Raw genomic sequence first — 52,461 nt, forward strand, 5'->3', positions numbered from 1 at the left:
GAAAATGCCCAATCCAAGTTAGGGCTTATAGATAGAACCATGAATGAGAATAGATAGGGAAGTCCACTCATCCAATGCAATTGACAACTTGATCTTCTCATAAAAGCAATAGGACATTCCCTCCACATTACCCTGCCAACCTTTTTGTAGGGTACAAAATTAAAATCTCTTCTCATATTCTTTGTACTTTGAAAAGAATTTAAATTTAGATATATTTCTTATGGTATAAGAGATCTTATCTATAGTGGAGGATTTGAGACTTATTAGACAAATGCCTTTCTCTAGTTGATCTATATCCTACCCAAAATTGGTCTATGCCATTTGCTTTATTATCATACATGGCCTAAAAATTGTACTCTAAATGCTTTGTTGCTTCATAGTTACCCATTTCAATGTTCAAATAGAATCATTACTCTTTATTTTGAATCGATTGATTTTAATTGAAATTCAAAATTGTAACCTTGATGAAGAGAAGGAAGAGGAGGAGACAATGGAGGACAGTGATGGGTTTGAGAATGTGGGGTCCAAGGGAAGGGAAGGAGGAATGGGAGAGGAGGAAAGTGAGGTAAAGGTAGGTGAAGACTGTGAGGAGGAAATGAATGGGGGAGAAAAGGTGTGGCCTGGGGTCCATGGGAAGTGGAGGATTGTAGGGTGGTGAACTAGCCAGTAGCTCAGTACTGGCAGCAAACATCTTTTCCTTTCCACGGATCTGTAAACACCGAAGCAAACATCCTGACACTAAAACTAGCTCTACATTTATGGGCTTTCAGATGAATGGACTATGTTTGGGTTGGATTTAAATTTTCATAGTTGCTTTAACTTCCAGAATTTGCTAAAGAGGATTTCAATCATTAAGAATTCTAAAAGTTCAATCAATTTTAATTTTATAACAAAGTAAATAATAATAATAATAATAATAATATAAAAAAAATTGATAAATCAATATATATTTTGCATGATCATAAAACAAGGGCTTTTGCATTTCTCCAAGGAAGAAGAGTACAGCACTACAAACTACAAACTACACACGTTGTAGAAGAAATTATTTAACTAATGCTAAAAAAACAAGTGTTAGCTCAAACTTGCACTAAATGCAGTCAATATCAGTGTTGAGATTCAACTAAAGATACTGTTATTAAACTCAAAAAAAAACAAGTGAATACAAAAATTAAACATGTTTTTCCCCCAAAAAATTCTTCTGGTGATGGTTGCTTTGGTGCCATCTTGTAGATCTACATAGGAATCATGATGAATTACTCCGAGCCGATTTTAATCCTTAAATTGATGCATAGTTTCCTTTTATATCATTTAAGAGGGTAGCAAACTTGGATGATGGTGATTACATCAAATGAATTATGCTGAACTTGCAGACACCTTCTTCCGGACAACCCTTTTTCTCCGGGCCTTTGGAGCTGATGATGCTTCTACATCAACAGAATCGACATTCCCTTGTTTGATGCCAAGAAGCCCTAGCCCAGAAACAAGGGTTTTCTTCGATATAAACCATTTTGAAGATGATGTTGTAGCGACATCCTCAGAAGGTCTGTTGTAAGCCTTCAAAAGGTTATCCAACTGAACCAGAGGATCAGCGTCTGCGCCAATCCAGGCCAGCCTTGACGTCTCTCCAACTTGCACATTCAAAATCCTGCATGGGATCCAGAGCAAAATGGTATTAAGGGCACAAACACCAATATTAACTATATATTAGCAGAGCAGAGAGTTTCAACCAAAAATTTAATCGATATCAGTCTTATAAGAGGTTTAGAAATCGATAGCTCTATCAGAAGTTGGAAGATCACCACGCATGCTGTAGATCATAATGTATAAAAATAGAGACTGAAGTCATCAAAGGATTTCATGACAAATAAAACTTGGGTTGGGTTCAGACATAGATGCATGAAATCCAGAGGAAACCAGGTTCTAAACAGCAGAAGAAAAGCAACTATAGTGAAAGGCCCACAATTTTTTTTTTTTCCCCCACAAAACAAAGAATTTCCTTTTGTCCTTCAGCAGGCTGTGGGAGTCGGAGTCCCGAGACCATAAAATCAAATAGGTAAGTTCAGAAATAAGTCAAATAACTTGAGGATGTTTTTGACCCCCAAAACCCTGATCACATCAAAGATCATCCAAGAAAAGCCATTCACGAAGCAAGTCAATTTTATCATGAAGTCCTACCATAAGATTATGTTTAGAATATAAAAAATTAAGCATATTTTTTAAGCAGGAGAAAAAAGGGAAAAAAAAAAAAAAACACCTTAAAGCTGTGTTGAAAAATAGTGCCACTCCAATAACATCAAAATGGTTGACCACTGCTCTATCAAATCCACATAATAGCTGGTATCTCAAGTTTGCATATAGTCCAAGGAAAGCACCATAGCCACGTGCATAGTTACTCATAGGTGGAACTGTCACAGACAATCTGCCAAACAAGAGAAAAGAATTCCCCAAGTTATAATCAGATTGATTTAACAAACAAGAGCCCTTTCTTCAGTCTCTCTCTATGGAAAACACACCAAGTAGAGAAAATTGAAATAAGACACAGTTTCTTTAAAACATTTCTTACCTATCTTTCTTTTTACTGGCCAAAAAATTTGACAATTGACCTTGAATTGCCCCTGCACTTAATCCAACCACACATAGCTCAGCAGCCTTATAGAAGAATGAGTGGACTCTCTTTTGCAAGTAAAACTCTCTAAGTGGATAACTCTTTTCAAATATATTGTTTGGAAGCTTCTGTAATGTATTTTGCAAATCAAACCGGAATGTGTTTCCATACGAGCGGCAAGGAGCAAGTGTCCAAACAACAATGGCATTGCAAGCTGTTGCTGTGAGCACATTTACAAGTGCCAGATCCCATTCCTGTTTTATCCTATGAAAGCAGTAAAACAACTAATTATCAGTTCAGTGACACAGGACACAAAATGAGATTGTATTTCCACTGTCATAAGAGAGAACAAATACCTATCCTTGCGATTTTTCACCTCCCACCAAACAGAGCAACCAATTGTAGCAGCCTGCTCTAAAAGAAGCCTATATAAAAAGGCAGGATCTGCTAGCATCCTGTGAAACAGAATTTCATGTCATCAGAAATCTGAAAATGTATTACTCCACTTGTGTCAATGGAACACCGATTGCACAGTCAAAAGAAACTTGCATTAGCCTATTAGGTTATCAAGGATAACATCCAAAAAAGATGCACCACACACATGGACTTTGGCTTAGAAGTTCACATACACCAGACAATGTCCCACATAAGAAAAGTTAGAATGAACAAACAGAAATAGACCCTATCAAATTTGTATGACATTTTTGTCCTATCAGGTGCTCACGTTAATGGATTTATGCTATATTTTAACCTGCAATACATAATTTCTAACAGATGCTGAACTCTAATGTATTTGATTAACTTACACTCAGGATATTACAGGGCCAAATTTCAGTCACACAGCAAATTTGCCATGTTTCAGGAAAACTTCCTCCCACAACTTCCTCTCTTCTTCTTTGTCATGAAGACCAAAATTTTGCCACCCAAATCATGGCTGAGTCAACCATCAATTTAGCAGCGCATCACCAACTGAGCCACCAATCATCTGCCTCAGATCAAAAGCAGAACAAAGCCTACAATTTCCATAATATCATTAATGGTTCTCTCAAAATCAATGTAACCTATCTTCCCTTCTCTCTCTCTCTCTCTCTCTCTCTCTCTCTCTCTCTCTCTCTAAATACAAATAGACACATCTCTACATCATTCAATCTTCAGCCTCAACAAATTTATGCATCAGCTTCCTTTGTTTCAAGCTGTGGTCAATGTCATTTGCAGGAAGAACCATGAACAAAAAAAGCCCCATCAATAACAGTTAACCATGTTATCTGGTTCTGATAGAAGTTTGTGTCTATCCTCTCAAACAAGATCTAGAACTTCTCAAGATATCTTCAGTGGCCCTCCAAAAGACTACCTTCCTTTTTCTCATATGAAGCAATCTGCCCCTAGACTTCCTTTGTGGAATCTTTGTCAAGGTTATTCTATCTTCCTTTGTAACTCGTGTTAGAGAGTGAGGAAGGAGGGAGGGAAGATAAAAATAAATAAATAAATAAATAGAAAAAAAAGGGGGAGGGGGAGGGCAAGAGACCACATGGCTACAATTTGGGTATAATAACAAGCTCAGAGGCAAATCGATAGAAAATTGCTAACAAAAGGTTTCAATTACAGAAACTTTGTTGGTTTAATACCTATTTACACAAATTTAAAACTCAAGTATCCCATTAAGAAATCATACATGTCCTACTCCTAAAAGAATGCAAATTTCATTTAGGAAAATATTGCTCTAGGACACGACCATGCTTCGTGCTCATCCAATGGGATAAGCATCTAACTATATTCATATTTACAATAGCCAAAGGGATTAGGAAGTCTACTTGCTAAAATTGAATTTGAAGTTATGATTTTATAAAAAATCTCAAACATGGCATGCTTACAAGAAATAATAAAATCCCAACATAGTGAAATTACCTTCCAATAAATGCCCTAGAAAATGCTTGAGGAAGTGCTCTGGAGATCATCCTAGTAGTGGTTGGTCTGGCATTTATTGCTAGTAATTTCACCATTTGAGCTGAGCTCACCAAACCCTGGAAGCATTGTTGCACTTAGACACAGTATTTACTCAAAGGATCCTTGGTACAAGGATAATAATAGCAATATTATAAGCATGATATTTCACCATCTCATAAGCTTGTCGGAATCCAGCAGGCAAATCCATCATTGTTTTCTGCCATTCATTCAAAACAGCATCTACAAATTTTCGATCAAAAAGCTGCCAACAGACAAGGACATAAATCAATACAGCATAAGAGCACATGCTGAGAGAGTATTATATTACAAAAAAGATGTGTGATAATAAGTTTTTTTGATCATAAATGAGAATTCCAACCTCTTCAAGAAATTTCCTTCTCCTGAATAGTCCACCCTCATCTCCCTCATCACCATCATCAAAGTCATCAAAATAATTGTCATCATCACCATCATCATCACCTCCATCACCACCACCATGATTGATTTTCTTCCCAATATCTCCACCACCTCCCCCAAGTGCAACCTGCAATTTAAAAAAAATTAAGACACTTTGCCAGAAACTCTTACATCTTGAAGAAGACCAAGGGAAAAATCTAGGTTAGTTATGAGTAATTCTAGTGAACTTGTTAAATAAAAGCAGGCGCTTCAAGTACCAACTGAGGTCAGAAAAGTCAGCGCTTAGGCAATATAAAATGGTGGAAGCAAGTGCTTTGCTCATCATTAAGTAAATTGTATGCTAAAAATAAAATGCATGCACCATAGCAGGCACATGCTGTATGTGTATTGGTCTTAATGGAATATAATAGCTTAATAGCATGAAGCAAGCCACGAAAAGGCATCAAACATAACTTCCTGATTATTGACTGATTATCATGGCTCTACTGAAACAATGTAGCAGAGAGTCCAGAGAAGTTTTTTTAACTTAAGCATTGATGTTTAGTCAGCTTAACAATTTGCTGGCACATATAGTTACAAAACCCCTTTGGAGATGGTATTACACCATATGTCCTATCACTTGCCCTATGCCAAAGAGTCGGCAGAGGTTGACAATGAATGTTAATAGTAATATTAACTTAAGTTCATTTGCTTCAAAGGAACATGTTTTGACATGTAAATATATGAATACATAGATAAATATGTTTGTGACTTTATGCTAAATTGAGTGTGTGATTCTAAGCACTGAAGAACAAAGCATATTACTTCATAAAAGCAACTCAGCAATTGCCTACTTTTAAAAAGTGAGAAGTTAACACGGAAAATTTTCTGATGATGAAGTTAATCCAATGATAGATTTGTAAAAATAAAAATGGGCAATCTCATGAGCCTCCCCTAAATGATCAAAATGCTCATACTTTCTCAGTCCTGAAGAAACACATACAGTGGACAACCCCAAATTATTTTGCTTAATTGAGTTCAAAGTTTTGTCCTTTGAACTTAGAATTACACCTGAAATGTTTAATTGGACCTTTCAATTAACAAAATATTGTCTGCAAAAAAATAAACAACTAACCTCAGGGCTAACTTTCGACTCCTTCTGCGACAAATCGAGTTTCCCTTTCTCCAAAGTAACCGCACCAAACGCACCATATTTCCCCTTCATAACCGGTCCAAACTCCCCCCTCGAACTCGACGCCGAGCCTAAATCCACCGGTGCAGCATCCGGCGCCAGAAAGCACCGCTCCAAAGCTGCAACGGAATCGCCACCGTCGATTAAAGAAGGAGACAAGCACCTAATGACAAGATTCCTCCGTAGCTTACAGTTCACCCGCTGGGCAGCCGGCAGCTGCTTCCGGGGGCACAATTGAGGAAGCGGAGGAAGACTAGGCTTTAACGGCAAGGTCTTGGCGGCGCTTGTAGTATTAGTGGGTATTTGAGCTGTGTGGAACACGAAGTGAGACATGGTTTAAAGAGGAAAGCTATTTTCTGTTTGGATACCGAGAAAAATGCAATCCTTTTTTTTTTCTTCCCTCTTGTTATTTTCTCGGATTATGCTTTATTTCATGGGAAATTGCCTCTCTCTCTAGAACTTCGGGGCATGTTTTAGAGAGAGAGTGAAGGAGGAAGAGAGGAGAAGGGGATGGGTGGGGTATTGATGGATGGATAGCCGACTACCATGGGACTAACCCAATCGGAAACGAGTTTGGTGAGTTAATTGGGCGGTTTTTGTGAGTCAACTCGGTCCGCATTGGACGTTTCGGCTGGTCAGCTTTTGCCATCCCCCCCGGCGTATCATTTTTAAGATTAAATAATATTTAATAATTAATTTACTAAATTTTTTAAAAAATATTATTGAAAAAATAAATTAAATTTGAATATGTTCAAATTTATTAAAAAATTATGAAGCATTAGTAAAATTTTATTAATATTATTTGTACGTAAAATTTATTAATAAATTACATATACCAATAATTTATAATATTTTATAAGACCCAAATTTTAAAAATGAACTATTTAATATTTTTAATTACAAAATAATTAATTATTTATGCAATTTTATTTAATAAATTAGAAATATAATAGTAAAAAATATAATAATTCAATAATTATAATATATGTATTAATTCAAAAAATACAATAAGTACACTTATTTTAAATGATTAACGTTAAAATGATTTTAAAAACCACATTTTTATCTTTAAAATCTTATTTGATAAATGTTAAAAAAATTTAAATTTAAAATTCTTTAAGCGGAAAGAAAAAAAAATCATATTTTTTAGTTTATTAATTATTTTTTATTAAAATGATTAATTAATTTTTCATATTATTTATAATATCATAAATTAATGTAAATTATTTTTAAAAGGTCAATAATTAAAATAAATAAAATTTTCTGAATATATTTAATCCCCAGAAAGGAAGTATAATATTTGTAGAAATATTATAATTTTAGAATTAATTTGATAAATTTTGAAACTCTAATTTAAATTATACAAATATAGAAAGTCATTTTCATCTTAAATAATAAAATTATTTTAAACAATCAATTTCAAAACTTTTTTGTTTTGAAAAAATTTATATAAATCTAATTATTATAAATTAAAAATACAAATATATTGATCTCACGTATTAAATATATATATATATATATATTGTGTTTTAAATATATGATAAATTGGATTTAGATAAAAATTTATCATTTTTCATAATTCATTTTTAGTTTTTTTATTAATTTAGGAATGAGAAGGAAAAGAAAATTAAGAATTTGCCTTAAGAATGAATAGGAAACACATATGCAAAACACAGTAAGCAATAACTTGATGAATGAGTTCATGTTCACAAGTTGGCTATTATAAACCCAACATCAAACCAAAAGCTGTACAAACTTTGCATTATTTTTCAATCATCCTTAGCTTAGCGAAGAAGAACAAGAAATAGAAAATCGTTCAAGAAAAGAAACTAGCAAACCCAGCAATGATCAAACCACCTTTTCAAACAGACACACAAGAAAGAGAAGAAAATTAAAGAATCTCATCCTGTCAACCCTAAAGCCATTCCGTATCCATCTTTCTCCTACAAGACACATAAATAAAAGCTCTCCATTTCCTTCTTCCTCAACACACAAAAACCCTGCAAACTAAAACCCTATTCTCCATTTCTACCTCTAACCATGTCCATGGGTCCCCATACAGTTAATGGCATCCGAAGAACGAGAACTTTTCATTACTTCTGGTGCCAAACTTGCAGACGAACCTTAAGGTTCACCTCAATAAACCCACATGAAAACTTCTGTCCTTATTGCTTTGATGTGCTGAATCATGAGCTTGACATATCAAGGCCTAGGCATGTCCATGACCTGACCGAACCCTATCAGGGTTCTCGGTTGTTGGACTCGTTAGCACTAATGCTTCATCCTTCAATAAGGCGGAGATATCCTGAATTTAATAGAAGAATTCGTTGGGAATCTGAAGGTGCCAATGCACCTTGGATTACCCTTCAGTTTCTTGATCCTCCTCTCTCACAAAGACTACCCATGACTGCACCACCACATACGGTGGTTCCCGGCGATTTTGAGGTTGGAAGAAATGATAATTTTGATGATGCAGCTGCCGTGTTTGCTCAGGATATGGCTGATATTGACAGACCAGGGCCGCCTCCTGCGCCAGATTCAGCTATTGAGATACTGCCAATAGTGATGATAACACAGGAGCATTTGATAAAGGACACGCATTGTCCTGTGTGTAAGGATGAATTTGAGGTTGGTGCGGAGGTGAGGGAGCTTCCCTGCAAGCATTTATACCATTCTGATTGCATTATTCCATGGTTGAACATGCACAATTCCTGCCCAGTTTGCCGGAGCGCTGTGCATGATGGTTTTGAGGATCATCTCCAGCAAGAAAATGGTCAGTCTTTTGGCCTTGAAGACGTAGTAAATAGCATGAATTGGCTGAGGAATCAGTTCCTTTCTCTATGGCCTGTACGTGCATTTTCAGATTGGACCCAGAGATATCTTGATTTCTTGGATGACAGGGTTTCATCTTCTAGGGGAGGTCAGTTTGGAATTTCCTCATCCTATTTTCTTCTTTTCTTTGTTTTTTTAATTTGTACTTACAAAAAACTTTGTGCAATGGTTGAAATTCTATGCCTTCTTTAGATTCCCTTACTAGACTTTGAAGGAGAAAGAAATACTTAATTTCTTCTCCTGTCAATTATTTTTCCATACCAATTATAAATGCAATATGAAAAATAAAGTAGAAATCAAATAAAGGCCGTGAGGTTTCCAGTTCGGGTCCCAGTCATAGCCAAGTATATCCCAAAAAAAGCCCAAGTTGTCTGGAAGACCTGTTTTGGGTCAGGTTACTTGCCTTGACTCCAGGGTATCTTAATATTGATTGGCTAGTGAGTGTCTTTGTTATGTTATTCACTAGCAGGGTTGTATTTCTTGTAACTAGAGGTATTTTTCTTCTGTGTGAAAATTTGCTTGTGAAATCAGCTGACTGCAATCCCAAAAGAAAAAGGCCAAGTGATCTTTATAATGAATTTGAAGTGCTAATGGATCAAACTTTGGTTCCGATCTTTTCCTGCAGCTAGTTCCCGGTGGCGTTCTTTGTTTTTTTTATGACTCGGCATCTCAATCATTCTTCAAGCTGGAAGCTTTACATTTTAGCCTTATAATTGAATCATTTCTTAGCTAGGCAGGTATATCTAATTTATTCTAAAATTTTCAAGAGTGCAAAGCTGAAAAGATATTGAAGCTTAACAGGTATGCTTTCCATTTACTTCTCTTGTGTGATTGATGTCCTTAAAATGCATTAGCTTTAAGACATAATCCAACTGTTATTTGTCACTTAGCAGGTGCTAAAATGACTAAATTGAAAAGGAAAAGAAAATGACCAGTATTGGTTTCTGCAGCTTTCAGGATTCACTTCTCTGGAATGTACATATATAGATGAAACATGATAATAATTAATAAACATTGGGGTTGTGAAGAAAATGTATACTGATCCTCAACTAGTCCATGAAAATTTAGTAATTTCTTGAGAACTTGGTACTTTGGAGTCAGTCCTACACAAGACAAATTTAGTTCAATACTAGCATAGAACAAAACGAGAAGATTGTTCCTCCACAATCTATTGTCTCAAGTCTACCAAACCTGAAACCCCATTGCGACCACCTGAGCTAAGCCTAAATGGTCTCAAATGTTACGTAACAATATTTTCATTCTGCAATTATTTTTTACAGAGCTCTTCAGGGAGAAGGAAGCATTGAACTTGAACTGTTCCAGAAGACTTCTGCATGGAGAAGGAAGCATTGTACTATTAGAGTCTTGATATAATGAAGGCTACTACAGATTTCAGAAATGCATTCTGATTTGGAGAAGATGATTTGATTTATATTTAAATACAATTCTGCAGACATTGTAATAATCCAAGAATTATAAATTCTATGTTATACAATCCATACAATCCAATATTTGATTAGAGGAATACTAAATAAAAAGCCATCTGGCTCTTTCTTTTCATCTATAACTTTTCCAGTAGTATTCAAACCTTAAATTTGCAGCAGCAATTTTTCTTTTTCATTCTTTTTTAATTTACAAAAAATAAGTTGACCAGATTAAATTAAAGAGTTGCAGTTAGCATGAAAGAGCAATTACTAGAACCGAGAGCAAGACTTCATAAAATTGATTTGAAGAGGGAGAGATAGAAGAAAGGGTGAAGATGCATGTTGAGCTTCTCTCGTCCAAACTTGAGTTTTTCTGAAGAGTGCGTCGCGGGGCCGCGTTCAAGACCTTCTGATGAGGCATCGAAGAAAAAGGTCTGAAATACAGAAAGCCCACCAGAACTCTCATCTTAACTGTTGTTGATTGTAAATTAGAGTTGACAGAAAGGAGAATGATAGCTAATTTTAACAGTAATTTTTCTTCACTTTTATCAAGTCAACCATAAAATCTCAAGAAGCTAAATTCGTATGAAGATGTAATCTATTGCCCCAGAAGTTTACAATTTTTCCTTAACATTGTCTTGCAGATGTTTCCAATGAACCTATATATTTTACACTTGGAACAAACAGGAAAAGGTTCATGAAATCTACAATACGTAGTAACTTCTTGATCACTGTCTCGGGGTTGTTCCCTTTGAGAAGAAACTCATGTTTCCTTGTGACATCGGAAATCTAGAAGTGACATGAGAGGCCTGCCACCTTATTGGCTTTGACCTGCAATTCATCTTTGTTTCATTTACATTTATGTCAATTTTCTGAAGAAAAACGAAAAAGACTTTGCGAACTTCTCATAGAAGTTTCTACCATCTTCGCCAGAGCAAAACTGTGTATCAAACATCTTCTAACTATGCCTCAGAAACTGTCTATGATTATGAAATGTAAATGTGATCAACAAAAAAGTTGAAAGATCAAGAGTCCAGAAAATCCCAACCACCAGATCTCCCTGTAGAAAGGACTTGCTGATACGGCTGCAAAACCATGCAACTATGTTAATATAATGACAGAAGCAAGTTCAAAAGTATAATCATATCATAATTATCAAAATGCATATATTAAGCAAATTTAAGTTCAACATCAACACCATTTAATCATATCAAAACATAGCATTACAGTGAATTAGAACTGGCCAGGGCCAGTTCATGCCCTGAACTGAATCGACCCTAAACCTTATATAGGGGGCCAGTTTTGGTCCCCCCCTCCCAACCCGGAATCAGAACCGGCAGTCCAGTCCGGTTGAACCATATTTAAAAAATGGGCAACGTGGTGGATGCGGGAATGCACCACATGGACCAAATTGCTCAAAAACAGAAACCGAAACCTTCATTGAACTGGACCGAAATTGGTCCTGAACTGAAACTGGCTGGACCTGGAACTGCCCATGGCCAGTACGGTTAAATTCATTCCCTTTCCCAACCCTGACCTGCCTGTTCTGGCCCAGAATAGGCCCAGACCAGACCAGTGGCCAGGTCTACTGTGCATGCATTTGACAAAACAGTGCCAAAGTCCAGTAGTTTAACTGCAAAAAATTGGGTTTATGCTCCATCCACAAGCATTCCATTTGCAAAGGATTGTTTTACTGGCAAAATCTAGCTCACTTTGCATCATGGTTAACTACAGAGAAATTCAGGTGCTTACTAACATGCACACCAGTGATCTGGGCAAGTAATTGTACATATGGACACTAATAAATAGGTAATTGACATGAAAAAGTGCTTACCATGCATATGGATAACTCCTCATGTGCGTGCATGCACGCTCTTGTATATAAGAACACAAAGCCACATTCATGGCAAGGACATATTTAGAGAATCTATTGCAGTAGGCAGTGCCTCTCATCTCAATTCACGTGGTGCAATGGGGGTGGCGAGCAGGCACACTTACAAGTACTTGTACTTTTACACACATATTTACCAATATGCAGGTAAGCACACATGTTACAAAAGCAGTAATAGATAGTATCTGCCATCTCAATTCATATGCTTATGTGCACATGCGTTCACACACACAAATGAAAAGACTTGCCTTTATGCAAGTAAGCACTACTCCATTTTAAACCTCATTTTATTAGTGTACATATTTACAAAACAAGCAACAGACCTCTCCCATCTAAATTTATTTATTGCCATTGTTACTTCCAAAAGCTCCCTCCCATGGCTCCTAACAGTGTCATCACAAAAAATCCATTATTAAAAACTGACTACAAAGGATAATTTTAAGCAATTCATTTGGTCTTTCATATTCTCAATTTAAGCCAACTTAATCAGAGCTCTAAGAAACATGCAGTTTTGTCCAAATTATGACAGTGCTCAACACTCTCACTATCAAGCTATTTGTCCAAATTATGACAGTGCTCTACCCTATCATTTTATGTGTGTACATTTTATATATAAAGTAGACAAAAACCACTGCACATTTTATATGTACTCAGTTTAGAATGGGCAATGAAAGGCCAAGCAAGGGTAGACCAATATTGTAATATCTATTTATTTTCAAATGCTTCCATACATCATAATAATACAAACAAGAAGTACAAACAATAACTAACCATATACATAGTTATTATTAGGAGAACAGGAGGGCTCAGTTTCTCCCTGATCATAGTATGGGGGTTAGCAGCTGAGAATAACAAATGAACCATAAGTAATTTAAAAAGTTAAAAAGAATTCGTAGGCAACAAATTACAATATGATGGAAAACTCATGCACAATATTGCTCAAGAAAGCACTGAGTCAAAATTTAAAATTTATTTTTACAGATAATCTCTCATTTGCAAACCAACAATTACTAAGAAATAAAATTTACCCAAGGAAAGAAAACCATCACATCAAAGTGCAAATATTTTCCATGCGGTACCCACATTGAGGTAAGGAGAGAAAGGTAAAAGAAAGTCATAAAGTGGTACTTGGTACCATGAACTTACATGATGGAGATGGTGCAGATGGAGATGGAGCAAGTGATTGAGATACTGGACCTTTGGTTGGTGTGGAACCATAGGATACTTGAGGTAAAGGAGAGTGATCCGTGGGCAGTTGTGATGGGGGATCCACTGGACGTAAGTAAGGACTTCGGTTAGAATAAGATGGTGATGAGCTTGGAGATATTGGAGAACCATGGTGTCCAGAAGGGTGACGAGCTCGAGGATTAGCTGTTACCACAGAAGGTGCTGGAGAATTTACAGGAGGCGAAGAATGGTGTGGCCCACTTTTTGGGCTTGTTGCATGTGAAGGACTATCATCTGATGGAGAGGACGCTGGAAGGGGTGATGGAGAAGAAGTAGGACATGGGGAAATTGGAGGTTCAGCATAATCACTGGGCTCTGGAGATGGAGCAGGTGAAGGAGTTGGAGGGTTTGCATGAAGTGTACCTTTTAAATATGATGATAAAATAACACTCTTTACTTTACCAAAAACTGAGTTATCAAGGCCAAGATTCTTTGAGGGAGAATCTGTGATTGTTTGAGCCAACTGTTTCAATCTCTGTGGCAGAAGGCTCCCTTGGTCTGATATGACAGAAGCCTGAACAGTGACTGGGGCATTTATCGTGGAGCCAGCCACGTTTGTTATTTGCACAACTACATTCTGTCAAACAAGGTAAAAAAGAACAAGGAAATTAGACAACCAGTATTTTAGTCAACTTATTCTACAGGCATAATTCTATACCCTTTATCAGCTAGCACTCATGCAGTTTACTTAAAAGTTGATTATCAGGGTTAGTGACAAAATACTATTCCACACAAAACTGAGGATATAATTTAAATCCGTAATTCAGTATCAGTTTACATTTGCTTCCTAGTATTTTCACATCTGCTAGGGCCACCCAACATTGACTAAATAGTTTATAATAATTCACAATTTCATGAAATGTCTAAAATTCTGGTATTTTCCATTTACTCAATCAAGAGATTAAGGTTTCATTAGTGATAAATTATTCTTGAACAGGAATTGATATTTGGTAAGGTAATGTCAAATTGTTAAAACACTAAGAGAATGAAACCTAAAGTCATAACATGGTTTCAATTTTCAAATAAAAACAGAACTCCTAAAACATGTAAAATGCTAAACGTGTAATACCTCATAAGGCCTCAAATGCAATCCAAACTTCAATTGGTCCCTTAACTCAGTGAGATTATCCAGTATTTCAGCTAATGAATTATTGAGGGTAAAATTAAAGAGGATCTGGGGCATCTGCCAAAAGGAAGCATAGGGCACAGGGATTACAGTGATACCCCCAGGAAACTTCAAAATCTCAAACATAGAAGGCTGCCCAAAAATTGAGGTTGTCAAAGTCAAATTGGACTGCTGAAGGAACACCTCAACTAAAGATGACCTCAGCACACTTAAGGACACTTGATTTATTGGAATATTTATTGAGTCAGAAAGAACACCAAACACCACATCAGTCCAGTTAGATGCACCTGATTGGTGCATGGATAGGATAGCCACCTGTTAAGAAGAGAGATTTTAGATTCAATTTATAACCATATTTGAGCACACAGGTTGTATGCAGCTGCTGAAGTTTGAAGAAATACCTTTGCATTTGGCACACCTATTTCATCAGTGATATCATACTCTAATCTTCCAATGTGTGGAATAAGCTGCGAAACTGGCTGTTGCAGTCTAAAGTATGCTTGCACTGTGGCTGGAAATAAGAAATGAGTGATATATGATTCATGGCATAAAGCAAGTTACTCTTATGAGAAAATGAATAAACTCAGATATAGAGTTTAATAGGTTGCATTGCAACATGAATACTCCACAGAAAGATGTATGAAGTTTCAATACCAAATGCATTTCCTCATAAAATATATCAGAAAGTTATAACTTCGAAATTTTTTTTTAAGAGTAATTTTGTTTATTTTCAAAGCATTACTTAAAGAAAAATTTTTAATAGTATATAAGAGGAGATATATAAATTGTGCTATAAGCTAAAAAGGAGCTACAGTCTGGACCAAAATATAGTTAACTTCAAAACAATAAAATGCAAGATTCTAAAAATTACAAGGGTGAATACAACACTTTAAAACATACTGCAATCATTTCTTTCATTGTATACCTATAAACAATGGGCTGGCATTCAACACACAAAAAATGATCTTGGTAAAAAAATACCAGGAGAGATAAATCACAACCCAGAAACGGAAAGATTCAAAAAAAAAAAAAAAAAGACCTAAAATCTAATCCTTTCACATTCATGAGAACTACATGTACAATGTCAACTGCGAGTGAAAAATGTTATATGTCTTTTAAGCTTAGGTACCAAATTTAACCCTCCAAGCCTGACTTCCTCTTGAACGGCCAATTTTCTGTGTTTTCCTTTTATGTCACACCTTCACTTCTAAACCTTGTGCTTGAATTAAATTGCTTTTACTACAACATTCATTGGACGTCTTTTTGGATCGTTCACTTGTTCTGGTTAGGTGAGTCAAATTCAGCAGCTTGATGGCTTCTGAGATAGTTGTGTATCATTTTCAGAATCAAATACTGAAACCACTAATCATGCATAGTTTTTTTTTTCTCTTTTTCTTTTTACAATGTAAAGCTACCCTAAAATGACAATATATGAACATGCATGTCTGTAAGCAGACATGCATACATTTCCCACAAAGAGTGAGGGAGAGGCAAGAATTTTATTGAACAAATAGAAGGAATCGACCTACTTGAGATTTCAATTTACTTCCAACAAAAGCATGACCACTTGCAGAGGTAAGTTAATGCTGCAAGTTGCAACAACCACCTTAAACTAAATCAGCAAGTAAATAGTCAACTTGATGGATCTAAAAAGTCAAAGTCTGCTTCATGCATGGTATAATCTGCCTCTTGTATCTTAATTGTTTGTAGCTAGTCATCAACAGTGAAAATTTGAAATACTATCATCATAGTTTCAAATCGTAGTCGCGGTCGTAGGTAACGGAAACAGGTTTGTGACAGCCATAATGTAACAGTAACAGCCTGACTGTTAAGCAAATTTTTCAAAAAAATTTGCAAAGTTCATAAAATGACCATATATTAGTAGATACAAGTAAAACCAAGATATACAACTATATAATAAGCACAAATACATCAAATATAGGCAATTAAACTATCATGTTTAGACATCATTAGCATTAATCAATTTATAACTAGAATAGAGATATTTAATGATAATCTTAGCTTAGCAAACAATTAAGGAGAGATTTTGTAGAAGGAAGGAGAAATTTGAGTGAAAATTTGAAAGAATATGAGAGATATAGCAACTTTTGAAGAAAGAATAAGCAGACAAAGAAAAGAGAAGCAAAATGACACTGTTTCCATGTGATTGCAACATAGGAATAATTAAATAATGGCCATTAAATAACGGCTGTCACCGTTACATAAGGTATGTAATGGTTATGACCATTACACCTGCAAGTCCAGATTTGCAGGTAAATAACGTGTATCGTGTAACGGGCCCTTCCAAAACCTGTATTTTGAAACCATGTCTATCATATTAAAAAAGGGGGGTAGTCACAACTTGTATTGGCCTTGGAATTTACTTAATGCATACAATTAATAAAAATTGGAAACTCTAAAATCTAAATTTGTCTAATCTTTGAATACTATTTCCTCGCTATAAGATTCAATAAAAGGAAAACTTTTCAATATAATAGAAGTAGAATCAAATCTCCAAAATTATCAAATAAGGTAAAATATAACATACTCTCAAAGTCTCAGATGATTAGATCAACCTATTCCTAGAACAACCAGAAACAATCTCATCAAAAAAAAAAAAAAAAAGATAGTCCACAAACATAAAAGGCAAACAATGCATTTACCCATTTACCCCAAACATTAGAAATCCCTCATCAAAGAGTTAAAAGACGAAAAAACTGCACACCCATAACCTCAAAAGCATAAGAAAAAGCCAAACTAACTTAATAAGTGAAATTCTATGGTGCAAAAATACAGAAAACCCATTTATACTAACAGTTACAGAACCTTAATTACATAATAACAAGGAAGAATAACCAATACCCATTTGCTCAAAGCATCGAAAAAATATCCCGATCAAACAGAAAACTGCTAAACACAGCATGCCACATGCCCCAAATAACCAATACCCTAAAATTAAATAAAAACATTACACTGCTAAACATAAAAATTAAACAAAAAGGGAGAAGAAGTGTACCACTTAGCTTAATTGTAGCTTTGGCATCAAAGCCATCTAACTTTGCCTTACGGAAAGGGAGGATCCAGAAAAACCCAGATAACAAAAGAGACAAACTGAGAATCAAAACGAAAAAACATCTAAAACTTAACTCCTTATATATTATTGATAATCCCATCGAACACCTCTCACAGAAAAGACCCGAGGAACCTTCTCCCCTGCCTCCTCTTCTATTTCTACTCTCATGACTCTGCTGTTGCTGCAGATTTTGCTGCAATTCTTTCCCCATTGCAAGAGCATCTGGAACTGAGTACTCTCTCTCTCTCTCTCTCTCTCTCTCTCTCTCTCTCTCTCTCTCTCAAGTTCAAAAATTGAGAAGATTAGAGACAAGTGTTCATGGTGGGCATTTTGCCTCTCTACATTAACTACGCATAAGCCCACTTTTTCTCGTCTATTCTATTTCCCCTTTACTAATCACTATAATCTTCTTTAAGCATATTCATTCTCTCTCCCTCTCTCTCTCTCTCTCTCTCTCTCTACAGATCTCCTGCTTCTCACTTTCCATACACTAAACACCCATGCTTACGTGGACATATCAATGACCTCTAACCACAGATTTGACCCACGCATTTTTAAAATAAGCGGTTGATATCACTCATCACATGATAGATATAAGCTTGGAATTTTTTTTATTTTTAAATTTGTAGGGTCTTTTTTTAATTTTTTTTAAAGAAGCAATTTTCCAATAGTGGTTTTTTTAGGCTACCCAACGTTGAGGGGAAGCAAAGGTGAAAGGGAGAGGGAGAAAGTATAAAAAAAGGGAAAGAGATCATTGGATATGATAAATAAGATAATAAAGTTTGAAAAATCCAATTAGGGTTATGAGATAATAAAGTGGAAAATTTGTTATTAATTATTACTTATTCGGTCTATTTTTATTAGTAGTATTTAAATTTTATATAATAATTAAGAAAGTGATTAAATAATCTAATTTTTTATTAAAATATATTATTAATGGATTGTGGACACGTTCAAACTCATTCATATACTTTATTTTTATTAAAACATTATATATGTAGCGTGCTTGCATGTGTGGAGAGGTTATATCTAAATAATGACTCTTGTCACATTTATCATGATTTTAACAGTGATTCATTTCTGTCACTAATCATGTATGTATGCGTGTTCTATCTATCGATAAAAAAAATATTATTAATTTGACTAAATTATTCTTTATCTTACTTAATTATTTCATTTATAAATGTTTATTTTATTTAATAAAAATAGAGAATAAAATTAAAAAAAAATTAATGCCCATTAATCTTTTAAATGTCATAAATAATTTTAAATAAAAAAAATTTAAATATAACAAATAAAAATAAATGAGATATTATTATAATATTAATTATTAATTTTGATGCCATTTGCAATTAAATTCAAATGTGGGTATGGACTAATGTGTTATCTTGTAATGCACATTTCTTTAGCTTTTAAGTATTAATCATAACATAAGATTATATAATTATTGTTCTTCTTTGTTTTGTTTTGGGTTTTACTTACTCTGTGCAGTAACTAGGAAGCAATGACTGTTGACCAATATGAGACTAACACATGGGCATTGACGAATATGCGGCCAACACGTGTCATCGTAATTTGTTGAGGATTATTTTTTAGTCAATATGATTAATCATGTTTAAAGATTGTGATTATAGTTCTATGGCATATACATTGACGATTTGATGCTTGTTTTGAATTTTTATTGGTTTATAGTGTGATTTAAATTTACACATTGGCATTAGGTGGTGAGTAGGGGTGAATATTTGATTCGAATCAAATCGGATTAAGTCATAAAAACTGAATTATATATTTTAGAAACTGAATTGAATCGAAATGGATGAAAAATAGAATCGAACTGAACCATTTTATTTCGATTCAGTTCAAATCGATCGGTTTTATTTTTATTAATTTTTTAATTTAGATTTGATTTTTAAGTTATTTAATATAATTTTGACATTGGTTTTAACCTAATAACCATTAATCAATGAAATTAAACAATATATATATATATATATATATATATATATATATATATATATAATTACATATAATTCATAAATTACTCATAAAAATAAATCAATTCAAAAATTGATTCAGTTTGATTTGGTTCGATTTGAATATATAAAATTACTATTCGATTCGGTTTAATTAATTTTTTTCTCTTAAAAATCGAATCGAACCGAAATAATTGAAATTTTTATAATATAAAACCGAACCAATCTTAATTATTTTAAAAATTAAATTGAATGATCGAATTAAAACAGTTTGGTTCGATTTATTTAATTTGAATCGAATAATGCTTACCCCTAGTAGTGAGAACACATTACGAATTCAATTTTTTTTGACCCCTTAATTTTAAGAAAAAAAAATTGCCTAAGTAGATAGTTATAACCTCTTAGACTTGAAGTTTAAGGTGTGGTTAATTAGGGATATTGAGTTCTAGATCACACTCCATGAAACTCTCCATTAGACAATCAACTGTTAATTTATTTATGCTCTTAAGTAAAAATAATATTTAATTATTAATGCTGATATGGAAAGTTAAAATCGAAATAAAATAAAATTATTTTATTAAATTAACCATCAAACTATAATATTATTTAAATATATTGTCTAAAAATATGTCAATATATCTCAAAACACACACGTGAAAATAGTCTTAAGAAATTATTTATCCACAATTTAATATTATCAATTAGCTTTAGCTAGAAGTGACTACGGTTTGAATTAAAATTATAATTCAATTGATTAAATTTAAAAATTGAAATTAATTAACACTGATTAAATTAAAAAAATTATTATTTAGTTATTACATTTTAATAAAATTAATTATTTAATCAATATATTTAAAAAATATATTATTTAGTTCAAATGTTTTATTCTGTTAAATTATTAGTTTCTTTATTTTAATAAAATTAATTAATTAATTTTTATATTTTAAAAATATAGTATTTTAAAAAATATATTTTTAAGTGAAAATAAAAATTTTACTGAATGAAAAGTTACTCTAAATTTAATTTTTCAAAAAAAAATGTTCAAGTACTTTTATTTAATTCTTTGAGTATAGTTTTGTATTTTCTATATTGAAAAATAAATTTTCTAATTATTGTCTTGATTTCTTAGAGATGTAGAAAAATTGATTAAGATTTTTATGCATATAGCTTGTACTAATTTTCTATTAAAAGAGAAAAATAAAGAGAGAACGAGAGGGAGTAAGAGAAAAATGCGATGAGAGATAATAAATAAGGGCACGAGAGAAATAAAGATGAGAGAGTTATGGTAGTTTGGGTATAAAATAATAACAGAATAGACTAATTAAATTTTTTTTTTTCAAAACACATGAGCTAATTAATTAATTTAACTAAAATAAAAAAATTAAGTAGTAGTTTGATTGACAATAAAATCCTTCAACGAATTGAAAATTTGACAGAAGAACTAAATAATTTAATAAAAGAAAAATATAAAGACTAAATAATATATTTTTTAAAATATAAAGATCAAATAGTAAATTTAGTAAAATATTGAACTAAATAATAATTTTCCCTTAAATTTAAATTCATCAAAATCAAATTCAAATTAATTAGTTTAATTTTTATTTAAAATTAATCAATTAATTTTATTAAAATTAAATCAAATTAAAATCAAAATTAAAAATTGAGATTACAATAAGAGAATCCAAAAATCTAAAAAAATTAAAACTCATCTACTCAAACTCTATTAATAATAAAAAATAAGTTATTTTAATTATTTATGTGTATTTTAATTAAAAGTAAATTTTATTTATTTAATTTTACAATTAATTAGTAAAGTGGTATTTATTAATTTTTCTACAACAAGAAATAAGTTAAAAAACTAACAAGTAAACATAACAATTTCATCTAACTTGTATTATTTTAGTATTTTATTTTATATTTAGTAGATTAAATTATCAATTAACATGTAATATATGAAAAATTTAGCATATTCATTAGTTTACTAACTTGTGAAATTACTATTTATATCACCTGATACAATGACAAGTTTTGAAAGGACATTTTCTGCAATAAAAATTGTAAAAGTTGGGTTTAAAAATTGAATGAGAGAACAATTATTGAATTATCTTTTAATTATATATATTAAAAAAATATTTTTATATATTAATAATGAAGTCATCATAATATTTCCAAAAAATAAAAATAGTTAAAGCCAATTGTAAATTTAGATTACAAAGATAATTTATTATTTTATCAATTTTTTTCTCAATTTTTTATTATTATATTTTTTCTTGCACATAATATTTTTTTGAGTTAATTAAAAAAAATTATTTTTTGACTTCATTAACTGTGCCCCATTTACAATTAAATATATAAATGATACATTATTTTCATAAGTAAATATTGTGGGAAGCTTTAGTTACATCAGAATACAAAAATATGGAAATCTGAATAATTGCTCATTTATTTAAAAATAAAAAGATAAATTTTTGTTTGTATTTTCAAGGTGCCATGAGACCCATTTGAAACAAGCGACTTGCTTGGGTCATTCATAGAGATTTGTAGGACATTCTTCAAGGCCGTCTCTGATGGTAAAGTACTGTTTTCACAATCAGGCTGTGGAAATTTCTCTGCAATGGCTTTTTTTTTTTTTTTTTAATATCTTACTATAAAGCTCCAAGTACATCTACATCGAAGAACAGATCATTAAATAATTTATACCTTTCCGTATCCTCAAAGAAACAAAATCCATTGAAGTCAACACGTATTGATGTCTTGACAAATAGTTTACTGACTGTAGCTTCTTTGAATCTTCTGAAGCAAATAATTTTTTTTTTCTTTCATTTGGAGTCACAAGACTACATATAGCTTCCACCATGCTTGTGTTCTTGATCATGGGAAGTAAATTCTGTGAACTTCTGACCATGCTATTCACTTTGTTATCATTTCTGGTGGTGCTAGGCAATGAGCACAGTTGGGCTGTTGCAGCTCAGAAGGTTCAATGCATTGATGGTGAGCAGGAAGCTCTTCTAATGTTTAAAGAAGGATTTACTAGTCCTTCTAGCCGTTTCTCTTCATGGATAGCTGGTGAAGATTGCTGCAAATGGAGTGGAGTCGGATGCAACAATAGAACAGACCATGTCATCACCCTTGATCTCCATAGCTCTGATTCTTCTGGGGTATTGAAAGGTCAGTTGAGAAATTCCTTGCTTGGATTGCCATATCTGAGTTATCTAGACTTGAGTTTGATTGATTTCAACCGAATGCCAATTCCTGAGTTCATTGGTTCTCTTTCTAATTTGAAGTATCTCAATTTATCTAATGCCAATTTCAAAGGGATTGTCCCTGATCATCTTGGAAATTTGTCTAGTTTACAGTCTCTTGACTTAAGTGGCAACAGCTTTTCCCTTAAGGCCAATAATCTAGACTGGCTTTCTGGTCTTTCTTCCTTGGAAGTCCTTGATTTGGGGGGTGTAGACCTTAGCAATGCAGTTAATTGGCTGCATGCAATCAATTTGCTACCTTCTCTGAATGAGCTGAGTTTTTTCTCTTGTCAACTTCCAAACCTTCAACAATCTTTATCCTTTGTGAATTTCACTTCTTTGAAAGTTCTTGATCTCTCTTATAATAGCTTTCATTCTACCATACCCAAGTGCTTGATTGAAAGTAGTCATACTCTTCACTATCTTAATCTCACAAGATGCCAATTGCAAGGTTCCATTCCTGATGCATTCGTCAACTTTACATCTCTTACTGTGCTTGATTTCTCATACAATAATCTCCAAGGTTCAATCCCACATTATTTTGGGAACATGACGTCCCTTGTTGTTCTTGATCTCACATTCAATAGTCTTGAAGGTTCAATACCCCCAACTCTTGGTCTAATTCAAGAACAGCAACGCATTAAACATTCACCGTTGAGAGAACTCTATCTGTCCTACAATAAGCTGAATGGTTCTTTAGAAAAAATCCTTCCACAATTTTCAGAATTAGTTGTCTTGGAAGTGGCTTCAAATTCATTGCAAGGTTTTATCACAGAGGTTCATTTACAGAATTTTAGTAGCTTGCGAGTACTTGACTTGTCTGGAAACCAGTTAATTCTAAACATGAGCTCAAACTGGACTCCCGCTTTTCAACTTCAGACCTTAGGTTTGAATTCATGCAAACTGGGTCCACGATTTCCCCAGTGGCTTCAAAAGCAAACAAAAATTGTGAACATTGATTTATCTAATTCAAGCATTTCTGACACTGTACCTGACTGGTTTTGGGATCTTTCTCCAGCAATGCAGATTTTGGATCTTTCTTTTAATAGGCTTGGAGGGGAATTACCAGATTTATCATCAAAAGCAAGTTTGATAACATTGCATTTGAATGAAAATGTATTCAGTGGTTACTTGCCTCACTTTCCTCCCAACATGGTATCACTAGATGTGGCTGGGAATGAATTTTTTGGACCAATTTCTACCATATGTGATACGATGAATGAGCATAATGCACTTCTTATTCTTATTCTGGGGGAAAATCATCTTTCTGGACATCTTCCTGACTGCTGGACATATGGAAAAAGTCTACGCTATTTGGATTTGAGTTCAAACAACTTTTCTGGAGAGCTACCTCAGTCCTTGATGAACTGCATAAATTTGTCTGACCTTGTTCTTGCTGAAAATGCATTATCAGGGAGGATACCAGCATGGTTGGGGGAAAGCTTACAAAATTTGGTAGTTCTTCAGTTAGATTCCAATGTTTTTGAGGGCAATATACCATGGCAGCTGTGTCAATTGAAGTACATTATGGTATTAAGCCTTTCTTCCAATTTGTTATCGGGCAGAATCCCACGATGTATCAACAATTTCCAAGTATTGGCGGAGAAGGAGGCTGAACCTTCTCATGGCTATTATTTATATCGTCGATATGCAAAGGTTGAGCTAAAGAAAGTGATGTGGATAGACTCACAAAGACATGGTTTACATTATCGTAAATCATTGGATCTTTCGTTTAATTCCCTAACTGAAGAGATCCCGAGGGAAATTACAGAGTTAATTGGATTGGTGAATTTGGACTTATCATTCAATCATTTGAGTGGAACTATTCCTTGTGATATTGGTTCCCTGAAATCCTTGGAACATCTAGATTTATCATATAACAATTTGTCAGGAGAAGTTCCCTCATTCAACCTCTCTGCAAATACGGCCTTAGTATATGCAGGAAATCGTAACTTATGTGGACATCCACTTCAAAAGAATTGCTCAATAAATGAACCATTTGAATATGCAGAATGCAGGAGTGGTAATATTGAGCAAGGTGGTCAGAGTCATGGGATTGAAGAAGAAGATAGGCATGGGTTTGATGATATGCCAACATTCTATATCAGTGTAGCTATTGGATTTTTTACAGGGTTTTGGGGATTTTGGGCTATTTTAGTCTTAAAAAAATCATGGAGGCATGCCTATTTTCGGTGCGTAGGCAACATGGGTGACAAAATTTATGTATTTGCAGTAGTTTACCTTGCTAGACTGAGAAGGAAATTTCAGAGGGAAAAAGCTTCTGACTAAAGGTCAGCATTAATGTATTTGGGCTAAATTGCAACGATGCTTCCTCAGCTTAAGTGATTATTTATTCCAATGATTTAATTTTAATTTATTAAAATATAAAATTTTTCAATTTTATTTAAAAAAAAATCTCATGGCAGGTTTTTTATTTCGTTTTTTTGAACTAAAAATAAATTAATATTTAATCAAAATAAATATATAAATTATTATTTATTGTGTATTATTTTTTTATAAAATTAAAATATTGATAAAATATCATATATTAATAAAATATTATTTTAAAATTATTATGATTGTTATTATTACTATTTTTCAGGTGGTTATAAATTATATTTTAATTAATAATAAATAACATATCTATAATTTATAATTTTAGAAATAAATTTAATTAAAACAGAATAATTTTATTGATAATAATTATTAATTAATTCAATTAAAAATGTAAGAAAGTAAAAAAAAGGATAAAAAGGTATTTTTTTTTTAACTTAAAAACCTGTTACTGCAGATCAATGAGATTTTTTCTAAATAAAATTAAAGGATTTTATTTTAATAAATTGAAATTGAGTGACTAAAGAGATAATTAAGTATAATTTATCATACTTAAACCAAATATGAAACTGATTATTGCAGAGTTCAAACTGGAAGAGAAGATATGGTGGAAAGCAAAACTAGGAGGATAGAGTTCCTTCAATCAAGAGATCATTCCACTTGACTGGATCGTTTCTGTTGTCTACATATTAGTAATTGCCTTTTAGTGTTCAATTTTAGTTGTGCTATAATGGCGTTGATGGATTATATTCTGATGCTCTATCTACTCTGTAACATGCTCATACTTAATGAGATCGCTCATGTATTAAGAGAAAATGAAGCTTATGCTTGTGGTTCACAATTTGGTCCAAACCAACTAAAACCATCGACTCGAATCAAACCGATCCCATGGTAACATACTGTCTTCAAAATCAGGCTGTGGAAATTTCTCTGCAATCCCATTTTTTTTTTCTTTAAGATCTTATTATAAAGCTCCAAGTATTTCCACATCGAAGAACAGACCTTTAAATAATTTATACCTTATCATAAACAAATAGCACTACGTATCCTCAAAGAAACAAAATCCATTGAAGTCAACACGTATTGATGTCTTGACTAATAGTTTACTGACTGTAGCTTCTTTGAAACTTCTGAAGCAAATAATCGTCCACAAATAATTTTTTTTTTCCTTTCATTTGGAGTCACAAGACTACGTTTAGCTTCTACCATCCTTGTGTTCTTGATCATGGGAAGTAAATTCTGTGAACTTCTGACGATGCTATTCACTTTGTTTTCATTTCTGGTGGTGCTAGGCATTGGGCACAGTTGGGCTGTTGCAGCACTGAAGGTTCAGTGCATTGATGGTGAGCAGGAAGCTCTTCTAATGTTTAAAGAAGGATTTACTAGTCCTTCTAGCCGTTTCTTTTCATGGGTAGCTGGTGAAGATTGCTGCAAATGGAGTGGAGTCGGATGCAACAACAGAACAGGCCATGTCATCACCCTTGATCTCCATAGCTTTGATTCTTCTGAGGCAATGAAAGGTCAGTTGAGGGAATCCTTGCTTGGATTGCCATATCTGAGTTATCTAGACTTGAGTTCGATTGATTTCAATCAAATGCCAATTCCCGAGTTCATTGGTTCTCTATCTAATTTGAAGTATCTCGATTTATCTAATGCCAATTTCAAAGGGATTGTCCCTGATCATCTTGGAAATTTGTCTAGTTTACAGCATCTTGACTTAAGTGGCAACAGCTTTTCCCTTAAGGCCAATAATCTAGACTGGCTTTCTGGTCTTTCTTCCTTGGAAGTCCTTGATTTGGGGGGTGTAGACCTTAGCAATGCAGTTAATTGGCTGCATGCAATCAATTTGCTACCTTCTCTGACTGAGCTGAGTTTTTTCTCTTGTCAACTTCCAATCCTTCAACAATCTTTATCCTTTGTGAATTTCACTTCTTTGAATGTTCTTGATCTCTCTTATAATAGCTTTCATTCTACCATACCCAAGTGGTTGGTTGAAAGTAGTTATACTCTTCACCATCTTAATCTCACAAGATGCCAATTGCAAGGTTCCATTCCTGATGCATTTGTCAACTTTACATCTCTTACTGTGCTTGATTTCTCATACAATAATCTCCAAGGTTCAATCCCACATAATTTTGGGAACATGACGTCCCTTGTTGTTCTTGATCTCACATTCAATAGTCTTGAAGGCTCAATACCCCAAACTCTTGGTCTAATTCAAGAACAGCAACGCATTAAACATTCACCGTTGAGAGAACTCTATCTGTCCTACAATAAGTTGAATGGTTCTTTAGAAAGAATCCTTCCACAACTTTCAGAATTAGTTGTCTTGGAAGTGGCTTCAAATTCCTTTCAAGGTTTGATCACGGAGGTTCATTTACAGAATTTCAGTAGCTTGCGAGTACTCGACTTGTCGGCAAATGAGTTAATTCTAATTATTAGTTCAAAATGGACTCCTGCTTTTCAACTTGAGACTGTAGGCTTGCAATCATGCAAAATGGGTCCAAGGTTTCCCCAATGGCTGGGAATGCATTTTCCGGACCAATTTCTCCCATCTGTGATCTCATCAATGAACATAATGCCCTGCATTATCTAGACTTGTCTGAAAATGCTTTATCAGGACTGCTTCCAGATTGCTGGACATATGGGCAAAATATGGTGTTTCTGGATTTGGGATACAACATGTTGTCCGGCCAAATCCCTGACTCAATAGGACATCTAGTTCAACTCAAGGTGTTGACCTTGGGTATGAATAATTTTTCTGGTGAGGTACCTAATTCCTTGAGGAACTGCAAAAGTTTGTTTCACCTGAATCTTGGTTTCAATGCACTATCTGGATCCATTCCTGCATGGTTGGGGGAAAGTTTAGAGAACCTGCAGATTCTTTTGTTAGGCCAAAATATGTTTGAAGGAAATATACCATTGCAGCTTTGCCAGTTGAAGTACATAAATACCTTACGCCTTTCTTTCAATTCACTATCAGGAAGAATTCCGAGTTGCATCAACAATTTCCTGGTAATTGCAGAGAAGGAGGCAGACCGTTCTTTTCTCTATCACGATTATGCTTCATATGCAAAAGAGGAATTAAAGAAGCTGATGTGGATAGACTCAAAAAAGCATGGTACATCATTTTTAAGGGGCTTGGATCTTTCGTCGAATAATCTAATTGGAGAGATCCCGGAAGAAGTGACAGAGCTAGTTGGATTGGAATACTTGTATCTATCAAACAATCAATTGACAGGAAATATTCCTAGCGATATTGGTGCTATGAGATCATTAGAAGCTTTGGATTTATCGAGGAATCAACTTTCTTGTGCCATCCCAACTACCATGTCCAACTTATCCTTTCTTTCATATCTAAATTTGTCTCATAACAAGTTGTCAGGAAAAATTCCTTCAGGGAATCAGCTTCAAACATTTGATGCTACAGCCTTTCTTGGAAATCATAAACTCTGTGGACCTCCCCTTGCAAACAAGTGCTTGGAAGATAAATCTTATGAAGATCCAAACTGCATAGACAAGGAGTTAGAAGGCAATAACGAAAGCATTGAAGCAGAAAAAGGGCATGGATTTGAAATACCACCATTCTATCTCAGCCTGGGAATTGGCTTCTGTGCAGGGTTTTGGGGATTTTGGGGCCCTTTACTATTGAACACATCTTGGAGGCATGCCTATTTCCGTTTTCTTGGTTACATGATTGACCAGATTTATGTATGGGTAGTGGTTGCAGTGGCCAGAATACAGAGGAAGTTTCAGAGTTCACAACCACAAGACAAGTGATCAAAGAACACAAGAAGTCAGATAGTATAATCTTTGCGGCCTCAGAAAGAATTCCGGTTTTTCAAATGGGCTAAACTTTCTTTGTTTCTTTCTCAGTTCTGATAAGGAATTTGTGTCCATGACAGCAAATCCCCACCCTGTAAATGGTGGTGGAAGAACATGAATAAATTCAGGCACTGCACCTTGATTTTGCCAGATTTCAAGCATATTTTTATTTTAAAATTTTGACTTAAATAAAAACTTAGAAACCCATCTATCTATTAGATTCAGCAGAAATATCTATTTACCATTTCTTGGTCTTGGATACTGTGCGTTGGCATGAGCTGAATAAAGGTTCTTTCTTCAAGGGCTTTTCTTCCCGCATGATTCAGCACAAAACAAAAAGAAAAATGCGTCGACTCTGCAATTGCCTTGAATATATTACATTGGTTCTTGGAATATGGAGTGTAGCCTCTCAGCAAGTTTCTTGTTGCAGCCAAAACCAAAACCAATCGTCCATGGTGGAGTTATCCCTACTGCTGATGATCACATGATGGGTTTGGAAGCCTCATTGATTAAGATTCGCAGTAGTTTTCAATCATTTATAATTGAGCGTGTTGGATTATTTGAAATATTAGAACCGACAACTTTTGTTCTCTTCTTAACTGCAAACGTAGATGAATCATTGTAAATTTTATGTTATTCTTCTTCTCTTTGTGATTATGGGATTATAACATATGGCAACATGGGTGACAAAAGTTTTGTGGAAGTTTCCATGGCTAGACTGAGAAGGAAAGTTCAGAAGGAACAAGCTCCTGAGACTAAAATTTTCAATTCGGAAATGAGATTTCCAGGGTATATTTTTAAAGCACAGGCATTTATACGGGAAGTATACACTTCAGAAACAGGATGTTGGTACTGAGAAAGAGCAGTTAAAATAAAATTTATTTTCCCAAATTAATACAAGCATGCTATACATAGGGTAAACAGAACATCACAATAAGATATGTCAACTGAACAAGTTTAACAAGCAAACCAACTGAGAGTCTGAAACAGAACAAATAAACCAGAAAATTTTGAATAAAGCACGAAGTAACTAATTGAACACTAAGAAGGCAGCTGATAGGCAAAGTTACATGATCCCCATGATTGAAGCAAACTCTTATTCCACTAGCATTTCTTCCACTGAAATATGGTAATGTTTACCAACTGAACAGCCAACTGATCCACTAGTTTGAACTCTGCAAGAATTAGTAAATGTATTAACTATAATCCTTTTGATAGCTTGGGGAGGTAGGGGAGGGGACTTGTGCACAAGACCTCCTTGATAGAGAAGTCTGGTTAGCAGCATGGCTATATGACCACAAATTTACTCATTGTATATTTAAACACAGGGTGTAGAGATCTATGGCAATGTAAAGTATCCAAAATAAAGAAAAATAAGAATAACTGTTTCAACCACAATATAATGCTTACCTTACACAGAAGCCTGTTCCCTCTGAAATTTCCATTGCAGTCTAGCTATGGTAATTAGCACAAGCACGTATGTTTTGTCTCCTATGTTGCCCAGAAAACAGAAATATGCATGCCTCCATGATTTGTTGAAGGCTAAAGTAGCCCAAAATCCCCAAAACCCTGTAACAAATCCGATAGCTGCACTGATGTAGAATGAAGGCATCTCCTCAAATCCATGCCTAACTTCTTCTTGAATTCCTTGAGTATGGTTTTCTAACTTCTGATGACTGCTGCATTCTGTATCACTAAATGATTCATATGTTGAGCAATTCTTCACAAGTGGAGGCCCGCACAGGTTAGGATTGCCCATAAATGAATTTACATCATGCATAAATTCACTAGATGAGTTGGTTGAGGGAACTTTCCCTGAGAGATTGTTATTTGACAAATCCAATAATTCAAGACGGATTAGATCAGAAATGCTAGGAGGAATGATGTGAGAAAGTTGGTTCCTCGATAAATCTAGAGAATACAAAGCTTTCATAGAACCAATATCACAAGGAATTGTTCCAGTTAGATTATTGTTTGACAGATTCAATTCTGCCAATCCTATTAGTTCAGTGAGTTCTCTTGGGATCTCTCCAGTTAGCTTATTGGATGAAAAATCCATGACCATAGGATATTCATAACCATCAGGATGTGAGCCTAGCCACATCATCTTCCTCTCTTCCTCCTTCGCAAATGCAGAATGAACATAATAACAGTAGGCACAATCGGCCTCTCGCTTAGCCATTACTAGGAAATTGTTGATGCATCGAGGAATTCTTCCCGATATCAAATGAGAAGAAAGGTCTATCATCATTATATATTTCAAATTGCACAGCTGCCATGGTATATTTCCTTCAAACATATTGGAAGCCAAATAAAGAACCTGAAGATTCTCTAAGCTTTCCCCAAACCATGCTGGTATGATCCCAGATAACGCATTGTCATAGAGATTCAGGTAAAACAAACTCGTGCAGTTTCTCAAGGAAGGAGGTAGTTCTCCAGAGAAGTTATTAGATCTCAAAGCCAGAGACAGCAGATTTTGTGCATATGACCAACAATCTGGAAGTTGTCCTGACAGAGTATTTCCAGATAAATGGAGATAAGATAGTGCGTTAAGCTCATTCATCATTTCACAAATTGGAGATATAGGACCAGAAAATTTATTCCCATCCAGTACTAGTGACTCCAGTTTGGGAGGGAAATGAGGCAGGCGACCAAAAAATTCATTGTAACTTAAATCTAGTAATAGCATACTTGTTCTTGATGATAAATCTGGCAATTCCCCACTAAGACGATTGTCAGAAAGATCCAAAAACTCCATTGAAGGAGAAAGATTCCAAAACCAGCTAGGGACGGTGCCTGATACATCTGCATGAGACAAATCGAGTCTCTGAATGTTCTTCTGAGATTGCAGCCACTGGGGAAATTGTGAGCCCATTTTGCAACTGCTCAATCCTATGGTTTCAAGTTGAAAAGCAGGAGTCCAATTTGAACTGAAATTTAGAATCATTGAGTTGTCAGACAAGTCAAGGACCCGCAAGCTGCTGAAATTCTGTAACTGAGCTTCGCTGATCAAACCTTCCAACCTATTTGCAGCAACCTCCAAGACAACTAGTTGTGAAAGTTGTGGAAGAATTGTTTCTAAAGGACCACTCAACTTATTGTAAGACAGGCGGAGTTCACACAAGGGTGACTGTTTGAAGTGATGCTGTTGCAGTTGTTGAATCAGGCCTAGACCTGTTGGTATTGGACCTTGAAGATAATTGAATGAGATATCGAGAACAGAAAGAGATGTCATGTTTCCAAAGTTATATGGTATTGAACCGCTGAGATAATTGTACGAGAAATCAAGCACAACAAGGGATGTAAAGTTCACAAAGGCATTTGAAATTGAACCTTGCAACTGGCATCTTGTGAGATTAAGATACATGAGAGTATGGCTGATGTCAAACAACCAATTGGGTATCATGGAAGAAAGGTCATTGTAACTAAGATCAAAAACTTGCAAAGAAGTAAAATTCAGAGAAGAGAAAGATAGTGGAAGGTTATGAAGTTGACAAGAGAATAAATGCAGCTCAACCAGAGAAGGAAGCATGTTAATTGCATCTAGCCAATTAAATGCACTGCTAAGATCTACACCTCCCAAATCAAGGACTTGCAAGGTAGGGAGACGAGAAAGCCAGTCAAGGTTATTGACTCTAAGAGCAAAGTTGTTTCTGCTCAAGTCAAGAGACTGTAAACGAGTCAGATTTCCTATATAATCAGGAATAATCCCATTGAAATTGGCATTAGATAAGTTGAGATACTTTAAACTAGAAAGAGAACCAATGAAATCAGGAATTCGAGTTCGGTGAAAATCATTCTGACTCAGGTCTAGGTAACTTAGAAATGGCAAGTCCAGTAAAGATTCCCTCAACTGACCTTGCAAAAGCTCAGAAGAATCTGAACTGTGAAGATCAAGGGCAAGGACATGGCCTGTAACGTTGTTGCATTTGACTCCTCTCCATTTGCAGCAATCTTCTTCTGTTACCCAAGAAGATAAATGACCTGAAGGAATCTGAAAACCTTCTTTGAACTCTAGAAGAGCTTGCCGCTCGCTATCTATGCACTGGACAACATCCCGACTGTGTTCATTAGTTACCACAAATGAAAACCACATGAATGCGAATATCGTTAGAAGTTGAAAAGAATGGTTTCCCATGATCATCAAAACCAAAAGAAAGAGCGTAGTAGGCAAATGCAGTGCTTTTTGGTGACAAAAGAAGTTCCAAAAGCTCTATTTTAAAACATTTTGTTTCAGGAATTTTTTTTTTTTTTTGACAAACTTCACATTTTGACATCATCAGTCTTTCTTTATAATTTCTTTCAGGAAAATAATCATCTCGAAATCGTATGAAATGGTTTTCTTTTTTCACAATCACTCCACAGAACTCGAACTTGAGAGTTCAAGCCCTGTAAACGACTGTAGAACCACTGACCACCTAACGCTAGTTGGTTAAAATGGTAATCTTCAATGCAAGCAAATATCACGTAATGCATAGCAAATGAGTTTATAAAACGTCAAACTTTAATCTGTCAATTGAACCTGTAAAACACGAAAGACATTATTGTTGAAATGAATGCTCATAGTCATAAATTTACCATACTACAAAAGGCTGCTACTCTTGTAAAAATCTTGTAATTAAGCACCTTGCTGTTCATATCAGTAACTGTTTTTTTAGTGCTCAATTTTAGAGGATTCTATTACCATTAATCTATAATTGCATTGATGGATTATATTTTCTGATCTATCTACTCTACAACATGCCTAAAACTAAAGATCTATACAACTTCTGCACCCCAATACAATTTGCTTTTCACTTGAGAATCAGCAGTACAAATTGATGCTGGGTTTGAGGATTCCAATCTTCTATCAAAAAATATTATAACATTTCAGCAATAAAATATAGTCTGCAAGAAGCTTAGGCATTTGGAATTCACATCATGGGTGGACGCAGTATTAAATTTAGAGGAGGTCAAAATTTAAATAATTATATAATTATTATAATTTATAAAAATTTGTAAATTATGTTTTCATTAAACAATAATCAATATTTTTTCTTGTTTCATTTGTCTGTTTCTTCCCTTTTTATATCTTTATTTTTAATATTTTTTATTTCTAAAGTATTTTAAATAAATATTCACCCTTTTAGCATAATAATATCTTAACTTAATAAATTTATTATCATTATTATTTTTAATTTTATTTTTAATATTGTTATTGCTTTAAAGTCTCTGCTTTACAATTATAATACATTGCTTTTTTTTTAACATCTAAAATAATATATTTTTTTTTTCAATAAACTTTCTTTAACCTCTCAGCCATAATCTCCAATGGAGTCCATGGTTTTCAGAATTCATCACCCAAAGAGAAATGTCCAGAAGCCCATTTCAAGATTTTTTTTTTTTCACTTAACTTAGAATTCGACTTTCAGAATCCTTTGTACAAACCCTGAAAACCCTTTGAATAGAAGTTTATTAAGGAGGTGTTTAAGTTAACTTTCTTTTTTTTTTAATTTTTAATTAATTTATTAGTTAAATTAAAAATATATAATTAATTATTTAATAAAATAATTTTTAAATAATTAAAGTGTTTAATTAAATTACTAAAAAATATATAATTAAATGTTTAAAAATTAAAAATGTTCTAATATTAATATTTTTAAAAATTATTAAGATAATATAATTTTTTATTTAATTAAAAAATAATTTTAAAATAAATAAATAAATTATAAATAAAATATCTTAACTTATAATTTTTAATTTATTTAATTAATTTTTTAATTTATAAATTAAACTAAATACTAATATATTTACTACTTTTTACCTATAAATAAGTTTAACCCACTCATTAATTAAATTAAATACCCTCAAAATTATTGGGTATTCACTTGAGTTTCCGTACATGCTGACTGGTGACATCATAGAGTTGAACTGATGAAGGTGATATTATAAAAATAAATAAATAAATAAAATAAAAATAGGGATGAAGGCGATAGTGTTATGGGCTTGAGTTTGGTCATCTCTTCTCTATTTCAAGTCTACGGCTCTCTCCGTCAACCACGTTCCATCATTACGGGCTCTGACATCCTGCATGATATCTGTTTGATTTTGATTTTTCTAGTTTCAAATTGCCCTTTTCTTTCCCTTCATTGAAACAGATTTGAAAACTTGCAGAATCATTTTGATCATTCTCTTGGTCATCTCTCGGCTTTTTTTCTTTTTTTTGAATTTTATAATTAATTTTAATTAAAATTTAAATTTAAAATCTCATAATTTTAAAGATAACTTGTAATATCAATCAGATAAAAGGTAATTGATTTCACCTCTTGGCTTTTTGATTTGCAATTCATGCCCGTCCAATTGATTTTCTTTGCATTGATTTTCTTGCTGTTTTCCATTTTGATTTCTAATTCATTATGCATGACTTGCATTGTCACCATCAATCATCTCTCCACTTAATTACTTTTGCCCTCACCCACTCACCACGTAATGGCCAAGGGACTATATTTGTCGTTGCTTAGGTCGCACGGTGATGTGAAAAGCCCAAAGAATATCCTTCAATGGCATTATGGCAGTGAAAAACTATGGGCAGCTATGGTTTGATTCGATCCAGTTTTTAGAAAAAATGGAGATTAAATTGAATTTTGATTTAATTAAGAAATGGTATTAATTCTAAATAAATTTATTATAAGTTATATATATGTGTGTTAAAATTACATAATATTTTTAAAAGATATTAAAAAAAAAGTATATATAACATTAGTTATGGCTTTGGTTCTTTTGATTCATTATGATTTTTCATTTGATTCTGTATTTCATTTATTGTTAAAAAATCAAAACAATAAATTCAACCGAGTCTAATATAATGGTGAACTACTATTCTGAAGAGGGCCTCACCCAAGAGAATTAGTTTTCTGACAATCGACGGGTGGGGAAAATGCCTTGTCAATGCACTAAACAAAAAATCAAAACAATAAAATAAAATCAGTTTGATCTCTTTGGTTTGGTTGAGAAAAACAGGTACCATGCATACTGTAAACAGATTTTTTTCCTCGGACAAATCAGGAGGCTGGCAGGTAGCATTACTCTAGATGGAGAGGATAATGAATTCTTCGTAATGGACCCTGAAGTAAAGGTCTGTGAATTCCACATCTTGGAAGAAGTTGGGTCTTGTCATTGTGGAAAATAATGGGTGGGTGCATGCGTCAGTCCTAGCCAACTTTATATCTTTTCTTCCCTGTGCTCGTCCTTATTGAGAATAATCTAGTTTCCATTCCCAACATGTTAAAGAAATTTCTTTACTTACTTTTCCTTTAATTCCTTTTTCTCTTATTCTTTGTGAATTTTAACCTTCTTTCTTTCTTTCTTTCTTTCTTCAGAGACTGTTTCTGTAAAACAATGTTGTTTTCATGGCTAAACTTGGGATTGTTTTTGTTGTTTTCATGGTCTGCGTGCTCTAGCTTAGCTGCCTCTGCACTAAATGGAAACGAGACAGATACACTAGCTTTGCTTGAATTCAAGGCCAAAATAACTGATGATCCTCTTGGGATTATGCCCTCGTGGAATGGCAGCACTCACTTCTGCCAGTGGTACGGGGTTACATGCAGCCGCAGGCATCAAAGAGTTGTGATCTTGAACTTGCGATCCCTCCAACTTTCAGGTTCTATATCACCGCATATTGGCAACTTGAGCTTCCTAAGAGAGCTGAATCTCATGAATAATAGTTTCAGCGATGCAATCCCTCCTGAAGTTGGCCATCTGAGGAGATTACGAAAATTAAAACTATCCAATAATTCATTTACGGGCAAGATTCCTTCAAATATATCTGCCTGTTTCAAGCTCTCCGACATTTTCCTCGCATACAATAATCTGGAAAGAGAAATTCCTAAGGAGCTCAACACATTGTCAAAGCTCCAAGTTCTTAGTCTGCAAAAAAACTACCTGTCAGGAAGCATTCCTCCCTCCCTAGGGAACTTGTCCTCCCTTCAGGTATTCTCTGCACCTGAAAATCATCTAGGTGGAAGCATTCCTGAGGCCCTTGGCCAGCTAAAGAATCTCGTGTTCTTCTCTTTGGGTGCGAATCGTTTGTCTGGTTCCATCCCTCTCTCAATCCACAATCTTTCCTCTGTAGAAATTTTTAATGTGGCAGAAAACCGCATCCAAGGGAGGCTTCCTGCCAACTTGGGTACCTCTCTTCCAAATCTCAAACAGTTTGTAATAGCCAAAAATGATATTACTGGATCGATTCCTGCTTCATTTTCCAATGCCACAAATTTAAAATGGATCATATTGGGGGAAAACAAATTAACCGGAAGAGTACCTTCCCTGGGATGGCTGCACAGGCTTGAGGTGCTAAGCCTTGGCTACAACTATCTTGGGAGTTGGGGTGCTAATGACTTGAACTTTCTCTCATCCTTGATCAATTCAACCAACTTATGGTTAGTGGAAACGAATAATAACAAATTTGGAGGAGTTTTACCTGAATCCATCAGCAACTTCTCAACTAGTCTTTCAAGATTCATAATAAGTGACAATAGCATATCAGGAAGAATTCCCACTGGCATTGTCAATCTTGTCAACTTGGAGAAGCTCTCCATGCAAAGCAATCGGCTGTCAGGTAATATTCCCATTGATATTGGCAAACTTCAGAACTTAAAAGTTCTAATTTTACAGGGAAACAGTCTTTCTGGAGTCATCCCATCTTCCCTGGGAAATTTAACATTGTTGTTTGAATTGCGTTTGTACGATAATCATCTTGAAGGCAACCTACCTCCAAGTTTAGGCGAGTGCCAAAATTTGATGTTGTTAGATCTTGCCAAAAATAATCTGAGTGGTACAATACCCCCACAAGTGATTGGTCTCTCATCACTATCAATCTATGTGGACTTGTCTGCAAACTATTTCACTGGTGCCATTCCCAGGGAAATAGGGAATTTGAAAGATGTAGGGGAGTTGGGTATTTCAGATAACATGTTATCTGGAAGAATTCCTGATAGTCTTGGAAGTTGCATAAAACTTGAAGTCCTTGCCTTGCAGGGGAATGTCTTTTATGGAACCATTCCCTCATCAATGAGTTCATTGAGAGGCCTTCGAGAATTGGATCTTTCTCGTAACAATTTGTCAGGGGAAATTCCAGAATTTTTTCAGGGTTTTGCCTTGTTGCAGACATTAAATTTGTCTTACAACAACTTTGAAGGGGTTGTACCAGTAGGAGGAGTCTTCAAGAATGCAAGTAGAATATTAGTCATGGGAAATGCTAAGCTTTGTGGAGGCATACCTGAACTCGAGCTACCTAAGTGCAACATCAGAAATCCTAAGAAACGAATGAGTCTTCTCTTAAAGATAGTTATCTCTGCAGTAAGTGCACTTTCAGTTCTAGCATTTGTATTCACTTTTGCACTTCTTTGCTGGTTAAAAAAGAAGAAGAAAGTGCCTACTTTGGACCCTTACAAGAATTTGCTTCTGAATGTGTCTTACCAAGCTCTTCAAAGGGCTACTGATGGGTTCTCCCTAGCTAACCTTATTGGTACGGGTAGCTTTGGACGTGTGTATAAAGGAATTCTTGACGAAACAGGGATGACAATTGCTGTTAAGGTGCTCAATCTCCTCGACCGCCGAGCTTCAAAAAGTTTCATAGCTGAATGTGAGACCTTGAAGAATATAAGACATCGTAGTCTTGTTAAGGTACTCACTGCATGCTCTGGTGTTGATTACCAAGGTAATGATTTCAAGGCTTTGGTTTACGAGTACATGGTTAACGGGAGCTTGGAGGAATGGTTGCATCCAATTCCTAGAACAGAAGAAGAAAATCATGAGCCAACAAAGAGCTTAAATCTTCTTCAGAGGCTAAATATTGCCATTGATGTGGCTTCTGCTTTGGACTATCTTCATCATCAATGCAGGATACCTATCGTTCATTGCGACCTGAAGCCGAGCAATGTTCTTCTAGACAGTGAAATGAATGGACATGTAAGTGACTTTGGCTTAGCCAAAAATCTCACAGAATGCACCAACAATTATTCTACCAGTCAATCAAGCTCAATTGGGATACGAGGAACTTTCGGGTATGCTCCTCCAGGTAAAATAAACTTTTACTTCCACTTTCTGCCTCTCCCCAATATGATCTTCCATTAGCTCAATTCAATTCAATTGAAATGCAGAGTATGGCGTAGGAAGCAAGGTTTCAACAGATGGAGATGTATATAGCTATGGCATCCTGTTATTAGAATTGTTCACAGGGAAAAGGCCCACTGATGACATGTTTAAAGAAGATTTCAACCTTCACAACTTCGCCAAGGCAGCATTTCCTGACCAAGTGGCTGAAATTGCAGATCCTATTCTGCTTCAGGAAACAAATGAAATGGAAATGAGAATGAATTCCTGGAGTCAAAGAATTCAGGAATGCTTGTTTTCTATACTTAGAATTGGCGTGATTTGCTCATCAGAAATACCTCAAGAACGAATGGGAATCAATGAGGTGGTAGTTGAATTGCATTCAATTAGAAGCAAACTTGTTAGAGCTAGAATTGATAGAAATTTACTATAAATAATATCCCCAGGTTTCTACGAAGAAAGAAATAATACTCCCAAGTTATTAGAGGTATAGTCATATTGTTGTTCTGAATAAATTAATGTTGCTTTGCCAAATAACTAACTGTTAAGTAAATACAGAAATGGAGTTCTGTCTCTCCTTAGTTTATTTTCTGCTGCTGTTTCTAGTGATTTGGATTAATGAAATTTGGTTATATTCTTTGAAAAGGAAAATAGTGAGATCATTTACTTTAAATAATTTTTTTATTTTTTTTATCTTATTTTTTATCTTTATAAACCCTTATTTTTGTGATGATTATGTGCATTGAGGCTGTGGGAAACTCAATGATGAAAAATTATATGACTTTAAAATGTAATTGGAGGCATGGAGCTGAATTATTAATTCTGTGGCATGATCTTGAAAAAAAATAATAATATGTTTTTTTTTTTGAAGCAAATTTAATTAAATTTAAATAAAATTTTGTTTTGTTTAAATTAAATATGAGTAATTTTAAAATGTACCTAATTAAGTTTAATTGGGCTCCAGGGGTCTAAAAAAGCCTAGTTAGTAATTTTAAATAAGACATATTTAATTTATTTTTTGAAAATTAAAATAAGAAAACATCTTTTTCTCTATTCCTCCCTTCCTATTAGTTGAAACACCTCACCCATATCCCAGTCTCACCCAAATTCCTCAATCTCAGTTGTTTAAGTTATCTGAACCTTATCACACTGAGACTTCAAACCCTACCACACCTCTTACTCACTTCCTATTGATGTTTTCCCCTTTCCTTCTCTTCCCATTGGTTGAAACACCTCATCCATATTTTATCACGCTATGACCCTATCACACTTCTCTCCCAAAACCCTATAAATACCCAACTGAAAAAAAAAAAAAAAAAAAAGGAGGGGGAGGAGAAGACAAAAAAAAAAAGAAAAAAAAATTAAAGAGAGGAATAGCCAAAATTCTTTTAGTTTTTCTTTCTTTCTAACGACATTTTTTAAAGGTTAGTTATTTTTCTTTTCAAGATCTATGCCATGTGATGTTTAATTCTATGTTCATTGTTTTTAATTTATTTTATATGTTCATATAGATCATGTAATCATATTGAATTTGAGGGGATACACAATTCTGCACATGTTCAATTTTCTGTCTCTCGTATTTTTATTTTTTTTGTTGTAAAAAATTTGTAAAAATTATATTCATATTTTAAATGAAATTCTATTAATTTTAGGCTCAAGAATCACTAAAAAAGCTTTAATATTTTGTAATTTATGGCTATTTAAAGTTAGGATTCTTGTAAAATCCGATTTGCAGGATACTCGATTTGTGGAGCTCATATTTTCCTTGTTTCTTAATATTTTTGTGTAAATCTGGTGTCTAAAATTAAGTTTGGAATCTTGTGAATCTTTTCCAATTAGTTTCGCATTCATATCTATTATGGTTGGTGAGTTATGAATTTTACAATAAAGTAGTGCGATTCTGTTACTGGAAAAAATTACAATTTGTGTAGATCATTCGGCTAGGGTTTTGTTTGGTTTATAAATTTTATGATGTTGTATGATGTTTTGGCTATCTTTTGTAATTTTTTCATGATTTTTAGGCTTATCTAACTATTTTTCAAAAATTAAATTTCTTACTACTGTCAATATGCCAGAATTTAAAAATTGTATGTTTATGCATGTTCTTATATTTTCTTGGGTTCCAATTGATATTTAATCTATTTTCTGTGCTTTTTTAATTCAAGAAGTATTATGAAGTGTTTGGAATATGTTAGAAGATGTGGACCCTTAGGTGATTGTAACTAATTAAGAATCTTAACCCTTTAGGAGACTAGAATTAGAATCTAATGTAAATTGTTATTAATATTTTCTTATTTTCTTTATTTCTTTTATTTTCTTTAGTTTCTTTATTTTTTATTACAAACAAAATTGGTAAGTAGCCCTAAGGTAAGTACTAAAAAGGGCATTTGCGTGAAGCTTACATGAAGCTAAACGGGAGTAAGCCAGGGATATCATTGCCATACTAGAAAAGAAGACCATTTTTTAAGGGTAGTTTGCCCCAATGACAACTGCAATTACTAACAAGTAAGTAATCCTAAATTCCTAGAATAACCATTGGCATGAAATTGTAGTAATAATATGATTTTTTTTTTTGTAAATTAAAATTAACTTTGTTTTTAATTTAACTGACGTTTGCATGTAATTAATTTAAATAAATATTTCGTAAATTAAAATTAATCTTATTTATAAATTAAGCTAACATTAACATGTAAAATAAATTTAATTTAATACTTGATAATTGTAAAATAAATTTGCATGTTAGAAATCTTTATTAGGTTGTAATTATTTGGGTCTTATGTGATATTAGAATAAATTACGCATGTACATAATTAACTTAGTTCAAATATCCTTAGAGTAACTTAGTGAAAATTAATTAATTAGGTTAAATAGAAACGTAGGGTTATTTGAAATTGAATTTATTTATAAATTAAATTCTCAATAATAAATTAATTTTAGTCATCTGGTAAATATTATTTAAATAATTAGCAATCTCATAGATAGAATTACTTGTGCATGAAAATTATTTGTAAACAATAACCCTTTTGTGAATTACTCTCATGTGTAGGATTAGAATTGCATTTCTTAGGATGAAGTTTAATAAATGAATAATAAACAAGACTTTTAGAAACATTAGTAGATGACTGGCACTCGAATTAACGAGGATAGACCAGGCGTAAGGGGTGCTTAACACCTTCTCCTTACGTACCCACTATCCCGAACCTAGACATTGGGCTATGGTGATGACGGTTGTGGAAACTCTGCAAGGAGTAAGTTGTCATCCATGACCCTCGGAAGAAACACTGAATATGTCCCGGTTATTACCCCGGTGGCGACTCCTGTCTATCTATGCCTTCATGGCATAAATCCTTAGTACTGTGGTAGTGTTATGGGAAGACGGTACTTACCAGTGGTTTGATTCTATTAGGATTGTATGAAGTGCATGTCTAGGAAATGCTATATAAGGAGGTGGTACTTAAGTGAGACCATTGTGACTCCACCATATTTCCTAGGCATTACTTGGTGTATTTTATATGATTATAATTGATGATATTTCGCCTCACGACCCCTCCTTCAATTTGGTGACTCCACTGGGGACTAAATGGATAGTTACTCCAACATGTTTCTATTAATCTAATATTATTCCTCTGTTAAACTTTTTACATTGCACTATAGTATCACACAGATCACCCTTACCCTTTTAGTCCCGTTAGTACTAGCCAAGGAGACCATGGTTCTACTCGAGCTATGAGGAATTGGTGAATGCTAGCACCCCATGCCCGTACCTTCGAGTATATAAAAGAGCCACAGCTCCGATCGTTGTATTTAATGGACAAGCTCTCGCATGGGTAACCCTTTTCCTACCCAATGAAGCCCATGAGCCATAAATTTCAACCCTAGGTACCCCGTAGATTTTTGTTATGCTAGATTTATAACCTTACTGTTTAAACCATAAGTTCTAGTGGTACTTGGATGAACCTAGGCCTATGCATAAACCCAATGTGTGTATAGGCCCAAGTCTATTTCAAAACCCTGGTTAAACAAGAGGATGCTTATTTATGGTTAAACTTTAAGGATATAAATCATTTATTTGTGAGGGAAGGATCGTCCTGGACCACCCCTTGTTGGTGTGTCCAGTGTACCATAGCCTAGGATAGAATTTTTTTCTTACCCTGCATGTGAGAGTTGAAGGTATAAGGGGGCGAAGATTCAGCTCTAGAGATTTTTTTTTTTTTGGTTTTGATTCAGTCTTTGGTCCGTTTTTAGTTCAGTTTATATGGTCTGGTTTTGGTTCTATTGGTACGGTTCGGTTTTGGTTTTGTAAAAGTAAAGGCAAAAAAAAAAAAGAAAAAAAAAGAAAAAAAAATAGTCCATTCATGCATTGCATTCATGTACATAGCATACGTAGGTTAACCCTTAAATACTATTTTTTTTAGCAAACATAGCCTCAAAACACACCAAAGAGACTTCCAATCAGGTCACTTGGGTTAGAGAAGGGAAGAGACTAGTAAGGATTTTACCTACATTACTTAAGATGGAAGAAACTATGGCCATGCTTGATGAAATATTAAACACCGAGATGTTTGAGCTAGAAGAGAAAATTGTGGTCAACTTTAGAAAGAGGCCCCGAGATAGGCCAATTAAGTGGCTTTAAAGTTATTAAGGTTCAAATTGTGTCTCTCACCCCAAGGAGATTTTTTCCAATTCAACCAACCCTTATCCAAAGTTTTGGAGGGTCTCAAAGCTCAAGACCTCCTACAGCTCTTAGCACACAGACCACTACCAAATCCACTCCCACCTAGCTATGATATCAACCAATGTTACCGGTTCTACCAAGCCCACAGTCATGACACCGACTGATGCTTTCAACTTAAGCATGATATCTAAGACCTAATTAATGTCAAAAGGATAATTGACCCAGAAAATCAACCAAAAAAAACCCACACTAGCTCCATGCCTAACTAAAATTTCTACCTACACCAGGTCTCTACATGATCTCCATCACCCCAAATAACCCTAACAGAATTATTGACTTTATCCAACTTGTGACACCCCTTACCCGTCTACAGCATAGCCAAGTAAAATATGTCACACAGTGTACCGGAACACCCTATGTTATTTTAATCATTTTTATCCTTCCTTATTTATTTTTATCATAGTTATGAAGTATAATTGGTGATGTATAATTTATTTAAGTCATTTATGGAAAACATCAATTTATTTGAGCTTCCACAAATTTTATAGAAAATCCGGCAGAGTACCGGCTAAAAATGGAGAAAACAGTTCTTCGAAACTTGAGAAAAACACTTCCAAAATTCTCAATATTTCTCAAATATACTCCCAATTCTCATTTATTCATTTCATAGGATATTCATGTACAAATCATAAATAAATATTCACTTTTTCATTCATAAACATAATTTCCACATTTACATTGATAACAAAATACATTACATGAGTATCAATTTCACATGAGAAAATAAAAGTTAATTACAAAATATCAAAATAAAACCTAGTGTTCTACCAATGCACTGATGACGGTGAGGTGATACAGATACTATGCAGAGCTGTAGAAGGTCTCACCCAGTCTGTGGTCTACTGGGCTCTCGGTCGGTCTCTCCAGAACCTACGTGTGGCAAAAAGCAATGCGCTAAGTAATAATGCTTAGTGGTGTCAATAATAAAATAAAAAGAAATAATAGAAAATAAATATGCAGTGCATGTTCTGATGTCTTATGCAACCAATTTTTCGATCATTATTGGTAATCTTATTTATTTTATACTAGTTATATTCATAATTTCATTAAATTTATTCACTTTCATTTTTTGGTTGCCCAAGTAACCTATACTGGATGATTGAACTGGATAAACGGGTAAACTGGCACTGGGTATCAAGTACCTCGGGCCGTCATACCATCGGTCACATATGTATCTCCCGGTGTGTAACAGAACAACTAATGAGCTGTAATAACATTAGGCACAAGGCCAAGTCTCAACACAATGTTAGAATGGCTAAAAGCCATAAAATCACAGAATGACATAATGCCATGTGCAGTACTGCTAACTGAACCCTATTGGCATGCCAACCTATGCAAACCAATCTTGCTAGGTGTACTAGGGCATGTTACACTTTTAAACTTTACAATTCTTGAAATTTAAGTTTAGGTGTTACTATTAATTTCATTAGTCAACTAAAATATTGACTTTTGTATAGACAATAGGTACATTGGTTCTAACACTCCCAACATACCACATTTTGCATTCTAAAGTTATTGGTATTGGTTGCCAATACCATTTCTAAGCTTAGTGTTAGTTGTTCAAATTTTTCATATTTCAAGCCTTGTGTTTACTATTCCATTGGTCATTTTTACAGTAGGAATTTGACAAAATTCTCTTCATGAAAGTTGTTCCTTATTTTGTCTAGTTACATTTATTTTTTTGAATCACTCCATTTGGAGTTTTATAGCTCAAGTTACGGCCTAAACACCAAAGCTGGCCGGATTGGACAGAATCCAAAACTCTGGGCAAAATTGGTTCTGCCAAATTTGGTAACCTAAGTTTGGTTAGCAATTTGACTAGGTTATGGTCAGAATTTGGATTTGTGTTCTCATGAAAGTTGTAGATCTATGTCTCAGCTTTCTGCTAGTAAAATTTCAGGTCAATTGGACCTTTCAACACTGAGTTATGACCAAATAAATAAATACTATTCATTTGATCATTTTGCCCAGGCAGAATGCAGGTCACCCGGATTAGGGCAATTTTTAGGTCAACTTGGTTTGGTTTTCTGGGCAATGTTTCTATACCAAAGTTGTGTCATTATGTGTCTAGTTTCATGTCCAATTGGCCTTGCACCAATTGAACCTCTACAATTCCATTTATAACTGCCCAAACCTGCTGGACTCATGCTTAGTCCTACAGGTTAGTCAAGGCAGCTCACCCATATACAAATGCCAAGCCTCAACTCACTTCATTTCCTCAATATACACATTCAAATGGTTACTAATTGACCATTATAAGGTTAATGAACCATCACATGAGAAAACCCTAAAATTGTTTACGTGTCCAATTTTTTTTCATTTCATACATGCACAATTCTTGCATTTCACTTACTTAATTATGTTCAATACCCCATCCACTATCAAAGGCTGCTCATAACTATTTTTCCACTAAGAAAAATCATCAAACCCTAGCTAACCCTAGCTGCCAAAAATTGTAAGTTGCACACACACACTTGTTTGCTTTATTTCCTTATATTTCCTACACAATTCATGCTATTGAACATGAATTAAAGCAAAAAAAGTAAGAGTTTGGCACTTACCTTGTTAGGGCAGAATTTCTCCCTTCACAAACTTCTTTTTTTCTTCCTCTTTTGGCTGCCTAGAGGATATTCAAGTTGCTAGGTTAATTTTTTGTGAAGTTAGGTTAGGGTTCAAGTGAATTTTGGGTGAGTTATAAAGCTTGAATAAGCTTTAATGGTGGTTTTTGGTGGGAGGAGGGAAACGGCAGGTTAGGGAAAGAAGAAGAAACAACTGATTTCTATCTTTTTTTTTCTGCCCATTAAGACATTTTAAATAATTTAGTGCCATGTGTCAAAGTTTGATTGGGTGGGAGGATGTTTAATGACATCATGTGATGTCAAAATTGACATTTTATCTCATTTTCCTTTCCTTTCTTCTCTACTCATTTTTAATTTAATTTTTAGCAATATTTATTCATATTTCATATCATAATAATTATTTAATTAACTGATTAGTTGGCCAAAAATCATCTCTGAAGACAAAATGACCAAAATGCCCTCCGTTTGGCTTAACAGACTAAAATTATCTGTACCGATTGAAAAAAAATTTTAAGCATTTTCTTGGCATTATAATGCTATAGGAACCTCAATGACCATTCTTTAGAGTCTCAAAAATTATTTTATGAATTTTCTCTCAGGTCTAGGGCTCCTAGTTGCAAGAACCGCAACTTCCCACTAGGTTATCCATCACTAGGGCACCGGCTCATTTAACTTGGTTGTATTTTATTTCTAAAATTTTTTTTCCTAAATTTTTCTTATTAATATTTGAGTTAATTATGGTTCCTCACTTTAGTTTAAATATTTTTCTGGACGTTCTAGTTGTCCAGACGGACACTGGTCGCTGGAACAGTAGAATGTATGGAGTTGCTACAAGGAGGGTATTACACAACCCATCCAAAAGCCCAATGAACCTATCCAACCCATCCAAAACCCAATGAACCTCAGTCTATAATGGTTGTTGACATTTGTGATAATTCTAGCTATGATGAGGGTCCTTTGGATGTTTGGACTGATTTTGATGAGGAGATAGTTGCATTACAACTAGATGATTCAATTCCACTAGTGTCTGATTTTCAAGTTATTGGGATCTATGAAAACTTGATGGATCCAAAAGTGGCTACTGTGAAGAAAGGGATAAAGTTTTTTTCTTGCATGGGCCTAGGAAAAAGTATAGATGGCCTAGTGACTTTTCTTGAGATGAAGGGGTAGATCACGAGTTATGGTTTGGGCTATAAGCCAACTGAAGAGAAAGAAGAACCAAAGCCTCCTAAGTCCCTGAAAGAGGGGGCAATTACCTGAACATATGAGTAAGGGTTATCACATGTGAAAGAGCTAAAGCGGAAAATCAGCACCATTAATCTAAGGACTGCATGGAAAGCCAAACACCTAAAGCTACTGTTAGTAGTATGCCCTAAAGCATATCATTTAGTATGTATCTTGTACATATTTTATTAATAAAAGGTATTTCCACTTTTCCGTTTACATAATATATTTATGTGTAATAGAAAAGGTCCATTGATATTTTGTTAGAAATTCTATTCTTAAGTTGTTAAGAATATGAGTGACAGTATTTCTAGTACAAAGTATCATAAATAGGTTCACAATCGAGGATACTTCATAATAAGGACATGACTTATCCAGAAAGATTGTATTCATGTTTGTTACCAAGTTATTTATATGAGATATAAATAAGATGGAATTGTGAGTCTCATGCCATATGACAAACATGATAGGCACTTATAAATGATAAGTAGGCCGAACCAGTGACGCTTATGACAAGCACATGGAGTTTACTCTTGTCAATGTATTGTCATAAATCATATCAGTGCATATAATCTTTAGACCTGAGATAGCACAGTTATCTTGTATATAGGTGGTTTGAGTTTGATACTGCTTTCATACTTGTACTATGTATGGGTATATGGGCATGTGTTGGCTCCTACTAGTTATATATGGAGGTAGGTGCTGATCAAGATGGAATCTGTTCCTCTAAGTAAATAGAGATAAAATCCTATGTTCATTTAATTGTTCTTGATGTTTCAAGTTCCTGCCCAGGACAGATAGATTTATTCAGAAAAGAGTTTCTGATGAGAAAATCTTTTTAATCAAGAACTGGAATTAAAAGAGAACATAATATTCATAGCAAATGGAGTTTGACATAAACCATGACTCCAGCTTGAGTTGGGATTTTGTAACAGAGATATTCTAGTGCATGGTAATATATGATTATAGGTTCATTTAAGGTAAACCTTATTACTAATTGGGTGGCCATGGCATGCTAGGTGTTAACCATGGTCTATGAGGTGCATAAAATGATTTAGAGAAATCATTTATGGTAAGAAAGAATTCTAATGATATTAAGAGTTGATATCATGTCCCATTGCCAATTAGTGATGAGCCTAGTAAGTCACACACATACACAAGTTATCACCTAATTAAATATGATTTAATTAATTAATTAAAGAGTTTAATTGATTAATTAAATAGGTTTGGTTTGCAATTATATTGCAAAGTCCCTAGCATGACTTGAAACCAAATCTAGATTATTGGATGTATAATATAAGTTAAATTTATATTTAAAGTGTTTAAATATGAATTTAATTATTGAGAAATTAATTAATAGAGATTAATTAATTAATTTATATTTGATATAAATTGATTAGAAGAAGAAAAATAATTATTTTGGGTTAAGAACTTAAAATTAAGACATAGGGGCATTTTGGTCATTTCACAGTGTGACACGTGTCACCATGAGATGGTAACACATGGGATTACACATAAGCTTGTCAAATATTTTTTAATCATGTAAGATTATTAAAATTAAGATTAAATATAGGTTTGACACTTTGCACAATGTGATTGGGTCACTTAAACCTAGAGCTAATCAAAGGGTGACATGTAGTAAGGGTTTAATGTGTTAACCTAGCTATATAAGTATTGTTATGAGAAAATAAAATACAACCAGCAGCCACACTCCTTTGTCACGCCATTTTGAGGCTCTCCCTCTATTCTTCTTCATCTCTCATCAATTCAAAGAGATTAGCCATCAATCTCTTGAATTAAGAACACTAGAAATTGTTTCTAGTGTCCTATTTACATCTTTAATCTCTTAAAAGGCAAAACTTGAATTTCTAATTAATAGAAAAAGCTTTAGAAGCTGTTCAAGGGCTGCCATAGGTGTTCTTGGTGTGGACAAGCTAAAGGGACAACATCTGGTGTCCTGAAGACGAATCTCAAAGGCGCAGATACGCTGCAGTGCATCAAGAGGTTAGTGTAATCGTTCTTGATTTAATATAGGGTTTTAAAATTAATCTGATTAATTTTAAAATCTTAAATGGCAAATACAGATCCAAAAACATATTAAAAGAGTTTTAATATGTTGTTTATCATTGAAATCAAATAGATAAAAATAAATCTTGCATAGTGCATGTGACCCTAGGTGAAAATTTTCGAATTCAATAGTATAAACTTGTGTTTTTCACGCTTCCGTTCCTTCAATTTGTATTAGAGCCACTATATTTGCCATTTAGATTGATGTTTATATGATTTAATTGTGTGTTTGATCATGAGATCAAAAGTTCATTGCTGGTTGCAAAGCCAAGGTGGCGGCACAAATGATGAACACCATGGTGCGCATGGTTGATGCACCACAATGGTGTGCAAAGGTAAATGGATGGTGAATGTGCAATTGTTGTATGATCTAAGATCCATTTTATGTCTAATTAAATTGTTTAATTAGAATTTTTATCACACAATTAAATTATGATTCAAATCAGAATTTTAAAAATTGTTTGAATGTGATTCAAATCTGAATTTTAAAAGTTGTTTGAATGTGATTCAAATCTAAATTTTTAAAGTTGTTTGAATCATATTTAAATCTGATTTTTTTAAAATTGATTGAATAAAATTCAGATCTGATTTTTTAAAAAATGTTTGAATGTGATTCAAATCTGATTTTTTAAAAAATGTTGAAATGTGATTCAAATCTGAATTTTTAAAGTTGTTTGAATGTGATTCAAATATGAATTTTTAAATTTGTTTGAATGAGATTCAAATCTGAATTTTTAAATTTATTTGAATCATATTCAAATCTAGATTTTTAAGTTGAATATGAGATATTCAATTTAATTTAAGTATATATGTTTTATTTAATTGTTAAATAGTGATATGCATGATGGATGATCTTGGACTATAAAAGACCAATGTGATTGGATTTATTTCTTTTATGTTTCTTTGGGATTGTAAATTAATTTATTTATTTTAATTTATTTTGGGCATGTATTATTAAGTTTGTAATAATTTTTGGGTTCTAATTTCATTTATTTAAGTTCTTGTAAATTCGCCTTGGTATGCCAAGGATTACTATGTAATTGGATTGCAAGAAGTTCAAGGAGGTCAAGAGCATTGGTGGGACAAGTGGGAGGAATTCAAGATCAAGTGTTGATTATGTACTCCTTCAGCAACTCTTCTAAAATGAATGAATGAAATGCACCTAGGAATGCCCTGATTCAATTCTTGGTGGCTCAGAATTGAATCCCTTAGAAAGTCCATGATCATACCATATTTACTGCTTATCCATGAATGCATGAGATGTATGGGAATGTATGCAATTATATGATATATGCATGCTAAATGGATAATATGCAAAGTGAGACCTTAATAGTAATTAGGATGACTATAAAATCTTCCATACAAATGATTAAGTTGGAAATGCTATAATTAAAGTAATTATAACATAGGCCCTCCATTGGGGCAATTATTTTAAGAAATTTTAAATAGTTGCATAAGATGCAATTAATTTAAGAGATTTTCTTAAGAATAATTGTTAAGCATGAGATGTTGTAAATATGTAAATGGTTTGGTGGCCAATATTGGATGTACCTGAGGACATTAAAATTATTTGCATAATTACTGGCTCAATGGGATCAACTTAACTAATACAAGATAAGTCAATAATGGATGTACCTGAGATTTTGAGCATTAGGGGCTAGGTAAAGGATTGAACCTCACATGAGATGTGATGGGCAAGGAGTTGCTCACTTATAGTTTATTGTAATTCCAATAACGAATGTACCTGAGGATGATCAATAGAATTATAAGAACTCAATCACCCACTAGAAATCTATCCAACTAGGATTTCCGTTTTCTACTTTGGAAGTGTAGGATTCGCTAAGTTAGTGGGAGGACCAATTTGATTAAAAGACCATAATCATTTTGGTTAATTACATGATACATTTACTAATTAATCTGGTTATTTTCTGTAGTTAATTTTCTGATAAAAATGAGCACAGAATAACCACCACCATCCAATATCCTTGCAAGCATACTTGATCGCAATAGGTTGATAGGACCTAATCTCTCTGATTGGCTAAGAAATTTGAAACTTGTCCTGAACCTTGAACATATAGGATATGTTCTAGATTCAAATGTTCCTGTTCCCTTACCTCCAGAAGCCACTCAAGAGGAACATGAAACTTTGGATAAGTGGAAGGAGCATGATATGAGAGCTAAGTGTTACATGCTTGCTTCTATGAGTAATGAGTTACAGAAGCAGCATGAGAACATGCAGAGTGCGAGTGAGACCCTCCTTCACCTACAAGAGTTGTATGGTGAGCACAGTAGAAATGCTAGGTATGAGATATCTAGGCAGCTATTCCGCATGAGGATGTCTGAGGGACAGAATGTTGGGGATCATGTCCACAAGATGATTCTGCTGATTGAGCAGTTGGAACATCTTGACTTCAACTTGGATTTCCAACTACAAACGGATTTGATCCTTCAGTCCCTTCCTGAGTCTTTTGGGAATTTTGTGACAAATTTCCATATGACTAAACAGGAATGCACCTTAGCTGGTTTACTCAACATGCTGGTTATTGCCTAAAAGAATATGCCAGGCAATAAAGGAAAAGAGGTAGCTTTGATTGCGTCTTCTTCTGCTGGAAAGTCCAACAAGAAGAAGGGCAATAAGAAAAAGAAACCTCAGATTCTTGGTCCTTCCAAGAAAATAGCT

General features: G+C 33.9%; 7 protein-coding genes across 8 annotated transcripts; 4 read left to right on the top strand and 3 right to left on the bottom strand.

Moving 5' to 3' along the window:
* Nucleotides 1-962: 962 nt before the first annotated feature.
* Nucleotides 963-6,660, bottom strand: LOC110662383 (protein RETICULATA-RELATED 1, chloroplastic). The gene is made up of 8 exons (XM_021821344.2): nucleotides 6,081-6,660; nucleotides 4,929-5,093; nucleotides 4,719-4,811; nucleotides 4,511-4,626; nucleotides 2,962-3,060; nucleotides 2,564-2,869; nucleotides 2,255-2,419; nucleotides 963-1,645 (listed from the first exon to the last, which is right to left on the bottom strand). The coding sequence occupies exons 1-8, from the start codon at nucleotides 6,468-6,470 to the stop codon at nucleotides 1,354-1,356; spliced, it is 1,626 nt and encodes a 541-aa protein (XP_021677036.2). The 5' UTR covers nucleotides 6,471-6,660; the 3' UTR covers nucleotides 963-1,353.
* Nucleotides 6,661-6,683: 23 nt separating this feature from the next.
* LOC110662395 (probable E3 ubiquitin-protein ligase RHC1A) lies at nucleotides 6,684-10,588 on the top strand. Its single transcript, XM_058150604.1, has 3 exons — nucleotides 6,684-6,713; nucleotides 8,103-9,057; nucleotides 9,595-10,588. Exons 1-3 carry the CDS (start codon nucleotides 6,684-6,686, stop codon nucleotides 9,627-9,629), a joined length of 1,020 nt encoding a protein of 339 aa, XP_058006587.1. The 3' UTR covers nucleotides 9,630-10,588.
* A 385-nt stretch (nucleotides 10,589-10,973) lies between these two features.
* On the bottom strand, nucleotides 10,974-18,110 carry LOC110662382 (uncharacterized). Of its 2 annotated transcripts, none has more exons than XR_002496279.2 (5): nucleotides 17,654-18,110; nucleotides 15,039-15,148; nucleotides 14,581-14,952; nucleotides 12,228-14,088; nucleotides 10,974-11,478 (listed from the first exon to the last, which is right to left on the bottom strand). XR_002496279.2 is itself a non-coding variant. In XM_021821343.2 (5 exons), the coding sequence occupies exons 1-5, from the start codon at nucleotides 17,919-17,921 to the stop codon at nucleotides 11,399-11,401; spliced, it is 1,488 nt and encodes a 495-aa protein (XP_021677035.2). In that variant the 5' UTR covers nucleotides 17,922-18,109; the 3' UTR covers nucleotides 10,974-11,398. The 2 variants fall into 2 exon arrangements, 1 of the variants encoding a protein (XP_021677035.2); XM_021821343.2 differs by having other exon boundaries at nucleotides 13,431-14,088; nucleotides 17,654-18,109.
* Nucleotides 18,111-22,517: 4,407 nt separating this feature from the next.
* LOC110659030 (receptor-like protein EIX1) lies at nucleotides 22,518-26,033 on the top strand. Its single transcript, XM_058151049.1, has 2 exons — nucleotides 22,518-25,216; nucleotides 25,842-26,033. Exon 1 carries the CDS (start codon nucleotides 22,539-22,541, stop codon nucleotides 25,212-25,214), a length of 2,676 nt encoding a protein of 891 aa, XP_058007032.1. The 5' UTR covers nucleotides 22,518-22,538; the 3' UTR covers nucleotides 25,215-25,216; nucleotides 25,842-26,033.
* A 451-nt stretch (nucleotides 26,034-26,484) lies between these two features.
* Nucleotides 26,485-29,202, top strand: LOC110659029 (receptor-like protein EIX1). The gene is made up of 3 exons (XM_058150605.1): nucleotides 26,485-27,683; nucleotides 27,740-29,035; nucleotides 29,136-29,202. The coding sequence occupies exons 1-3, from the start codon at nucleotides 26,485-26,487 to the stop codon at nucleotides 29,200-29,202; spliced, it is 2,562 nt and encodes an 853-aa protein (XP_058006588.1).
* A 742-nt stretch (nucleotides 29,203-29,944) lies between these two features.
* LOC110659028 (receptor-like protein EIX2) lies at nucleotides 29,945-33,308 on the bottom strand. Its single transcript, XM_058151050.1, has 2 exons — nucleotides 30,495-33,308; nucleotides 29,945-30,259 (listed from the first exon to the last, which is right to left on the bottom strand). The coding sequence occupies exon 1, from the start codon at nucleotides 33,226-33,228 to the stop codon at nucleotides 30,496-30,498; it is 2,733 nt and encodes a 910-aa protein (XP_058007033.1). The 5' UTR covers nucleotides 33,229-33,308; the 3' UTR covers nucleotides 29,945-30,259; nucleotide 30,495.
* A 3,024-nt stretch (nucleotides 33,309-36,332) lies between these two features.
* On the top strand, nucleotides 36,333-39,827 carry LOC110659016 (probable LRR receptor-like serine/threonine-protein kinase At3g47570). The gene is made up of 2 exons (XM_021816842.2): nucleotides 36,333-39,141; nucleotides 39,224-39,827. Exons 1-2 carry the CDS (start codon nucleotides 36,462-36,464, stop codon nucleotides 39,607-39,609), a joined length of 3,066 nt encoding a protein of 1,021 aa, XP_021672534.2. The 5' UTR covers nucleotides 36,333-36,461; the 3' UTR covers nucleotides 39,610-39,827.
* Nucleotides 39,828-52,461: the final 12,634 nt, after the last annotated feature.

Source organism: Hevea brasiliensis, chromosome 8 (assembly GCF_030052815.1).
Source record: "Hevea brasiliensis isolate MT/VB/25A 57/8 chromosome 8, ASM3005281v1, whole genome shotgun sequence".
In the NCBI taxonomy this organism is placed as follows: domain Eukaryota; kingdom Viridiplantae; phylum Streptophyta; class Magnoliopsida; order Malpighiales; family Euphorbiaceae; genus Hevea; species Hevea brasiliensis.

What these genes read in the sequence shown, in the direction of transcription:
- LOC110662383 (XM_021821344.2), bottom strand. Translation starts at nt 6,470, where the DNA reads ATGTCTCACTTCGTGTTCCACACAGCTCAAATACCCACTAATACTACA. An exon ending in GAAGGAAATTTCTTGAAGAG is followed by an intron (nt 4,812 to 4,928) that starts GTTGGAATTCTC and finishes GTCTGTTGGCAG; the next exon opens with CTTTTTGATCGAAAATTTGT. An exon ending in TCCGACAAGCTTATGAGATG is followed by an intron (nt 4,627 to 4,718) that starts GTGAAATATCAT and finishes CAATGCTTCCAG; the next exon opens with GGTTTGGTGAGCTCAGCTCA.
- LOC110659030 (XM_058151049.1), top strand. Translation starts at nt 22,539, where the DNA reads ATGCTTGTGTTCTTGATCATGGGAAGTAAATTCTGTGAACTTCTGACC.
- LOC110659016 (XM_021816842.2), top strand. Translation starts at nt 36,462, where the DNA reads ATGTTGTTTTCATGGCTAAACTTGGGATTGTTTTTGTTGTTTTCATGG. An exon ending in TTTCGGGTATGCTCCTCCAG is followed by an intron (nt 39,142 to 39,223) that starts GTAAAATAAACT and finishes ATTGAAATGCAG; the next exon opens with AGTATGGCGTAGGAAGCAAG.
- LOC110662382 (XM_021821343.2), bottom strand. Translation starts at nt 17,921, where the DNA reads ATGGGGAAAGAATTGCAGCAAAATCTGCAGCAACAGCAGAGTCATGAG. An exon ending in TGCATTTGAGGCCTTATGAG is followed by an intron (nt 14,089 to 14,580) that starts GTATTACACGTT and finishes CTTGTTTGACAG; the next exon opens with AATGTAGTTGTGCAAATAAC. An exon ending in ATCTGCACCATCTCCATCAT is followed by an intron (nt 11,479 to 13,430) that starts GTAAGTTCATGG and finishes ATGGTTTTGCAG; the next exon opens with CCGTATCAGCAAGTCCTTTC.
- LOC110659028 (XM_058151050.1), bottom strand. Translation starts at nt 33,228, where the DNA reads ATGATCATGGGAAACCATTCTTTTCAACTTCTAACGATATTCGCATTC.
- LOC110662395 (XM_058150604.1), top strand. Translation starts at nt 6,684, where the DNA reads ATGGGACTAACCCAATCGGAAACGAGTTTG. An exon ending in CCCAATCGGAAACGAGTTTG is followed by an intron (nt 6,714 to 8,102) that starts GTGAGTTAATTG and finishes CATAAATAAAAG; the next exon opens with CTCTCCATTTCCTTCTTCCT. An exon ending in GGTTTCATCTTCTAGGGGAG is followed by an intron (nt 9,058 to 9,594) that starts GTCAGTTTGGAA and finishes CTTTTCCTGCAG; the next exon opens with CTAGTTCCCGGTGGCGTTCT.
- LOC110659029 (XM_058150605.1), top strand. Translation starts at nt 26,485, where the DNA reads ATGGGAAGTAAATTCTGTGAACTTCTGACGATGCTATTCACTTTGTTT. An exon ending in CTCGACTTGTCGGCAAATGA is followed by an intron (nt 27,684 to 27,739) that starts GTTAATTCTAAT and finishes TTGAGACTGTAG; the next exon opens with GCTTGCAATCATGCAAAATG. An exon ending in AGTTCACAACCACAAGACAA is followed by an intron (nt 29,036 to 29,135) that starts GTGATCAAAGAA and finishes TTTCTTTCTCAG; the next exon opens with TTCTGATAAGGAATTTGTGT.